Raw genomic sequence first — 52,071 nt, 5'->3', positions numbered from 1 at the left:
TCATAAATAATGGGACTTTATCTCAGGGCTATGGTCTCTACCGTATACTCTATACTTGAAGCATCCTGTATCAGTCTGCTAGAGCTTCCATAACAAAATACCACAGAGTGGCTGGTTTAAACATCAGAAACTTATTTCTCATAGTTCTGGAAGCTAGGAATCCAAGATCAAGGTGCTGGCAGGTTTGGTTTCTTCTGAGGCCTCGTCTCTTGGCTTGTAGATGGCCTTCTTCTCATCGTGTCCTCACGTGGCCCTCCTTTGCACATGCCCACCCCTGGCATCTCTTGCTCTTTTCATAAGGACAGCAAGTGAATTAGGGCCCCACCCTTATGACCTTAGTAAACCTTTATTACCTCTTTAAAGGCCCTATCTCCAAATACGATCATATTGGAGATTAGTGCTTCAACATATGAATTTCGGAGGAACAGTCTATAACAATTCCCGAAAAGATTTTGGATCGACCAATCAGGATCACTAATTTTGTTTTCCATGAAGCAAAAATGAGGGAAAACATGAACTTCAAACGTTTTTTATTGCATGTCTCCTAAAAGAAATTTTAAAAAGCACACACTCCTGTAAATATTTTCAGTCAACCTCTAGAATTTTTATCTTAAATTTAAATTGTTGAAAGAATATGATTTCTGGATATTATAATATTGGCAAGAATAAAACTGTTATATCACTTAAGAAATATTATCCAATGTAATCTGCAGTCCACACAACTTGATACCCACCTAGCCATTAAAAAAATTACACAAATAAGTCCTTCAATAGTCAGAATTTTTACATTGTGCCTTTTCCTCCTTCAACTCAAATTTTCATCTACTTTCATCATAGAATTTTTCTAATATATTTTTATGCCTAAAAGTTTTATTTGATTACCCTATCAAACTTTCTGCCACAAAAATAACATATAACTTGAAATATCAGTGTTATTATTTTATAAAGCTTGAAGGTATTCAAGCATTTATGTGGATTGAGTTAACATTACAATTATGAATAGACACAATGGATCAAAGCAACACAAATGCTAAAAATAAACAGTTAAAAAAATATATTACATATTTTGGCAAATAAATATTAAATGTAAAACCTAAAATAAAGTTGGAAACAGTTATTAATGAGATAAATATAGTTGGGATTTTTTTTCAATTAGTGCATGTATCTGTTGATGATTATTACTTATTTCTAGAATGAGATAGGAATCAGGATTAATGTTATTCCCACTTTTAATTTCTGTAGACACATTCTTTGAGAAATCTCACTCATGTAAATGAGTAAGTAGGCATGGAAGGCATCTGGCTTTAGAGATGTCACTGAATTTTCTGGACTCTTTCAACTTACACGCCAAAATCTATATAATAATCTTTATCAAAAATTATTCTTAGTGATCTATTATCAGTGTTCAACTTGATTAGGTCCTCCTTCAACCTGGCTGAAAGAATTATAAATCTTGACTTGAAAATGAATTTTGCGTTAAAGTAATTTAACTACATAAAGTGACAATATTTCAAATTGTTTTTGGTGGTTAGGATTTTTTTTTTTTTTTAAACCCCAGAACAAAAAGAACGCACCACTGAATGAATGAAAGTTATACCTTTTGTAAAGTGAAAGGGGAAAGGAGATAGAGAAATGATCCTGAAGCTTTGATTCATGCAGCCCACTGTCAGGGAAGAGTTGAGATGGAGCACGGGAAAGCTGAAGATCTAGGGATTGAAGCCCTTGCACCTTTGGGAAAGTCTTTGTACACTCCCAGAGATACACGTACTACAGTTTGAAAATTGCTAGTTTAATGTATACCTGGTGTCACATTTGCCTGTGTTCAGACAACAACTCCACAACTGCTGGCTGGCTGACTTGGGCAAGTTATTGAACCTATCGACACCTCAGTTTCTTCCTTGGTAAGACGGGAGTAACAGCACCTGCCTCAAAGAGTGGTGGTGAGGGTGAAATAACGTTATCCATTTAAAGTACGTAAAAACTTACCAAGAGGGAGGGAGGGATGAATTACAAATTAGCAGGAGGAAACTCTTGGGGGTGATGGATATGTTCATTATCTTGATGTGGTGATCGTTTCGTGGTTGCATATATATGTCAAAATTCATCAAACTGTACACTTTAAATATGTGGAGTTAATTATACACTAATTTTAGCTTAAGAAAGCTGTTTTCAAAATATTATTGGGGGGCCGGGCCCGTGGCTTAGCGGTTAAGTGCGTGCACTCCGCTGCTGGCAGCCCAGGTTTGGATCCCGGGCGCGCACCGACACACTGCTTCTCCAGCCATGCTGAGGCCGCATCCCACATACAGCAACTAGAAGGATGTGCAGCTATGACATACAACTATCTACTGGGGCTTTGGGGGGAAAATAAATAAATAAATAAAATTATTAAAAAAAATATTATTGGGCATTTAGAAAGTATTCAAGGAATATTAGCTATTATTGTGAGGAGAGATCCTGAACCCTTCTTTCCAGGAGTTAAAATTTCCAGTGCCATTTAGGTCCTTTGCCGTGTCACTGAGGCCCTCCTGTCATCCCCACGCCTTCTTCTTTCCCCAGCCCCAGTAACGGTGGAGGTGGCTTGTTCCTAGGCAAGGAAGCGACACCTTCTGGCCAGAGAGGAGAGTACACAATGGTGCCTTCTGCTTTTTCTGTTTAATATTTATTTATTTATTTGTTTGTTTATTTATACCATTTATTTTGGAATAGATAAGACATATTGATGTAAAATTCAAGAGTACAAAGTCATCCTCCACATCTCTTCTCTCAGTTTCCTCCACAGGAGCAACCACCATTAGTTTTGCTGAATGCTAGCTCCCTGAAAATACGCCCAAGCCCCCAGTGATAAGGCAAAACTGGGTTTATTCAAACTGAGGTAAGGGAGCACATTGCCTGGAAGGAGCCTTAGTAGCATCGAGGAGGGGAGGGCTGAGTCAGGATATTTATGAGGTTTTGGGGTCTGGTTTAAGGTGGGGGTCTTTCAGTGTAGACTTTTGATTAAGATTGGGTAAGGATCAAGGTCTAGGATTGTGGACACAGCAAGGTGAGGGTTTCAAAAAGTCTTAGAGAATAAATAATCATTTGATAACTGTCTATTGAAAAGCTGAGCAGTTTAAAATGGGTTTTCTGGATGTTCCTGAAATGAAAAATACAATTATTTGCAACCTTTATTTTCTGGGCAAGAGTTTCCTGGAATACTAAAGCTGTGTTGATGAAGACAGTGGAATAGTAAAGTCAAGGTGATGTAGGCAGTAAATTGTATGGGTGTGGATGGTTCTCGGTTTCTTGTATATCTTTTCAGAAATATTCTGTGCATATTCAATCATGTATATATAAATTTAAGAAATGTCATCTCTTACCTTCTAACAGTCGTTGCCGAAATACAGAAACTGAGAATGAGATATTCCTTAAATAATAGCTATCCAATAGCATTTGCTCTGTAATTACACGTGGTGTGCTTTTTTCCGAGTACGCATATTTTAATCTTTTGTGTTGAATGGAATTACCATTTGAAGTATTCTGCTAGTATTTTCCCCCTCAGCAATTTATCTAACAGATTATGGTCTTGGCAAAACCGGTGGGGCTCATTTTCTCTTATTCCTGGTTTCTTCTTTTCCACCATAAAGCATACTTACAGGCTGTGTGGCAGGGGAGAGAAACAATTTTTCCATGGCACTGAAATATGAAGGCAGCTGGAGACTTTATTAAAGTCATGTGCTGCTTAATGATGGGGCTACATTCTCAGAAATGCGTTGTTAGGTGATTTCGTCCTTCTGCGAACATCATAGAGTATACTTACACAAACCCAGATGGTACAGCCTACTACACACCTAGGCTATATGGTACTAATCTTATGGGACCACCGTCGTATATGCGGTCCGTCATTGACCGAAACATTGTTATGTGGGGTGTGACTGTAAATACATATTTGTTGGGCCCCTACAAAGCACCAGGTACTGTGCTAGGCACTGGGTGAACATGATGACCACACTTTCTGCCTCTATAGAGCTTAGAGCTTAATAGGAAGAGAAACACTGAACAAGGGGTTATGAGTGGAGTGAATATAACAAACGACAGGAATTATGGGAACCTAACCTAATCTTGGGGCCAAAGTAAGGATTCCCAGAAGTTATGCCGAAGGATAAGCAGGAATGGCACAGGTATGGGGTGATGTGTTGGAGGAATGTTCCAGACAGAGAAAATAGCTTATGCCTTCTTTGGAAACTGAGGTTATTTTTCTCCATTTTCCTGGTTTTTGTCCAGCTATTTGTTCTATGCATCTTGTGATCTCCTTTCCAAACATTTTGAATCGGAATGTATACATAGAATTTCCCAGTTAATAGTCATCATCCTAAACACATAAGAATCTATCCTGTGACTAATGTCCCTCATCAGTGCAAGACTCTCATGCTAGTGGTCCTAGGGAGAGACAACCCTGTACAATTTTTTAGATTTCAGGAGATTCAATGAATATCATTTTCTGAATCCTGGGTAAAGTTCAAAAACTGTCCACTACTGGCAGAATATTAGAATGATAATTTTTTAGCATTGCAAGTCTTTAGAAATAACCTGATATGATCTCTTCAACTGAAAAATGAGGAAACTGAGACTCAAAGTACAGAGTTTTTTTGTGTGTGTGTGAGGAAGATCAGCTCTGAGCTAACATCCATGCCAATCCTCTTCTTTTTGCTGAGGAAGACTGGCCCTGGGCTAACATCCGTGACCATCTTCCTCTACTTTATATGGGATGCCACCACAGCATGGCCTGACAAGCGGTGCATGGGTGTGCGCCTGGGATCCGAACCCGGGCCGCCAGGAGCTGAGCGCGCTCACTTAACCGCTATGCCATGGGGCCAGCCCCCAAAGTACAGAATTTTTTAACGATATCCAAGACAGGCAGCATAGGAGACCTGAGGGCTACAGAGACCGAACAGGTTATCATCTCACAGAAAGTCCAATGTGCTGATGTCTCCCAACAATTAGCCTTCTGCAGTGTGTGGGAGGTGGAGGTGATTCAGAACAAAGGATCAGGTATCCTAGGCTCCTTTTTTTTTTTAACTGGAAAAACTGTTACTCTGGAGAAATTCTAGACAAATGTACAGAGGGTCTCTTACCCAGGGGATGAGGAATTTCCTTAATTAGATCCCAATTTTGTTCCCCAGGATGGACTCACCAGTTCATGTTGCCTGTGGCTACGGTTCCACCCTCTGGGGGGTCTTTTTTTGCCATTATCCTCTGTGGCCACATCTGAAGAGGGCACCGGACTACTAAGGTTTTACAACTTGTTCATTGCCTGCAGAAGTCTAAGAGTACAGGAGTCATTTTTCAGTCTCAAGCAGTCACAGATTTTGTAATCTAGGTTCATGGTTTCAAAATTTAGTCAGCTTCTTATCTATTTTATTCTTGTCGGCTCCATGTGTCAATAGCCACATCTATAATTCTTTCTTTCAAGACTTATTTCTTTCTCAATTTAATTGTGGATACATTAGGCCTATTAAGCTTTGGTGGGAGAGCTATACCCTAAGCCATTTTTTCTAACTGAAAGGATTTGCTGGGCAATCCATCAATCCATTCTGAGGCTTTGACAACTAATGTGACTACCATTCCTTGATTTGATCTTAGCCACAAAGCTAAGGTCTAATTGGTTTTATTACTCAAAAGCTTTTCCACACAGTTGCCTCTTCCAATTCCATAAGTCTCCAGATTACTGGACTCTCTCTTTTCCCTTTCACTCCTGATTGGAACCTGGCCAGTTCTTTGCTATGGTCATCTCTTGTAGTACTTTGTCAAATTCAGTCAAATGCAGTAACCAGTACATGCTACTGATATTCTATTTTCCAGCTTCTAGAGCTATAAGATCATCAAACCCATTATCTGACTTTCAAGTCATTGTAGACAAAATAATAACATATTGTTCCAGATGTTCAGTCTCCAATAAGTTTCCTCATCACCTGCTGACTGGTCCTTAAGCTGGAGTTACATATTTTAGAAATTTAATGAGAACAGTACCTTATTTCCAGTATCAATCAGTCAGGATTGGTTAGGTTGTCAAATAAACAACCTCAAAGCTTAGCGTTTAAAGTAAAAACACTTATTCCTCATTCTACATGTCTACTGAGGGTTAGATAGGGCCTGTGCTCTGTGTTGTTTTCGTTCCAGGACCCAAAGTGACTGAATAGTCGCTATATTGAATGTAGCTATATGTTGCGGCAGAGGAAAAAAGAGAACAAGGTTAATTGTGTGCACTGGCTCTTGAGGTTTCTGCCCAGAAGTGATGCATATCATGTCCACTCACATTTCATTGGCCAGAGCAAGTCACATGGCCATACCTAACTTTGGGCAGAGAAGTACAATCCTGCCATATGCCCAGAAAGAGAAAGATCTGGAAAATTTATGATGAATCTTAAAGGCTGCCTCAATATGATAAAAACAGTAAGAGATTTAGAATTTGATATTAGAGTTTTAGTCCCTGTTCTAATATTTATGTTACTATGGACAAGTCATTTAGCATATCAGTTTCAGTAACCTCATCTATAAAAATGGAGAAAATAGTCCTTACTTCAATGAATGCTTGAGGATTAAATAAGACGTCACGTGAAATCACTAACTCAGCATTAGTCTTCTTCCTTTCTTCCATTCATTGCCCAGAGATAATGTATCATATGGTTTAGTACTTTCAGTAAAGAAAAATTTGTATGTGTTGGTTGACTGCTGCAATTTACACTAGTTATTTTCTCCTACTCTACCATACTACAAGCTTTTTGAGAACAGGAGCGATGTTTTATAGTTCCTCTGTATCTCTTACATTGCCTGCCTGAAAACATAATACGTGCTAAAAAATATATATTGATTATTTTCTCCTGAAAAGCGTCTTACTCTATGGGACTAAGTTAACTCTCAAATGAAGCTTTCAATAAATTTCAATTTCTTCTCCTAGAAATTGTAACTTTCTTTTATAGCCTTTTCCGATTGATTATTTTATTTAATGCTTGCAATATCATAGTGACACAAGAGTTATTACATTCATTTACAGTTAAAGAATAGAAATTAGGGGAGATTTGATGAGTTCACCCTACAGTTCACCTTTGGGCACAAACCCAAGAAACCACTGACATGATTCGGGCTGCGCTGAGGCAGGCCAGTAAATTGGAAACGTGCTGCTTCTTCGCAGTGGTTTCTCTCTGAATCTGGCTGCTCTCTAAGGCCTTCCAGGAAGCCAGACCAGAGACAGAGTTTGAGTCCAGGCTCATTAATAACCCCTAAATCTATACCAGACACTGTCACGATGACATCTCGGGATCAATGTGAGAATTAAATGGATAACATGTGAAAAACATCTAGCATAGTTAATGTAAATGGCTGTTGAAGTTGTCATTTGGCCAGTTTGATCAAGATATAAGATTCTTAAAGATATTCCCTCTGATTCCTTCATATTCTGACCAAACCCTACTCCAAATATTATTTTTCTCTTTTTTGTAGGAAGGACAACTCTTTCGGACACCAGATGGGAACTACAGTATCCTTGAGTATATATAATCCTCTTATAGAGTCACTATCACAATCTGCCTTACACTCCAGTTGTTGATTAATAATAACAATAAATATTTATTGAATGCTCACATAGGCCAGTCAATGAGCTAAACGAATCCTATGCATTACTCATTTAATTCTCACAGCAACACGGAAAGGTAGACAGAACCTCATTTTACAGATGAAGAGAGTGAGACTTACAGAGGTTTGTCACATGCCCAGGACCATGTAAGTGGCCAAGCTAGTAAGTAGTAGAATCAGGATCCAAACCCAGATCTCAAAGTTCACGCCCTTAACCATAACACCAGACTTACACAATATATATACCTGACTTTGTTTCTTAATTATATTAAATTCCTTGAAAGGAATGAACATTTTTGTTTATCTTAGTACGTCCATAATGTCTAGCACAATACCTTGAACAAAGTAAATAATTAAATCATGGGAAGTATTTACTAATTCTCTGTAGAGTATTGTTAGTGCAAAGAATTATAGATTCCAGTATATGAATTCAGGTTTTATGAGGGATGTATTTGAAGGGCATCAGAATATACCATCCTAAAATATGCCACTTTGGCGTAAGAATTGTTTTGAGCTGAAGGCAATTGAGAAACAGCAGATGCAAGAAAAGCTCTCTACCCTCCCCCTGCCCCATCTGCCTGAAATCTGGGCATAAATTTCCCTTTGTGAAGGTGTCCCCCTCCCCTCTCCCATACCAGGAAAAGGAGATAGACTACTAGTCACCAGGGACAATAAGAGGAAGATGGCACTGAGATGGGTCTGCGCAAAGAAACCTTACTAAAGTAACACTTATTTTCCATTAATTTCCCCCATATTTTACCATCTCACAATTTATCACCCCTAGAAGCCCAAACCCCTTTTTCTTTGTCTTATCACTTCTCCACAAATTTATTGCCCTTTGTTAAAGTGGTATAAAATCTCCCAGGCTTACTTTCTCTTTGGTATTTTCAATTCTTTTCTGTGATCCCCCTTCCTCCATGTGCATACAAAATAAACATTTTCCCCTATTCTGTCTTTTGTCAGTCTAATTCACAGGCTCCAGCTACAGAACTTAATAGGGTGGAGGAAAGTTTTTCTCTCCTACATATTCAAAATTAAGAAATCAGACTACCTTTGTGACACTTAAAGAGTAAAATAATTACCTTTAGCAGGATTACCAAGCCATTAGGCTAGAGAAGCCATATCCTGCATAGGATCAGTGTTGTTGCTTTCTCTACTTGAGTTATCATTATAAATTGTTCTCAATACAAAAACAAGAGACTGACTATTCATGTGATATTACAGTTCATGGCTTCAAAAATCCAAACTTCTCTTCACCTATATGTCAAGTTTGGACTTATTGGAAAAAAATATTGAATCATTATAGAGTGTAGCATTACTAAAGCTGAGCACACCTAGATAGAACCTGGAGGCAATACTCCCAGATTTCCCACTAACACTCTTGATATCAGAATCCGTTTGGGCTTGCTTTTTCATTCAGTAATTTTCGTTTATGTGCAGAAAACTCATTTATGGTCAAATAATATACTTCTAACTCTAACTAGCATCTCGTAAATATGATGTCGTACCAAAAAACCCCAAAAAGCTCAGCATACATTTATTAGTACAACTAAACCATCAAAAGTGTGTGTTCTTTTTAAATTATTTTATTTATTTATTTATTTTTTGTGAGGAAGACCAGCCCTGAGCTAACATCTGTTGCCAATCCTCCTCTTTTTGCTGAGGAAGACTGGCCCTGGGCTAACATCCGTGCCCATCTTCCTCTACTTTACATGGGACACTGCCACAGCATGGCTTGACAAGCGGTGCGTCGATCTGCGCCCTGATCCGAACCTGCGAACCCCCGGCCGCCGCAGCGGAGCACGCCAACTTAACCACTACACCACCGGGCCGGCCCCAAAAGTGTGTATTCTATTGATAATACATCATCTTTCTATGGGAAGTACAGCTTATCTTCAGTTAAGTGTTCATAGGAGAAGTTTTCTGTGTATGTGCAGATGAGTGGATTGGTGTGTATGTGTATGGAGGGCTGGAAAGGCAAGGAGGAAGAGAAAAAAGTTAAAAAGTTAGAAAAAGACCACCATAAAATTATAAGGCTTAGACAAGAAGTCATCTAAAACAGAGGTTTTAACCATTTTGCTGCCACATCATGTATAAGAGATGACATTTTCACATGCCATCCCTACTCTGAGCCATCTCTATAAAGGGGCCCAGGATTATGTCTAATTCTGACTGCCAGCATTAATTCACTCACTTAAGAAAATATGAGTATAGGGGCTGGCCTGGTGGCACAAACAGTTAAGTGCGCGCAGCCTGGGGTTCGCCGGTTCAGATCCCGGGCGCGCACCGATGCACCGCTTGTCAAGCCATGCTGTGGCGGCGTTCCACGTAGAGTGGAGGAAGATGGGCACGGATGTTAGCCCAGGGCCAGTCTTCCTCAGCAAAAAGAGGAGGATTGGCAGATGTTAGCTCAGGGCCGAGCTTCCTCACAAAAAAAAAAAAAAAAAAAAAATATGAGTACAACCTCTATGGATGGCAATTTTGCAACAGTTATTGAAATATAAGACACACAGCTATTTTGTCCTAACAGTTACACTTTAAGGAACTTATTTTACAGTTATGCTTGCATCTTTGTGTACTGATACATGTTTAAGGGTAATGTGATTATAAAATACTACAAATAACAAAAATGTCCACCAATACATCTATATTATACAATAACAAAAATGTCCATTCAATATATCTACACAACGGAATACTATGCAGTTGTTAAAAAAAGAACATAGCAGCTCTACATACTCTGATAGAATAATCTCTAAGGTCTATTCTTAGGTCAAGAATCTTGGAGGCACCTTTGTTTTCTTTCTTTTTCTCATATCCCACATCCGTCGTGTCAGTAAATCCTGTTGGCTGTAGCTTCAAAATATATTCCAGAATCTGACCACTTCTCACCATTTCCACTCTTACCACTCTAGTCTATGGCAAATGCCTCCTAACTGGTTTACCAGCTTCTATCCTTGCCTCTCACGCCTAATTCTTCACACAACAGCCAGAGCAATCCTGTGAAAAATGTAAATCAGATTGCATTACTCCTCTACTCAAATCTTTCCAATATTTCTCAGAGTAAAAGCCAAGTCAGTTTTAATACTCATTATTTGCTTTCTCCCTCCCTCAACCTCCCCTCCCCTGGCACTCCCGCACTTCGTTACAACTCTGACCTTATCTCCAATTCCTGTCTTCTTGTCTCACTCTGGTCCTGACATACTGTACCTGCTGTTCCTGTAGGGGAGGAAAAAATTTTCCTTGACTCTCTTAGGGTCTCTGGCTGGGTCTGAAAATTAAACTGATAAAGAGAGATTAACAGAAGAAAAGCATACAAATTTATTTAATATAATTTTGATGTGACAAGGGAGCCTTCACAAGGAAATGAAGACCTGAAGCTATGGCTAAACCTGAATATTTTTCTGCTAGGTTTGATGAAGAGCGGACAGTTAGGGGAAATGTGATAGGTTAAGCACTATGATGTAATTGTAGTAACCTGGGGGAAACTTAGTGAGGCCTGTTTGTTCGGATTCTTTTTGGCATCCCTTTGTCTTCAGAGATAAGGAGGTTCCTTTCCTCCAGGTATAAGGAGAGCACTTCTCACATGAGGGTTTTATGACTTATTTCAAGGGAGAACGGTGAGCGGAAGGTCCCAGTGACCTTCCTGTGTCTGCTGTTGTCTCATACTCCTTCAGCTTAAAATAATCAACATGTCAAGGTGCTATCTTTTAAGGTAGTGTGTCCTGAAGCCTGTTATTCCTCTAACACACTGGCACACGATCCCTCTGCCTGGAGCAAATATACACATGACTGCCTCTCACACTCCCCTCAGAATATGGGTTCCTAATTTTTCTCTTTTGGCTTCCCTACTGTATGAACTTACTAAAATTTCAGTCCCTGAGCCCTTTTCCTGGGAAGATAAATGTGAGCCAGCCTTTATAAAACTAAAACAAGTGCTACATAAGAACCACCTGCCCTGGGTCTACCTAACTATTCAAAACCTTTTACCTTATTTGTACACGAGAGAGATAACCAGGCTCTGGGAATGCTCACATAAGAACATAGCGATAGGGGCCCGCCCCGTGGCTTAGCGGTTAAGTGCGAGCGCTCCACTGCAGGCGGCCCAGGTTCGGATCCCGGGCGTGCACCAATGCACCGCTTCTCCAGCCATGCTGAGGCGGCGTCCCACATACAGCAACTAGAAGGATGTGAAGCTATGACAGACAACTATCTCCTGGGGCTTTGGGGGAAAAATAAATATAAATAAATAAATTAAATTAAAAAAAAAAGAACACAGTGATAAACATAGGTCTGTTGCCTATTTAGGCATACAACTTGATTCAGTTAACTTGTGCCTATCCCAGCTGTTTTAAGGCTATAGCTGCAAAGTTAATAGAAGCTTCAACAGATCTAACCCTAGAAAATGACATTTATTTACAAACTCCACACGCTGTCCAAAGTCTTCTTAACTCTGAACTCACTCATCGTTTCTCTGCAAGTTGACTAAGCTCCAATGAGATCCTTCCGCTCGCACCACCTAATTTGCATCTTAAGCATTGCAACGACCTAATCTGCATCTTAAGCATTGCAACGTTCTTAATCCTGCTAAGTTACTACCCCTGCCTGACCTAGGTGAGCCCCATGACTGTGAGGTGATGTCCCATTTTGTGACATTGCATTCTAATTTACAAGACACCATTTTGACTAATCCTGATCTAATTTTGTTTGTTGATGGGTCATATTGTAAAAACGAGAAAGGGAATTTCCAAGCTGGTTATGCTATTACCACCCAGTATGAACTACCTGAGGGGAAACCTCCCACAAGCTAAATCAGCCAACAAGCAGAGCTCCACGCCCTTACCAGATCATGCCAGTTATCAAAAGGGCAAATTGTTAATATTTCTACTGATAGCCGATATGCCATTGGGATGGTCCATGATTTAGGGATGTTATGGAAATAAAGGGTTTTCTTACATCCACTGGGACCACAATCAAAACGGACAAGTAAGTGACCTTCTTACTGCTATTTTCTTACCTTCTGAAATTGCTGTCATCAAAATTGAGGTTCACACTAAAAAGACTGAATTGGAGTATCAGGAAAATGCTCAAGCTGACTTGCAGGTGAAGGCAGCAGCAACAGAATCTGTAAAGGTTGTTGGGCATGTGGATGAAGTCCACAGGCCCAAAATGGAGTCACTTATGCTAAGCTCCACCAAAACTTACTATCTGACCTAATTGCAGTTTCAACCTTCCCAGGAATGTGACCTTTAACCAGCTAACCTGGAATTTCCTGGTCAGCACTAGAGGTAACCCACTGAAAGACCCCTTCAGTTTTCCTTAGGAGGGCAGCTTTGCCTGAAACAATGTATTCTTTGCTAATAATTTCCTTTTTTCTGCTCCCTCTCTGCCTTTAAAAACCTTTCTGTTTCTGCAGCCTGATAGAGCTCCCTTCTATTTGCTAGGTGGGATGCTGCCCAATTCGTGAAGCATTTAATAAAGCCAATTTGATCTTTAAATTTACTCAGTTGAATTTTTGCTATTTAACAATGTGAAGTTATGAACAGAGACTCTAAGTATATTTTGAATATTTTTTTCTATTTAGAATTCTTCCCAGGGGCTTAGCTTTCTTGGCCTAGGGCACCTAATGCCAGAGGTTATAAATCTAGTGCTTAGTCTCAATATGGATTTGTACCCAAATTCTGGAAAAGTAGACCAGAAGACACACTTGAAGCTCAAAAGAGGTAAATTTCTTACAGAAGGAAGGAAATACTCTTTTCATATAAAATGATATTAATGAAGGGAATCAGAATACACCACCCCAAAATATAACACTTTGGCATAAGGATTATTTTGAGCTGAAGGCAACTGAGAATCAATAGATGTGGGAAGAGTTCTCTACCTAAAAGCAGGGCATCCATTTTCCTTTGAGGAAGTGAGGAAGGTCCCTTCTGTGCTCTCCCCATCTCCAGCCAGGAAGAAAAGAGGGCAACTCCCCACATTTTATAATCCCTTGAAGCCCAAACCCTCTTCTGTTTGTTAAGAAGGGTATATAAGCTCCTGAGTCTAAAAGCTTCTTTGAGTTTTACTTCTCTGTGAACTCCCATACAAGTAAATATTAACAAAAATTGCATGCCTTTTCTCCCGTTAATCTGTCTTTTGTTGGTTTAATTCATGGGCTCCCATTAATTGAATCTACGAGAGTAAAGGAAAAGTTTTTCCTCTTTGACAGTAAATTCGTTAACTAAACTCCTTAACTCATAAACTCATTAGTTAAATTGTGAGTTAATAAAGTTGTGACATAGGCTGAATAAAAAATAAAGAGTGGTTTAAATACATTTGGTGATGACAAAAATATATTGGGTTACTAAAGGAAAGGAATAGCTTGTACTATGTGTCAGATACTGTATGAAATACTTTATAAATATTTCATTTATTTCCAACAGATACTAGGCATTATTCTCATTTTACAGAAAAAAAAAACAAAACAAAGCTGAGAGAAGGTGCATAATGCCTTTAATCACATGGTAACTGTCTAACCTGGTGGAGCCTATGTTATTGTCAACCTTATGCTACTCAAGGATGTGGGGGTATATCAGTTTTTTTTTTTTTTTTTTTTTTTTTTTTTGTGAGGAGATCAGCCCTGTGCTAACATCCGCCAATCCTCCTCTTTTTTTGCTCAGGAAGACGGCCCTGGGCTAACATCTGTGCCCATCTTCCTCCACTTTATATGGGACGCCGCCACAGCATGGCTTGCCAAGCAGTGCGTCGGTGCGCGCCCGGGATCCGAACCAGCGAACCCCGGGCCGCCGCAGCGGAGCGCGCGCACTTAACCGCTTGCGCCACCGGGCCAGCCCCCAGTTTTTTTTTTTTGAGGGCAATGATGGATGGAATATTGAGCTGAATCAATCAATATGGTAATTTTAAACTTTTGCTCTAAAGAAATAGTATAGTGGGTGGAGGGTAGGAAAAAGTTTTCTTCAACCCTCTTAGGGTCCCTGGCTGAGTCTGAAAATTAAACTGACAAAGACAGATTAACAGGAGAAAGCATTCAAATTGTTTAAAAAAAAATGATTAAAGAAGACAATTTAGGTGATACAAACAACTTTATTTAATACTTCATGGAAAGGGCTGTCTCCTTTCAGAGAACTGCAAAATAGGGCGGAAGGCAGGAAGCTTTTATAGGATAAAAAATAAAGAACAAGGAAGTGAGTACAGAGCCCAGAGTTGGCATGGCCTTTGGGGATTGGCTGACTGGATGCACTACTTGGACATTTCTGGTCAAGTGAAGCATTTACAGGGACACAAGAGTGTTATCTAAGTTTTGGTTTGCTGATGGGGCACCTTGGGCAAGAGCGGCTCTACTTTGGGCCTAGAAATTTATTTCAACAAAATTTAATATAATTTTGATGTGACATGGGAGCCTTCATGAGGAAATGAAGACCCAAAGAAACAGTTAGACTGGTGTGTTTTATGTTAGGTTTGATGAAGAGTGGAGAGTTATGGAGGAATTCCATAGGTTAAGGAGTATGAGGTAATTGCAGTAACTGGGGGAAACTTAGCAAGGCCTGTTTGTTAGTAGTCTTCTTGGTGTCCCTTTGTCTATGGAGCTAAGAGTGCTCTTTGTCTCTGGAGCTAAGAGTGCTCTTTTCCTCCAGGGACACCTCTCACATGAGGGTTTTATGTCCTGTTTCAGGGAAGAAGACAGAGGGAAGGAGGAGGTCAGAGTGACTTTCCGGCTTCTACCATTTTCTCAAACTCCTTCAGCTTAAAACATTCAATATGTCAAAGTGCTATATTTTGGGTAGCGTGTCCTAAATTCCATTATGGGTATTAGTGGTGAGGAATGAGAGGTATCCTTATATCTTTTACTTCTACATTTTTTTGAGTTGAGAAAAGGGCAAACATCTAGGAAATTAATTCAGTTAAATAATATTTATCAGACTTCTATTTACCGGGAATCGTGAGATGTCCCCCTCTTCCGCATTTATCTTTCAGCCTTCAATTTTCTCCACTTAAAATTGAGGGGCTTGGATAATTTTTAAGTTCTTTTTTGCTTTAATAATCAAAGAGTCTATAAATCCTCTTAATCTTCATTTTCTCCCAACTAGACCTTAAAGTGCACACAGAATTGTGGTGAGATGGGGGTGGGATGTGTATGGTGGTTCACATCAGCAATTAGTGGTAAAGGTTATGATTTCTCATTTTCCCTATTTCATCCCACCCACATCTGCATAAGAATGTGATCACACATGCTGACTGACTTAGTTGCTTGTAAATAGACACATTCCAATGATACTAACACCTCTAGGGGAAGGGCCATCTCTTTCTTCACAACTCATTGCACAATGCTGGGCTTAGAAGAAAGGCTTGAAGAAAGCTTATTCAAAGTGCAGTTGACGTGCAAAATTATATTAGCCTACCTTCTATTTTATTTGCTGCCAAACAGTTATTTCCTTTCAAATCCTGATCTTTACTTATTTAGATAAGTTTCCAGGCGGAAGGCTTCGATTTCTACACACCAGATAGAATGCATTTCCTTTTCACCTATTTAGGCTAATGGCTTTCAGTGTTATGCAGACTCAAGAAATTATTTAGCCTCCATTCAGAAGAACTATTTGGTTTGAAAGAGAAAAGACTAGTTCCAGTAGAATCATTAAATGAAAATAAGAAAGTTTAGCAAAAATTCAAAAAAAAAAAGTCAGTTGTGGATTTTCTAGAGATCACAAATTGTTTTGCTCTGTTTAGATTGAGATAAGCTCTTAGAGTACCTGTTCCCAAGCTGACTTAGTCTATGAAAATGATTTTCTTAAGCATGGAGTTTTTCCTAATACTTTACTGTTGATACATTGCTTTTTTATGCTGAATTTTTCTTTGGAAAATTGCTTTGTCCTATGACCCTCGTCTGTCTTGGAGAGAAATGAACTTGAAAAAAATTACTATGAAACATAGGTACAAGCCTTTACATATGAAAATTAAGCTACTGGCCCATAATCAATAAGGCATACCCTGTGATTGAGTATTCCTAGGCTAGATTTATATCAGACATTGAATAAAATTATACCTCATCGCTATCTTACCTCCGTATCACCTAAATGTATAATTTTTAGTAGATGTAAGGGCCTGTGACCAAGGAAATACAGAAAGTCTTTAGAGATGGAAAGAATTATATGCAGTAGTAGTGACTCTGCCCCACTTTTAATGGGGCTGAAATGGCCACGTACCCTCCAGGTATGCAAGTTCCATAGGCTATTGGAAAAATGAGTGCATTCACTCTGGCATCTGGATTCCTTATCTGTGGGATATATTACAGGCTTTCTTTAGACACTGAACAGTGATAATTCTCCCATGAAAGCACATGACTAATGTTTCCTGACCTGAATGTCATATAATCTGAAAATAATCTATAGATACAACTTTTTCATTGGTGCCTGGAAATTCAGCTTAGGCTCAGTACATCCATTCTAAGCCTCCGCAAGAAAGCATTAAAATTCTCTGACATGCCAAAAATCTAGGTTTGAATTAAATGACTAATGCTTTACCTGGTTTTTACCACTAGTTCTCTCTGCCAGAATCTTTTCAATTTATCCTCAGCCAAAGCCTGTCATCCATCCCGGCAACATACCCTTTCACCTCCCTGCACCTCACGTTTTTGCTTTTCCAGTCCTTTGGCTGCCCTCTGGTTTCTTCCCTCACATACTTGTCTGACTGGTTCCTAGAAGCCTGGCTGAGATTTTTCTGTGACATGAATGTGGCTACTACAAATTAAGAGCCCAGAGTCCAAATACTCCTCTTTCAATGCAAATCTAAACGGATCTAATTTATAAACAAAGGGATCACTTCTCATTTTTTTCTCTAAAAACAAATCATGCATTGCCTTTTAAAGGAGAGACTGACGAGTGGGTTGATAGAGAAAATAACTGGCTAGAACAGAGATCAGGAAAAGATGTGATGTAAAAATAGCACTGCACTATGATAACAACAGAAAAAGCATCAACCCTAGTTATTAGTCCACCAGGAGTCCCCTGGCCCCTTCTGTAAAGGTTAATGAGGACAGTTATCTTTGTTCTGTGAATTGATGTAATCCAAGCTTCCAAAATAGTGGGCGGCACATCGTAGGTGTTCTATCAATATTCGCTGAATGTCCAAAGACTAACAAAATTAAAAACTGATAAATTGATATCATAAATAAAACGACAAAGGCTACTGCCTTATCAAATGTTTAGCATTCCCAAATACAGCCCCATTGTTCTTCTCTCCTTACACCGCTGCCTCCTCCCTTGTTTTTGTCCTTCTGTTTTACATACACGTTTAAATCTAAGAACACACAAACCCCCCAAAATTACAGACTTAAAACGTGTTATTCTAAGCAAGTTATATGAGACTGCTGCTTTTAAGTGAATGTCAACTCCTGATGGGTTCACTGTTCCTGTGCAGCATTCTTTCCCGCCTTCTTGGAGTTGAGGTGAGGGATTAAACAATCAACATTCTCTCTCCTTTTCCTCACTCTTTGTTCTTTCCTGTTCTCTCCTTTCCTCGGCTTTATTTCCTTTCCCAGTCTATCGTTCTCCAGGGCTGCTGCTTTGCTCTTTCTCCCTCTCTGCCTGTGGGTCCCCTTGATCATTTCTTTCTATCCCTTATTCCCAGAAGCTTCAGAAAATACCTCCTTTCCCCAGCTTTCACGTCACTTCCCTCCCTTCTCCCATCTCCCTCTCCTCTGTGAGAGGTGAGTTCCCCACTAGAGGCCAGCACTTTCTCAGTTTCCTCCCTCCAGCCTGCGAGCAGAAGTCGGGGAGAAAGAAGGGAAAAAAAAGAGGAGAAAGAGCGAGAGAGGGAAAAAAAGCCCGGGGCCTAGAGCGCAGAGGCCCGGGAGCGGCGTCGTCATGGCAACGGGCGCCGGCAGGAAACGAGGGACGCGGGGAGGGAGGGGAGGAGGGCGCCGAGGGGAGGGGGAGGGACGGGGGAGGGGTCCGGCTGCCCCGGAAGCACCTCCCCGCCAGCCCCCTCCTCCAGCCCGGCCCGCAGCCCCCGGCCTGCAGCCCCCACCCTCTCGGCCCGGCAGGAAGTGACAGGCCCGGAGCGAGCCCCGGAGGCCTGGCGGAGCCGCGGCCGGGCCGCAGCCGGAGCGGCGGGAGGGGCGGGGAGCCGCGGCCGCGCCGGGCGCCTGCCACCCCGCCCTCGGCGCCCCCGCCCCTCCAGGAAGGGGAGGAGGCGAGGGGAGCCCGCCGCGGAGGCCGAGCGAGCCCCCCGCCTAGCCTGGCGACTGGGGAGCCCGCACGTGAGGTGGACGCCCCCCGGGAGCGCTGGGTGCGGAGCCGGGCGCGAAGGTAAGCGGGCGACCGCGGCTGGGGAGGGGCAGGACTCCGGGGGCTTGGCTGCGCGGGGATGTTTCCCCAGCCACCTTGGGCTGTGGAACGCCCCAGGTACCTCCCCCAGTCGCTTTCCCTGCCTACCTCTGGCGCCGAGCTCTGCGGTCCTGCGGCGCTGCCTGTCCAGGTCCTCCCGCTGGGCTTAATGCTGTCCGTCCGTCACCCTCGTTGCTTCTGACTGCTCGTCTTCTCATTCATTTTCTCTTCTCTGACTTTGGTTCTCCCATCCGAGCATGCTGTCCAGTTATCTCCCTGCTTTTTCTAGTCCGCTGGGTTCCTCGCCTCCAGTTCCTTGACTTCTGTCTCTCTCTCTCCTGCCCGTCTCCCCGCTATCTGAAGCACATTTCCCTGCCCTCTTGGGTCAGTGCACTCCTGGCACCACTCTCCCTGCCCCTGCCCCGGTGTAGATGTGTTTGATTCCTCTTTGGAACCTCATTTTCATCAAGGTTCTGTATACGACAAGGACCCCTGGTCGTCTACTATCCCGGTTCTCCAGATTACTTCCATTTCTTTGGCACAGCCCACCCCCTTCTCCCGCCCCCCTTCCCATGCCTCATCCTTTCTACAAGACAGAGTTTTATGCATAGGGAAATTGGTTTCCTCCAACTCTTGGCTCAGTAGGCCCAGTACTAGGTCCACTTCAATATCCTCTTCTAGCCCTGTGCTCCTACCAACCCAACCCATACACACGCAAATACTACTTTTCAGGATGACCATAGTTTAGCTGTTCTGGGGACTTCTGTGGATTAGCTTCTCACTCTTTCTCTTCCAGTTTAATTCTGAAAAGTTAAACTCCCTGTGCCTCCCAAACTTTTTGTTGTCTTCATTTTCTGTATTTAGTTTTACAGTCCCGACAATGATCACAAATGAATAGATTTGTGTGCCTGGCATCCAGGAATCCTGGTTTCATGGCAGTTTCCCCTGATTTTATTCAAGACTTTAAGCCGCTCCCTGTCCATCTCTATTTCCATTTCACAGTCTGAAAAAACATATTAATAAGACTTTGGGGGGATGAGGGGTCATACAGTTTATTAGCATTTTCACCTATGAATGTAGGAATTAATGTCCCCTCTAGCTAGTAAAGTGGTCTCATGTCTCTTGAGTCCAGTGAACTAAGCCCAGAGATCTAGACAACTGTGCTGTGCTGCCTCTAATCCTTACCCACTTTTTTTCTTCACATCCTGATAATGAGGAATCATGGGTCTGTATCTGTTTAGTGCTTTGGTATTTTGACAAAAGATGTGGGGAGAAGATAGAGTTGTTGCTGATATGATTTCTCCTGTGTACTTCTTGGGCTGTATCCATGTTTGCAGCGATATTTGCTGTTCCTCAATGAAACTGAAGAGATAGGTAGAGTTCTTGGGGGATAATGATGCGACCAGATGCTACTGGGAATGGAATAGTAAGAAATCTCCCCAACTCTATTTCCAAGGCCAAGTGGTTTGATTTTATTTACTTTGTTTTGGATGCAATCATTAAGATAAATCAGCCCTAATAAAACTGTTGCCAGCCCTTAGCAGAAATTCTGGGATGTTTACATTCCTGAACCAAATAGTGCTTTGCTGACCTGATATTTCTAGTGGCCTTGTGCCTCAAAAGTAGAGAATATAGTGTCTAGGTTTAACAAAAGAGAAAAAAAAAAAGAAGGAACAAAAAAACTTTATTGTCATTTAGTGCTGTTTTGGAGGCATATTTCTTCTTGCTCTCATCTCCTGTCTGTTTGCTTGGTTCTTAGCAATGCTTTCACATGTCTTTCTGCAAATTTTAGTGTTGACCCTGGAGGGTAAATTCTGACTGCTTTAGTGCACTAAGAAGTTGAATCTTACTTTCTTGAAGATTTCCATTGCTGTATATTTAATGTGCTTCATACCTGGGAATTGTTTGTTAAAGTGATATATTACATTCAATTGTGAACCTTCTTTGCAAATGGGGAAATTGAGGTGTAAGAAGGGAAAGTGAGGTGCCCCAGGAGTTATTATTAGTAGCCGGAGCTGGAGCCAGGCAGCTATTTGGGCTATATGAGCTGGAGGCTTAGCTCTTCTACCTCCTAGTTTTGTGACTTTCCATGATGCATTAAACACAGCTGTATCTTTAAACCCTCCTCCATAAAATGAGGACAATGAGTACTCAGACCGAGCGACACTACCTTAATCACAGATTTTTTTTGGTTTGAAGAAGAAACGTGTGCTAGTGTACAGACTCAATACTTAGGAGGACAACGTCTTTAACCTCAGATAACCTCATTTCTACAATTGTAACGTGGGGCTAATAATATTTACCTTAAAGCATTGTGCGAGGTAATGCAGGTGAAGAGCCTAGCCCGGTGATAGGAGGCACCTAGTGGCTTCTCAGTGAGTGGTGACCATTGTTAAGGTGATGGCTGATAATGATGTTGCAGGTGCACATAAAAATGAGATAACAGTAAGTTTTAATTGGGAATATTTTAAACTGTTAACAAGTATTATGGAAATTAAGGTGGCCTTAGTATTATGAGGTGCTGTTTTACATTCTGGCCATTTTCTATTTAATGACAGCCATGAGGGAATATGTAAAGGTTGTTTCTTTTGAGACACTGCATAGATTTGAAAGATGGTGTGGGGAAGATATGGTTGTAAGAGTGTATGGCAGATTTGGTAGTGATAAAACCTGAGAAATCATGACTTGTGGAAGAAGAGGAAAATTCTTAGATAACTTGAATAATAACATGAAATAATAATTTGAGATCAGGTATAAATTTTAATCCTTTGCTACTTCCATCTAGGTCTTGAGTCAGAGCACCAGCCTTGGGGACCCTGGACCACTATCATGGAGACTGAGAGTGAGCAGAACTCCAACTCCACCAATGGGAGTTCCAGCTCTGGGGGCAGCTCTCGGCCCCAGATAGCTCAAATGTCACTGTATGAACGACAAGCAGTGCAGGTGAGGCTCAACTCTGAAGGGCTGTGATCTGTGAGTATTGGCCCCCGGGGTGGGCTAGGATGCTGGAAGATAATTGCCCTGAGTTCCTTCCACCAAACTGAGGGAGTTGGATTAGGTGATGACTCAAGACCCTTCCAGCTCTGAGAATCTTAGTTTACAACAGTTTAAGCAAGCAGAGAATGAGATTCAGTCGTTTTTTCTTTTGATGAGGAAGATTGGCCCTGAGCTAACATTTGTTGCCAATCTTTCTCCTTTTGCTTGAGGAAGATTGTCCCTGAGCTAACATCTGTGCCAGTCTTCCTCTATTTTTTGTATATGGGACAGCACCATAGCATGGCTCGATGAGTGAGTGGTGTGTAGGTCTGAACCCCGGGCCACCAAAGCAGAGCATATGAACTTAACCACTACACCATCTGGCTGGCCCCTGAGATTCAGTCTTTAAGGTTTTTTAATACCATTCCGTTCATGTGGCTAGATTCTAATAAGTAATCATTTCTTGTCATGGGTTGTCAGGTTTTTAATCTTTACTCTTTCTTGTAAATCTCCCTGAGTAATGAATGTATGAAGCTCTTTAGAGGTGTATTTTTAGACAACTAGTAAATTCCATGTCTTTAAAAATCTGCTTGGTGGTTGAGTGCGCGCACTCCGCTGCGGCGGCCCCAGGTTCGACTGTTCGGATCCTGGGCGTGCACCGACCTACTGCTTGTCAGGCCATGCTGTGGCGGCGTACCATGTAAAGTGGAGGAAGATGGGCACGGATGTTAGCCCGGGACCAGTCTTCCTCAGCAAAAAAAAGAGGAGGATTGGCAGATGTTAGCACAGGGCTGATCGCCTCACAAAAAAAAAAAAAAAAAAAGATAAAAAATCTGCTTGGGAATGGGAACTTTTACTTAAAATATTTGGGTTACTAGAATAACTATGCACATATAAGAATAGTTCCAATTATTAAAGAATAAGAATACAGTAATATTCTAAAGTTAACACTAAAACTGAATTACCAGTATCATCTTTCTAAACATACGTTAGCATTGTACTCTAGATATTTGAAAATGCCAGTTATTTGAAAATTTTACCTGATAGAATCTTTCATAAGTTACTGTTTACTCTATTTTTCATCATTTTCAACCTCTTAGGGCTCTATCATCTTTTTTGCATCCTTAGAATAGTCTTTTATTTTCTTCTTTTTACGTTGACATCCCATTTATTTTCAACCTGTCTAGTCCATTTCTTTTCTTTGCTATATCATGTATTTCCAGATTCCATTTTGGGAAATAAGAGTTCATGTGATCACACTCCTTTACTTTATTTTTATTTATTTATTTTTTTGTGAGGAAGATCAGCCTTGAGCTAACATCTGTGCTAATCCTCCTCTTTTTGCTGAAGAAGACTGGCCCTGAGCTAACATCTATTGCCAATCCTCCTCTTTTTTTTTTCCCCCAAAGCCCCAGTAGATAGTTGTATGTCATAGTTGCAGATCCTTCTAGTTGCTGTATGTGGGACCTGGCCTCAGCATGGCTGGACAAGCGGTGCGTCGGTGCTCACGCAGGATCTGAACCCGGGCCGCCGGTAGCGGAGCGTGCACACTTAACCGGCCATGGGGCTGGCCCACGCTCCTTTACTTTATATACAAGAATAGAGCATAGCAAAATTAATTGCTTCTCGACTTTTTGAGAACTATCTGAACTTTCTGGTTCTAATATAAAAATGGACAAATAAGATGTTGATGATTTAGCCAAACTCCCATCTTCCTTTGTTTCTCTCCTTCTCATGTGTCCGTTTCACAGAATCACAGTGATTTGCATAGCATAGGAGTTCGGAGTGATTCATTCTAAGTGAGTTGATCCTCTCTTTCTCCCCCTAGGCTCTGCAGGCACTGCAGCGTCAGCCCAATGCGGCTCAGTATTTCCACCAGTTCATGCTTCAGCAGCAGCTCAGCAATGCCCAGCTGCATAGCCTGGCTGCCGTCCAGCAGGTGAGAGGTCAGCAGCCAGCTGGCCCAAGAGGGAGGGGATAGGCACTACAGGTGGGCAGGGGCATGCTGTGTCCTCCTCTAAGCCAGGCTGGAAACAATCTTCTCTGCCTCCTGTCCTGTAGGAGGATGAACAGATCTTAGCTTCTGGGGTTGCAGTAAGAACTGTGGGAGAACTACCTTTTAGAGGTAGAAGGGCTGTGTTCTAGGGCTGCACTGTCCAACGTGGTAGCCATTAGCCACGTGTAGCTATCAAGTGCTTAAGAGACGGCTAGTTCAAATTGAGCAGTGCAATAAGATTTTGGACTTCAGAGACTTAATATGAAAAAAATGTAAAATATCTCAGTAGTTTGTTTATATTGGTTACATGTTGAAATGAGATATATTGGCTTAAATAAAATATTAAAGTTTACTTCTCCTGTTTCTTTTTACCTTTGAAAAAAATGTGCACAGTGGAAAATTGGATATGTGGCTCACATTATATTTGTATTGGACAGCTCTGGGCTAGACTTTCCAGTGACTCGTGATGTGACCTGACCCAAGGTTCTTCTTCCACCTAAAGCAAGTGGGCGGAGGACAGGTCGCCTTCCTGCCTCAGGAGGGTTCTGTGGGAATTATTGGGTTAGCAGATGTGGGAATGTGAGGGTTACTGGGATAGTGAGTATACTTTTCCTCCTCCACAGCGAGTCTCTCGGTTCTTACCTGAGGTCTCTGTTATGTTTTGTGCCTGTGATTTATTACTGGAAGATTCAGAGCCTTTTCCTTCGTTGTCTCAGCTCTTTCTTGTTTCCTTTCCTCTCTAACAGGCCACAATTGCTGCCAGTCGGCAGGCCAGCTCTCCAAACACCAGCACCGCACAGCAGCAGACTACCACCACCCAGGCCTCAGTGAGTACTGCCTCTCCCCACTGAGAGGCTTCTCTCCCTGGCTCTCTGTCTCTGGGTTAAAATACTTAGTGCAGCTGATCTGAGAGTGTTTATTGAGCCATCAATGGTGTTTACTGCTCTTATGTAGAGAATATTAGTAAAAGGGAAACTAACCAACTTGAATCTATATAGGGGTCTTACTAAGGAGGTCTAAGAAGGGAGCAAGAAAATTCTGGGGAAGAAGAAGAGATGACAAAGGAAAGGGACTAGTCTCTGGGCCCTTCAATGAGAAGTAAAATCTGTTCCATTTCCTTGGTTTGCCTTCTCAACTGTTATGCTAGTTGTTAAGGACTGGTTTCTTTACTTTGTTAATACCCCATAGTAGCTGGGATGATAGTTATGGATAGGGAGGTAGTATTCATTTCCCCTGACCCTATGAAAGTGAATATTCTGTTCTTGACTATGTCACTCTGAATTTGTCAGTCATGTACATTTCCTTTTACCTCTCCCCAATCCTCAGTCCTGGTTCCTTTCTATACCACACAGATCAATCTGGCCACCACGTCGGCCGCCCAGCTCATCAGCCGATCCCAGAGTGTGAGCTCTCCCAGTGCAACCACTTTGACCCAATCTGTGCTACTGGGGAACACCACCTCCCCACCCCTCAACCAGTCCCAGGCCCAGATGTATCTACGGGTAAGCCACAGACACAACCACCATTGTCCCAGGGGCATAATTGTTCTGTCCCTGGCAAGGACTTGAGTGAAAGCTATTTTATTTAACCATGGTTACCCAGATGTTTTAAGACAAGCTGATCTGCTTTCTATGCCTTACCTACCTCTAGAAGTGATGCTCAGTATTCACAGGTAGCCTGCAGATACGTTGAGAATCCTAAGTCAGAAGATGTTCACCTTAACAGTTGACTAAATTAGTGTCAGATATAGTCTAATCTTTAAACTTGTGGCTCAAATTCACAAATTCTAAATGTTATCTCTTAGCCTATCTACTTACTGTACATAAATACTTGTTCTGAAATCCTCATTGTCTCAGCTTCTTTGATGTTTGACTCTTTGTTATCAATCTGTGGTTTTATACACATTCTAGGTTTTCTTCTGGATGATTCATCGCTTATGGAGAATAAGGGTCTCCGGGGTTGGTGTGGAAAGGGGCAGGGCTTAGCTGTTTCATATCTTCTGTTTATTTTGTCTTGTGGTCCTTCCCTTCCGTTTCTTCTGTCTTTCTTCTTTCCCTCTTGTTCTCTTTCCTCTGCTCTTCCTCTTCCTCCTCTCCTTGCCAGCCACAGCTGGGAAACCTATTGCAGGTAAACCGGACCCTGGGCCGGAATGTGCCTCTAGCCTCCCAGCTCATCCTGATGCCTAACGGGGCGGTGGCTGCAGTCCAGCAGGAGGTGCCATCTGCTCCGTCTCCGGGAGTTCATACAGATGCAGATCAGGTCAGTGGCCACCACTGGACCTGCGGGTGGGCACTGGGGGGATGAAGGGAACAATACGGACCAGGGCCCACCCTTCTGTCCCATTACCACTCTTCAGAATTCTGCCCCCCCCCCTTTTTGTAATTTCTATAGGACTTGAATCCCTTACAACTTTTGAGTTAGGAGAGGGAGTAGGTTTGACAGAAAACAGCCCTGTGAATCTGGGAAGCCTTATTAATACAGGGCAGATTTTCTTAACATTCTCTTAGCCCTCCATGGCTCAGTTTTATTCAGGAAGTCTTAATTCTCTCTCCTTGCGATATTGTCTCTGGAAGACATGAGCTGGTTGAGGGAATTCTACTGGTAGATAGATGTGAAGCTGACCTGGCTTAGTTGCTGGAAGAATGTTGATTCCTTCTCTTTATGAGTTACTGTAGTTCTCAACTTTCAGCACACTGTTTCTGCTCACTGTCTTGCCGGGAAAGTCTTCCTCACCATTGCTTCCCATGCCGTACCCCAAAAGATACATATATTTTGGGCCTAAATTTTTTAGCTTCTTATGGAGGGGATATAAACTGGGACCTCATAATACTTACTTCATTCTTTTAGGTTATCATTTAGCAAGTAAATATTGAGCTCTTTCTATTTCTGTGCACAGATGTGTATTAGAAACTTTGGAGAATTGAAAAGAAATATGAGTCACATCTTCAAAGAGCTTAGAGAACAAAAAGTGCAAGAGTAAATGGTACTAACTTTGAGTGACACGTGAGTTTAGAGGAGAATTGGCTGCATGACTTCTCAGTGACTTTTGGGATACTTGAGCAGATTCTTGAAGGATGGGTAGGATTTGATTTCGAGTAAGAAAAAAATTAGAGAGAGAACAGTGTGTGTAAAAGCATAGTTCATATATGTGACCATGAGTTGGGGATGAGTGGATACAGTGAAGACAACAGACCTGGTGGTAGACAAGGTCATTGTTAGGGAGAAGTCTGAAAAGTAACTTCATAGACAGCAGAGGTCATTGCTTGCTATTGAACAGCAGATTAATAGGATAAGGAAAGTACTTTAGAAGGAATCATCTAGGAACATGTGCCTGGAGAAGAAAGAAATTAGGGAAACTCTTTTTTTTTTTTTCCTTTTGAGGAAGATCAGCCCTGAGCTAACATCCATGCCAAACCTCCTCTTTTTGCTCAGGAAGACTGGCTCTGAGCTAACATCTATTGCCAATCCTCCTCCTTTTTTTCCCCAAAGCCCCAGTAGATAGTTGTACGTCATAGTTGCACATCCTTCTAGTCTGTATGTGGGACGCTGCCTCAGCCTGGCCAGAGATGTGGTGTGTCGGTGCACACCCGGGATCCGAAGCCGGGCCGCCAGTAGCGGAGCGCACACTTAACCGCTAAGCCACGGGGCCGGCCATGGGAAACTCTTGAAGAAGAAACTCTTGGGGTCATTTAGTTATAAGGGAAGACTTTTGTTTTACACTATGGTGATAGCAGTGGGCTCAGAGCAGGAGGTGGAGACTGCTTCCATATCCAGTCCTTTCATTCATCTGTCTATTTATTTATCTGATATTCAAGTGTCAATATGTGGAGGGACAGAGTAGTGGTTGAAAATGTGAATCTTGCCCAGCCCTGGTGGCCTAGTGGTTAAGTTTGGCCAACTCCACTTTGGTGGCCTGGGTTCAGTTCCTGGGCGCGGACCTACACCACTTGTCTGTCAGTGGCCATGCTGTGGCGGCAGCCCACATACTAAATAGAAGATTGGCAACAGATGTTAGCTCAGGGCAAATATTCCTCAAGCGGAAAAAAAAAAAAAAAAAAATTAGTGACTCTGATGTTTGGGTCAGATTCCATCTCCACGACTTACTGTGTGACCTAGACAAATGACCTAACATCTTCTTTGCCATAGTGTCTTGATCTATAAAATAGCTGTTGTAAAATACTTAACTCAGGGTGTGTTGTGAGGACTGAATGAGTTGATATGTGAAGTGCTGGAACAGTGCCTGGACATTTGAATGTTTGAGTGTTAGCTATTATTACAAATCAGACATTCCTTAGCCTTGAATGCTCCAGAAAGGGATGATCACTAGACTGATAGAGATTACAAATCACTGAAGCACTGGGCATTCAACAAATAATCCCCAGAATGGTTCAATAATTGCTCCATTAGAAAGTATAGAGTGTTCTGAAAACATAGAAAGGGACCTAATTTAGCCTTGGAGTGGGGCTAGAAGTCGAGAGGGCCTCTCTGAGGAGGTGGCATTTAAAGTGGGGCCTGTAAAAGTTAGTCGAGTGAAGACATGAAAGGAGAGTGGTGAAGGCAGGAGAACCTTAATTCCAAAGCCCCCAAGGAGGGAAGGAGCCTTATATATTTGAGGAATTGAAAGAAGACCTGTGTTCCTGGAGTTCGGCAAAGGGGCTCGGAAATGGTGCTGGAGAGGTAGGAGAAACTTCATCTTGCAGGGCCTTGGAGACTGTATTTAGGATTTTGGGCTTTATGCAAAGGGCGATGGGAAGCTATAGAAGGATTTTAAACACGGAAGTGACGTGGAAAGATGTGAGGTGATTTTTCTTGTCTTAAAGACTATGTTGGCTCCTCTATGGAGAATAAACAGAAATGGTGTGAGTGTGAATATAGGGAGAACAATAGTATTATAACTGTTTAGGGGAAAGATGGTGTTTGGATTAGGCAGTAGCAATGGAGATGGACAGAAATGAACAGATTTGAGGAAAACGTAAAAGATCATTGAAAAAGGAGAACTGATTCAGTGGATGAGGGAGTTGAGAGAGATGCCAGAGATGAGATCTGACAGTGCAGTGAAGTGGCTGGTAGTATTGTTCATGAGATGAAGAAGGTTGGAGAAGTGGATTTAGGGTGAAGTTCACTTTTGGACACGCTGACTTAGGGTTTGTGAGCCATCCAGGAGGAGGTCTTGGGTCAGCAGTTTTATATGTGGTGCTCAAGCTCAGAGGAGAGGTCTGAGTTGGAGGTAAACATTCACGAGTAGTGGGCATAGAGATGATACTGAAGTCAAGGGAGTGTTTGAAATTGCTTAGGGAGATGATACGGATTGAGAAGAGAAAAGCCTTTAAGGTGGAGCCCTGAGGGTTAGGATGAGCCCTTAGAAAATAGAGCAGATGGAGGTTGAATAGAGGGTGATGATGGGCTGGCAAAGGGGAGTAGGCAGGAGTGACAGAGAGACAAGAAAATCTGGGTTGTGTGACATGAAGACGGAATAGAATGTTACAAGAAGTGGCGGGGGTCCTCTGTCAACTGCAGTAGAGAGGGCAAGAAAGATGGATTTACTAATATGGATGGAGAGCTGTTTCACTGGAGTCGCAGGAGTTGAAGCCAAAGTGTGACTTGAGGAATGACTGGATATGGGAGTGGGATATGATGCAGTGAATGTAAACAATTATTAAGCATTTAGCAGTAAGAGGAAAGGAAGAGGAAGGTGGGTTTCAGGCATGGTGATGGGAGGGAGCCGATAGAGAAGAGATTGAAGAGACAGGAAAGAATTGATAATACAAGCCTCTTGAGAAGGAGGAGGGGATGGAGATCCTGAGCATAGAGAAGGATTGCCCTTTGATAGGAAGCATAGAAGGGAGAAGTGATGGGTGCTTATGCAGGTGAATGTAGATTTGGTGGCGGAACTGATGGGGTATCATGCTCATATAATGGTTTTATTGTCTCTGCAGGGGTGAAGAGTGAGAGGGGAAAGAGGAAGTGGTCCTGAGGTATAGGGAGAGTAGGAAAGGTTTAAATAGCCATTATGGAAAGGAAGCTGATTAGAAAAAAACTGTAATTGCCAGATAATATTAAGTGCCCCAGCCCCCAATCCTGATGATTCTTGTAAATGTCTCTCAAAAGCTATCCTCTCTTCTTCTTCACTGCTGGTGCCTGCATTCAGGTTCTTTTTATTTTTCACCTGAATTACTGTACTAGTTTTCTAACTGGTCTCTTGGCTTCATCCTTATCCACTTCTAATCCTCTTCCACATTACTATCAGAATAAGTTTTTTCACTAAGAAAATATATGTTGTTACTAACATTATTTTTAATTGTAGCTCTGGTATGCAGAATTTGATAAATCATAATCCTTGGCTCATGACATCCTCTCATCAGTGGTCCATTCATGGCCCACTTTTATTTGTTTGCTCAGTAGGTTTTAATAATGCAATGTCCCTGCCCCTGGTAATGATCATTCTGATTCCTAGGTTCATCCTTCCCTTGTGTCCCTTTTTATATAGTTTTATTGCATTGACATATATTTCTAAAAATAACTTATTTTGGAGAATTTCAAACATATAAAAAGTAGAAAAAAAAATGAATCCCTGTGTACTTAGCATCTAGCTTCAACGTTTATCAACACATGGCCAATCTATCCAGACCCCTTCCTTCCACCTGTTTTTCTTTGTATTTAAATTTATAAGGTACTTGTGCTATATGTAATCTTTTTGGGAATGCTTTCTTAATAGCTCATTGTCAAGATCCATCCATATTATTGCATGTCATTATACTTTATTAATTTTGATTTCTATGTAATATTCCATTGTGTGAATATACTACAGTTCATTCATCTTCTCGTCTGATAATGGCCATTTGGATTGTTTCCAGGCATTTGTTACTATGAATAGTGCTGCTGTGAACATTCTTACCCATGCCTCCTGTTGTACACAGCAAGAGTTTCTCTTGCGGAATTCCTGGGTTAGAGGGCGTGTGAAGGTTCAACTTCAGGATATGATGCCAAACTGTTTTCCAAAGTGGTTCTACTGATTTACATTTCCGTCAGCAATGTTTAAAAGAAGGGTTTCACCTATAGATTTGATCCTGTTTATTCTGATTAATATTCTTCAGTGGCTTCCTATAATCAATGAAGTGCTCCTCATTCCTTCTCTCTGTTCATATTTTGGAGTACTTACTATGTGTCAGGCACTGTGCTAGGTGCTGGGAATATAACAGTGAAGACAGATAAACTTTGTGTTTCCAAGCTAAAGTTCAGACTCTCCTTATTTTAACACACTGGGCCCTTCACGATCTGGCACTTTCCCACCTCCCTAGCCTCAGCCTGCCTTCCCAGCTTCATTTCTTGCCACTCCCTCTAACTCACCCCAAACACAATGAAATATTTATAACTTCCAAAAATGCCATGCTCTTTCTTGGCTCAGTGGTCTTGCAAATGTTGTGACCTATGTCTTCAAACCCCCACCTTCACCATTACATATTGGGTCTCAGCTCAAATATCACCTGTTTTAGGAAGTCTCCCCTAGTCTCTCTCATCTGAGTTAATTTTCCTCCTCCTCTCTGCTCCCGTAGCACTTTGTGCATATCTCTACATAGTATGATATGGTTATTGGTGATTTTCTTTTCTTTCTTCCCTCGTAGAGAGTACTCATTAGGAGCAGGGCCTGGGTCTGTCATCCTTGCATTCCCAGTATCCAGTGTGGTACCTGAGTCATAGTAGGTTTTTGGTAGATGTTGAATGAATGAATGGAGAGGAAATGGAAAATCCAAGACATTTTGAAGGAATAAATGATCAAACTTGATGATAGATTTGGTAGTGAATGAAGGAGACTAAAAAATCAAATACGATTCAAGATTTTCTCTGGGTGACTGGAAGGCCTTACTGTGTATAAGTGCAAAGGTGGAGGAACGATTGAGGTGGGCTGTGGAATATCTGTAGCCGTCTTTGCTACTTCTGAATCAGTCACAGGATCCTTTGACCTTAGTGCCTCCCGTTCCCCTTTTCTCAATGTGTCTTATTCTTCTTATCTTTCAGGTGCAGAACTTAGCAGTGAGGAACCAACAGGCCTCAGCCCAAGGACCCCAAATGCAAGGCTCTACTCAGAAGGCCATTCCTCCTGGAGCCTCCCCTGTCTCCAGCCTCTCCCAGGCCTCTAGCCAGGCCCTAGCTGTGGCTCAGGCTTCCTCTGGGGCCTCAGGCCAGTCCCTCAACCTTAGTCAAGCTGGCGGAGGCAGTGGTAATAGCATCCCAGGGTCCATGGGTCCAGGTGGAGGTGGCCAGGCACCTGGGGGCTTGGGTCCGTTGCCTTCCTCAGGAATGGGTGGTGGTGGGAGCTGTCCCAGGAAGGGCACAGGAGTGGTGCAGCCCTTGCCTGCAGCCCAAACAGTGACTGTGAGTCAGGGCAGCCAGACGGAAGCAGAAAGTGCAGCGGCCAAGAAGGGAGAAGCAGATGGGACTGGTCAGCAGAACGTGGGCATGAACCTGACACGGACAGCTACACCTGCTCCCAGCCAGACCCTTATTAGCTCAGGTAAGCTGTCACTTCTCAGAATGTCATCATTCTCTCAGAACTGGTTTGAAATCTTTAGAGTGCATTTCTTTGCTTTTTTCCTGTTTCTCTTGGACCTGGAGTAGTGGAAGGAAAGAGAATCACATCAGCTTTGATCATATTAGTCCAGGGAGACAGGAGGACAGGTAACAGAGCTGGATCTTGTCTGTTTCCACCAGGCAGCAGTCAGTTTACAAATTGTCTTGTCCTCTCTGTCTTAGGCCCTGAGTTCTTCAGTTTATTCACTCTACCCATTCATGCACCCAGTTCTTACTGAATTGGCTACTAGGTTCTAGGAGTTGCTAGTGATACGTCTTTGAAAAGCAGATTCCCCTTCCTCATGGTGCTTACAATTTAGCATGAAGGATGAATTCTCTCCTCACTCTGTGTTTAATGATGGTTAGTTGGCCCAGTGTAGAGCAGAGATGGTATAAGTGCCTTAGACCACTTAGCACTAGCAAATAGAGCCATAGTTTTTAATACAGTCAACTTGTGATCATCTGTATCAGTGTTAAGGATAAAAAAGAATAAATAATAATAACAATAATAACCCAAAATAGTTTGTACTTGCTTTCAGACTTGGTTAGGTATAGTTAGATGTGTGTACCTTACTTGTAGTGTTTATTTTTGCCTTCCTTGTTTCTAGCAATTTAGTTGTTGCTATATTTGGATAATTTACTCACAAAAAGTAAGAGTTAATTATCAGTTGTATTACTAATACCTAGTATTTACATACCATAGCACTTCTGTTTCCAAGGTGCTCTCATATCACATACGTTCTCTGGACAACGTGGTGGAGTATGGAGGGGGGAGATGGTCAACTCTGTTTGCAATGGAGGAAATGGGGTAAAGCTAGAGCCTGCAGCTGCCGACTCTTAAGACTTCCCATGGGTGGTGACCTAAGCGGACGAGTCTTAAAAACTGAGGCATTCATGGGAAGATGTTGATATCTGTACCTCTGTGGACGTTTATTGTTTCAGTGACTATTAAGTGTTTCTCGTGTGCTGGACACTGGGCTGGGTTCTAGGGATGCATAAATGAAGAAGACGTGGACTCAGCCCTTGAGGAACTCAGAGTCTAATCATGTAGAGGATGGGCCAGCCATTCTCCTTTGCTGAGTACAAAGTAATAGGATTTAGGTAGAACAATGCAAATAAAAGTTAAAAAAATGCAAGAAATTACTGAGGATTGTTAAATGATTGAGCAAGGGAGTTCTTCCCTTGAGATCTTTAAGACTCGAGATGGTTGGTAATGTCTGACTCAGAGGAAAGAGTCTGAATGAGGTGACCTCTCAGTTCCTTCCAGGTTAGAGTTCCATTCACTGTATGATTCCAAAATTAGGTACACCTTGGAAAGGTGGTTTTACTTTGAATTTATAAAGATGACTATTTTCTGCTCGTCTTCCTCTTTGTTCCATTCTGGGCCTGTTCCTACAGCCACCTACACACAGATCCAGCCCCATTCCCTGATTCAGCAGCAGCAGCAAATCCACCTCCAGCAGAAGCAGGTGGTAATCCAGCAGCAGATTGCCATCCACCATCAGCAGCAGTTCCAGCACCGTCAGTCCCAGCTGCTCCACACAGCCACACACCTCCAGCTGGCCCAGCAGCAGCAGCAGCAGCAGCAGCAGCAGCAGCAGCAGCAGCAGCAGCAAGCCACAACTCTCACTGCCCCTCAGCCACCACAAGTCCCACCTACTCAGCAGGTCCCACCTTCCCAGTCCCAGCAGCAAGCCCAAACCCTGGTTGTTCAACCCATGCTTCAGTCTTCACCCATGTCCCTCCCACCTGACCCAGCCCCCAAGCCACCCATCCCCATCCAGTCCAAACCACCTGTAGCACCTATCAAGCCTCCTCAGTTAGGGGCTGCTAAGATGTCAGCGACCCAGCAACCGCCACCCCATATCCCTGTGCAAGTTGTGGGCACCCGACAGCCAGGTGCAGCTCAGGCACAGGCTTTGGGCCTGGCACAGCTGGCAGCTGCTGTACCTACTTCCCGGGGAGTGCCAGGTGCCGTGCAGCCTGGTCAGGCCCATTTGGCCTCCTCGCCACCTTCATCCCAGGCTCCTGGTGCACTGCAGGAGTGCCCTGCCACATTGGCCTCTGGGATGACCCTTGCTCCTGTGCAGGGGACAGCACATGTGGTAAAGGGTGGGGCTACCACCTCCTCACCTGTTGTAGCCCAGGTCCCTGCTGCTTTCTACATGCAGTCTGTGCACCTGCCGGTGAGTGATGTCTGATGGTTTTGAGGGCACCGTCACCCTTGAGTGGACCTGGGCTCAGTGGAAATAGAGCTTAACTTAGAGGAATAAAGAGTTGAGAAGGTTAAGATATTGGTATTTATCTGTTTCTTTTGTAAGAGAGAGAAACATTAATGGAAGATTATGATACTGGTATTTATTTGCTGCTTTTGTAGGAGAGAGACATTAAGGTATATAATGGCTGAATTTCATACTCCTAAATTTGCTACTGAAATCATTCTGGGTTTTTAGATTGTGCTAAGTTAGATCAAGATAGCCTTAACCACCTAAGTCGATCTTTAGAAAAACAACAGTTCTTGGTTGGGCCATAATGAATCCATGGTTTCAAGGTCTACGTCAGGACTAAATAATGTTGCATTTTCTTTTCTCTTGATATAGAAGTTGCACTTCTTGGGAAAGACCAGGAATTTTAGAGTACTGTGGGAAGTATACAAATTGAGGAATCTGGAACTAAAAAAATTTTCTCTGACAGTATAGGAGTAATTGTGGTTCCTTATTATCCTTCACTCATACATCTTGGTTTCTTTCCTGTTCTTCACTTTACAGGGCAAACCGCAGACATTGGCTGTCAAACGCAAGGCTGAGTCTGAGGAGGAGAGAGATGATGTTTCCACATTGGGTTCAATGCTTCCTGCCAAGGTGTCTCCAGTAGCAGAGAGCCCAAAGGCCATCGAGGAGAAGAGCGGTCTTGGAGGTAACTGACTTCCGTAGTGCTATTGGAGTGCACAGAGATGAGAGAAATGTTCTGAGTGAGCTAAAAATAAATCTGGTTCAGTAGAATATGGACCTGAACTTGGTGGACAAATGAGTAGATCCAAAAGGAGGGAATCCAGGGTGAATGATCAAAGATGAACATGCATTATTGTGGAAGATCAGGCTGGCTTGGTAATAGATGGATCAATTATCTCATCCCATATCTGTTCCTTAATCTATGTTTTTATTTTCCAGAGAAAGCTGAACCAGTGACCAGTGTGAATGCTAATACCCCAAGCAGTGAGCTAGTAGCCTTGGCTCCTGCGCCCTCAGCACCACCTCCTACGCTAGCCATGGTGTCCAGGCAAATGGGTGACTCAAAACCCCCACAGGCCATTGTGAAGCCTCAGATTCTCACCCACATCATTGAAGGCTTCGTTATCCAGGAAGGAGCAGAACCTTTCCCGGTGAGAGCAGGGCCATAAAGTGGGACTTTAAAGTGGGGACTTCGTCTGCTTGTTGTCTTTTCAAACTCCACAAAAATCAAAAGGCTCAGACCTATTTAATTATTAGAGAATGGTTCAGTTCTGCTGTTTGTATGATTAGTTGTAAAAAAGGAAGGGAAGAGAAAAGGAAAGAATATGTAGACCAGAAAATGAAAATTTTGGGAAACGGAGAAGAAAAGGAAGAAAGTGACCTGTAAAGCTGCAATGTTTAGTTAGACAAACTAGGGTTTGTTTTGTTTTGTTTCTTGTTTCTGCTGAGGAAGATTTGCCCTGAGCTAACATCTGTTGCCAATCTTCCTCTTTTTGCTTGAGGAAGATTTGCCCTGAGCTAACATCTGTGCCCATCTTCCTCTATTTTGTATGTGGGTCGCTGCCACTGCATGGCCACCAACGAGTGGTGTAGGTCTGCACCTGAGATTCAGACCTGCAAACCCAGGCCGCCAATGCGGAGCACACCAAACTTATCCACTAGGCCATGGGGCCGGCCCCCAGACTAGGTTGTTTTATAATGAAGAAACTGTGGTAGATAAGTTAGGGACTTTTCCTAGGTACCATGAGTTGCAGAACCAGGACTAGAACACAGGTGTCTTGACTCCTAGTGTGTTCCCTTCAACTTAGGAAAGAAAAGGACAAAATAGGGAGCCAGGGTAGGAACCTGTTCTCTAATGGCTTATCTGAAAAAAGCCAGTTAGGGACTCTTGCTTGCCATATTGAAAATGATTCTCTCTGAACCAGAATTGGCCATTAACTCGGAGATCCAGGTAAAGACATGATGGTGAGAAATGCTGGGGAAAGCTATCGAGAAGCAGAAAGGAATTAGGCTAATTTAACTGTAAACTTTTTCTGGGACAGGTGGGTTGTTCTCAGTTGCTGAAAGAGTCTGAGAAGCCACTACAGACTGGCCTCCCGACAGGGCTGAATGAGAATCAGTCAGGTGGCCCCTTGGGAGGGGACAGCCCATCTGCTGGTAAGTATTTATTTAGAGACCCACCTGGGGAAGGAGGCTCAGGGAGATGTGTTTGAGGACTCTGTAAAATAATTATCTATTTAAAGTGGGAATTAAATGAAGTCCATTCACATACAGAAACCATATTATATGTCAGAATATGTAGAATCACACATAAGGAGTTCCATACAATTAGGGGAATTTTATCAAGCTAAAGTAGCCTGTTGAATTATTTACTATAAGGATATATTTTAAAAGATTATCTAAAATAGGATTTTTTTTTTTTTGCTAACAAAGATTCGCCCTGAGCTAACATCTGTTGCTGATCTTCCTCTTTTTTTGCCTGAGGAAGATTTGCCCTGAGCTAACATCTGTGCCCATCTTCCTCTACTTTGTATGTGGGTTGCCCCCACAGCATGGCTGATGGGTGGTGTGGGTTCACGCGTGGGATCTGAACCCGCAAACCTGGGCTGCTGAAGAGGATTGCACAGAACTTAACCACTAGGCCATGGGCCTGGCCGGAAAAAATAGGATATTTCTTAATTTCCATTTCTCCTTATTCTAGGTTTTATGATATTAAGGACTCTATATTAAGGACTCTTGTTTACATTTACCCTCTTGCTTTTGGAAACTTTTGTAGGGGAGGGATCTTATCTCTCTCTAGGCTTTAGTAATTAATTCTTCTCACCTATTCAGAAATGCAGTTTCATCTGAAATCTGAGAGTATGAATTAGGATAAAATTAGTCATCTGAAATGGAAATAGTCTGGCTTAAGGTTAGGAAGACTATGATGTTCTTGAGGGACACATCTTTGTGGTTTTGGATTTTTAACTTTATGTTTTAGGGATTCTCAATTAGGCTGTGTAGGTCTTTGGAGGCAAACCCTGAGGGTAATTAGAGTCCAGCTCTGGGCCTAATGATGACCTGAGCGGGAGCAGAAATGGGTGGCAACTTTCCAGTGATGCCTTGTTTTTCAGAGCTAGATAAGAAGGCGAATCTCCTGAAGTGCGAGTACTGTGGGAAGTATGCCCCTGCAGAGCAGTTCCGTGGCTCCAAGAGATTCTGCTCCATGACCTGCGCTAAGAGGTACTGTAGGCACCCTCCTCGTCCCCTTCAGCACTGGTTCCTCCATCTAAAATTAACATGCCTTCCCTAGGATCATCTCACAGCTGATATTTAATGTCTCCTTTGCTTTCATTCTCTTCCCCAAATCAGCTCTCAAAATACCAATACACATTTAGTGCAGGGTAGCTGAGTATTCTTCTGTAGAACTTTTGACATCCTCTGTATGCCCTGACGTGTAGGTATAACGTGAGCTGTAGCCACCAGTTCCGGCTGAAGAGGAAAAAAATGAAAGAGTTTCAAGAAGCCAACTATGCTCGTGTTCGTCGGCGTGGACCCCGCCGCAGCTCCTCTGACATCGCTCGTGCCAAGATCCAGGGCAAGCGCCACCGGGTGAGCTTCTGTTGCAGAGCCAGCTACCTTTAGAATGGGCCTTTTTTCTTCCTCTCCTACAGGGCACTTCCTTTGCCTAGGTAAAGGGTATGAGACCAGAATTCTGGTTTCACATCAATTGCATTACTCTAACTTCTAAGGGATCCTGACCTGTTCTGTCTCCTCTCACCTCATTACTGGCTCATGTATCCATTAATCCTTACACTGTATTTGAGTAGAGAAAATCTAGATCAATTGTTGGTAGAAGGGGAGAATCAAGGAAGTGACATAGTTTATACTTGAAAGGCACTTGACTGGTGACTTCGGGCATTTTCAGATGAAGTACAAATTATTTCACTATGGTAAGATTAGTTTTTCCTCTATGCCCAATATTAACCCAAACCCAGGGTGGTCGGAGAGGGGAGAGGGAGACCTCATGCCACTGTTACTCATGACCTCACTGTTTGTGGTTTTCTCTGTAGGGTCAAGAGGACTCTAGCCGGGGTTCAGATAATTCCAGTTACGATGAAGCACTCTCTCCAACATCTCCTGGGCCTTTATCAGTGAGAGCTGGGCATGGAGAACGTGACCTGGGGAACCCCAATACAGCTCCGCCTACACCAGAATTACATGGCATCAACCCTGTGTTCCTGTCCAGTAATCCTAGCCGTTGGAGTGTAGAGGAGGTGTATGAGTTTATTGCGTCTCTACAAGGTATTGAGGGCCTATCCAACATAACCCAGGTCACCTCTGTGCTTAGTTTTCCTCAGGTCATCCCACATAGGCCTTTGTAATAGGGAACATAGCTTTTAAGCAGTAGGTGCTTAAGTATGGTACGACAAAGGCTCTACTCTTGGTATTTATTTATAAAGTTTCCCAATTTCCTTCTGGGTTGGCTGTCCTCTACTATATCAGCAATCTTGCAATGTTTGATCTTCATCTGTTATGATTCAGCCTTATTTCTTACCAATAATTTTTGAATAAAGTGTATATATATATATATTTTTGTGAGGAAGATCAGCCCTGAGCTAACAGCCATGCCAATCCTCCTCTTTTTGCTGAGGAAGACTGGCCCCGGGCTAACATCCGTGCCCATCTTCCTCCACTTTATGTGGGAAGCTGCCACAGCACGGCCTGACAAGCGGTGTGTCGGTGTGCGCCCGGGATCCAAAGCCGGGCCGCCAGCAGCAGAGTGTGTGCACTTAACCGCTACGCCATAGGGCCGGCCCCAGATAAAGTATATTTTTTGTGTGTGATTAATTGTGATACACCCACCATGGATAAAAGACTTTTTTCAGTGGACAAAGGGATTAGGAAATAAGGGGCCATTCTTGCCCCTCTCTCTTCAAGGCAGGATTGTCTATAAACTATTCTTGACAACGGGATGGTTTTCTCCAGAAAAGAAAACCACCCTGTTCTTCTTGTTATTTGTCGGAATTCTGGGCCCTTAAACAAAAAGGTTACAAAGACTCTTGACTTTGATTTTCTTGCCAGTATAAAAAAAGGTATTTATTTTGCTCCCTTTCCCCCTACTCAAGCTATTTAAATGGAGTTATTTCTATGGTTGAGCAACTTAGTTGTTCTTCCTTTATCTTGGCTTTTTTTTAAACAGCCAGTGGCCCTCTCTGATTTCATTATGCTTCTAGCGCTTGCCATCTCAGACCTTTACATTACTGAATTCACCATGGCTAGGTCTCTGTTTTTTCATCTTTAGTTTCCCCCTCATTTCCTTGGGTGCTACCATGTATTTACTCATACACATTCCAACCATTTCCTTCTAGGCTGCCAAGAGATTGCAGAGGAGTTTCGTTCCCAGGAGATTGATGGACAGGCCCTTTTATTACTTAAAGAGGAACATCTTATGAGTGCCATGAACATCAAGCTGGGCCCTGCCCTCAAGATCTGCGCCAAGATAAATGTCCTCAAGGAGACCTAAGGTGGCCCTCTTGCACAAACCAGCCTAAGGCAGACACTCCCCACTGTCCAGGTTATAACCTGGTACCAGCAGAGACTTTACAGGGAAGAAAAGAGCTGTTCCAATTACGTAAATCTTCTGTAGAGGGGATTACTGAGACGGAAGAAAAATGCAAGAATTGGTTGCTGGTGCTACATGGCGGCAGCTTTGACATTTTCTCTGGGTTCTACTTTATTTTTTAAAATCTTTACCATTCTCACTACCCTAATCCAATCTTTATAAAAGAGACAGTCTAGAGAACTAGGACTGCTCAGCCTTATCCTGGAGTGGAGTGTCTAGCCAGGGTCTCAGTTCTCCAGGAGGAGGAATATACAGTATGGTAAGGCAAGGAAATGGGTGGAATGTAGCTGTGCCTCCGCAATGGGAGAGGGAGGGAGGGTTTTTCTAGCTTGTGTGACACAAGTAGCAAAATCTGGTACTCCCTCTCTTCCCCCTGGATTGTCAGACTGTAGCTGTGGCCCAGTTTTCTTTGTCGTCACTCGCTCCCTTAGTGTTGAACATTTTCTCCTGCATCCATGGCAGGGTCACCAGCCAGTGTAGCGACTTGGTTGGCATCATTCTCATTTGCTGCAGGGACTAAAAGTGTTTGGCACACGTGTGGCTGTTGTCATTCTTTCTGCATTCCCCTGCTCCCTTCCAATTTATCTGTTGTCTTCTACCCTACCTTTCTTTTCAATTCCAACTCTGCTCTGTCCTATAGCTTTATAAAACAGGAGTACGTGGGGCTGAGGTCAGGAGTATAAGTCCCTGCCTTAGGCGCTATTCCTTATACGACAAAAATATTAAATATTTTTTTCCTCCTCAGTAAAAGGATGAAAATTGGTCTCAGTTGTCTCTTACTCCATTCCAGTGTTTCTACCATGTTCTTTCACACAAATGACTAGGCCAACACGTTTTTTTAAAATCTTTTAAGTGTTTTTTGTACAAAAAGTGTTTTTTGCATTTTTAAAACACCAGTGTAGGGGAGGATGCAAACAAATAACAGAAAAAGATGCTTTTATAACATTATTTTCCCTGTTTAGAAAGAAAAAAAAATCACTCCAATTGTATTTAGAAGTTGCTAGTTCAAATAACTTCATTTTCTTCTCTAAAGGCTATAAAAGGCCCCGCCTATTGATTCCATTGTTCTGTGTCCAGTGGAGCCATATTACTCTTCACTGGCCCAGGTTCCCTGTTACAGAAAGATCAGGCCAGGTTTCTGGGCACAGGGCCTCAACAGAAGGGTGGAAGCATCAGAGGATTAAAAACCTTTCCCCACAGAAATGTGGGCAAGAAGACACTTCCCTGAGCCAGGAGAAGAGACAGGTGCAGCAGCATTCTACACCCAGAGCAGAGGATGACAGAGCCCTCGATATCCCACTTGTGCTTCCATTCCCTTTCCAGAAGATAGTGGAGAAAAAGTCTAAATGACATGCCTGAGAAGAAAGTGCAACGTATGTTTAGAAATACTGGTAGAGGGAAACATCCTAGGAATGAGAAAAGCTTTGTCAGCTTTTACTACAAGTGGGAGAAGAAAGCCATTAAGGAGATCCCACTACAAGGTAAACAGACTTCCCTTTTCTGGAACCCCTGTAGCATAGGAGGGCAGTTTCAGGGTCCCTTTCCCAATGGACTGGATTTCTGGATTAGGCATTTTGGCTATATATGGACTAATAACCACGAAAACCACAAAATCCAGGGCCCAGTTCCAGCTATAAAGTCACTCCAATGCCAACAATGATGCGATGGTACCTTATAATCCTCTAAATGGGAAATTTCACATTTTTCCCATCCTAATCCCAGAGGTGGGAAAAGCAAGTCTTCAGCATCTCCAGGCTCAGACCAAATGGCAGTACTTGGATGGTAACCAAGTAACAACTGCAAAGTAGTTCCAAGCAGCAAGAAATTGCATCCAGATTCTCATGGAGACTACTGTAGGGTACAGAGGAACAGCATGAAAGCAATCAATCCTTGTATAAATAATGTTTCTTTGCTTTTTTTTTAATTAAAAATCCAGTGTCTCAAGAACTTGTGAAAATGTGTTTAAAAAAGAAACGGTTAGGGAGCCTGCCACACCTTTCTGCTCACTGTAACTATCCTACTTGTACCTTCTGATACCAACAGAGAGCGCAACAGCCTCTGTTGTCACAGGCCCTTTTATATTATCTCTGTCCTACAAGTGTAGCTCTCTAGAGCAAAAACAGAAAATAGGCAACAAAGGGAAGGCATTTCTACTAGTGAGACAAGGATGCAAACCGAAAGCAAACTGGAAAGCAAGAGCAATATTAAGGGTAAGATGAGAGACTGGAGTGGAGACTGCTTAAGGAATCTGGCTGCGTATGCTTTGGTTTAGGGGACTGAAGAAGCAGCTGGACATTTAAAGTGCAATCACATTGGTAATAAATGATCATCCCTTTCTTCTGACTCCTCCCCCAGCTGATCATCCCCTACACCACGATATGCAGCAGGCACATTTCGGGGTTTAGAACGGCACACAAAGTCACAACCATCCTGTAAGAAAAAACAAAGGAAGGAAATGATAATTTGGAATAACCAACTTTAGGGTAAGGCAAAGTGTATTTATGGTCTAAGAATGTGGCAAGAACTAGTTTCTCCAGGGATAATGAAGAGAGAACCAAAAAGCTCCAAGGATTGGCCTACATTCAATTTGGAGAAAATGAGAAAAATTCTTGTACTTAGGTCTCATCTTCTCCCAATCTGGGCCCCTTAATAGCTCTATCAGATTCCTAAATCTAAGCAACAGTGCCCTTCCAGCCAAGCCTTAGTGAGGCCAGGCACTAAGACGCCATGCTACTTACTGCTTTGTACTATGGGAACCAACGGTCTTGGTTTGCTAAGACTTGCGGTTTTAGCACCCAAAGTCCTGTGTCTTAGGAAGCCCCTCAGTCTGGGCAAAGCAGGATGGTTGTTCATTCAACCTTGCATGCAGGCTACAGACTCAGCCAGCTGCCCTCTGTTACTTACTGCTACCAGGTTGCCAAGATCCTGCCAGAAGGCTAAGTGGGGGAACTGCTCCATTCCCTTGGCTCCCACCACCAATCGCTGGTAGAGGAAACCCCCGATGATATAGACAGCAACCAGTGATGCAAACCTGTTGAACGACATCTATACTTAAAAACCAACAAATAGTAAAACTCAGATACTAAAGATAATCTCTATATTCATTGTTAGCTATTTCCTAAGCTGTGTTCTGTAAAAATGGCAAAGAAAAGGGTAGTGATCTTAAATGAAAAAGGGGGCGAGCAGCTTCCTTAGAAAACCAATTAGAATGCTGTCAGTCTGAGAAAAGCAAAAGGCTCAAAAAAATAACTGTGACTGGCTTACAGCCAAGAAGTCACCATTATATATACAATTCCATTTCTCCAAAAGCTCTACTAATCTAATGGGATAGTATTAAAAACCATCCAACTCACCAGCAGAGGGGGAATAAAGCACCTGCAAATGCAAATATTTGTTGAGGACAAAATATTAAATCTAACTTTTTTAAACTTGCATAGTCAGAATTTAAAGAGGATTTTCACACATAGTTCTTTCTCTTCCAATTACAGTATAACACACACACAATTTGTGCCCACCAAGTAATTATTGAGTTAAAAAAAAAAAAGGCTTGGACTGATAAAGGAAAAAGTACTCACGTGACTAGTAAGATAGAACCCACACTAAGGTGGGAGATCTCTGGGGAACAGGCCAGGCTGCTATCCATCTCAAAGAGGTAGAAACAATCTTGGACTTTGCCTCGCTCCTCAGACACAGGGTTAAAATTGTCCTGATGATGAAAGGACAGAACACAACATTTATGTGGTCAAGCATTTTAACTCCTCTCTAAAAAAAGGAAAACCCCACAAAACCCAAAATACATTTGCTTTGTGCTGGTTCAATAACCTATTTTCCACGTATGAAGGAAGATGGGTGTCTATGACACAGGGAAAAACTGAACTTCTGGATTTCTCTTATCCATCCCAATGTATCTTGTGCCCTCTGGAAATTCTCTCCCACCTCAGGTCAGTCCTTTCATCTCCTCTTTAGGCTCCTATGCCCCAGGGTGCCTCACCGCTAGGGTGTGTCGATTGCAGGAGATCATCACCACTGCACGACGCTGCTCCTTGCCACAGTGATTGTCATATTCATCACCCCCTTTATAGATCAGCATGATCCAATTACCTGAGGAGGGACAAGGAAAATGGAGCTTTGGGGTTGGGGAAAAGCAGAGGCAGACCTGGGTACTATGGTGGAGTGGAATTGAGGAGTTCAATGAAATTGGTTTTAATTAAAATAATCCTCATCAGTATGAGCTCTGTCTACCAGGAATACCAAGCTAAAACTTGCTTCTTCACAACAGCTTTTGTTCCCTTGTTAAGACAACTAAGAATCAGATATTCATATAAGAATAATATTAATTTTTCACATTAAAGGCAGGCAACTGATAGTGCAAAAACAATTATGATCCATACCTTAACAATGATTCTCATTTTCTGAACACCTGCTAACATCAAAAGAAAGAGGTTCCATACAATTACAGGGTGGCAGAGGAATGCCTAAGACTTAAAACTAGCCACAATAAATTCAAAGTGGATGATTTTTAACACTGGGAGGCATTTTTTTCTCCTTTAGTATTTACTGCGTTCAAATTTCTTTTGCAAAATATCATTTGGTTCAACAATCATGTGAGGTGAATAAGATAAGGATTCTGCGTCCAATTTTGCATATGAGAAAACAAAGTCAAAAAGGTAAAATGACTTTTCAAAGTCACAGGACAAGTAAATACGAGCTGGGTCAAAAATCCAGTCTTCTGACCCCTGGCCCCAAACTCTTGATGTTATTTTTTATTATATTATTTATAGGAGCAAATATCTGCACTGGATAATTTGGTTATTTATCTGCTTAAGGGAAGGAATTAGACCATAGGCGCTCACATAGTCCTTTCCAGCAATATGATTTTAAGACTTTTGAGGAATATTATCACCATAACACAAGTTGGTGGGGAAAGTTTTGTAGACTGACTGGTTTGCAAAAAGGCTTGATCTCTTAAAATATAACTGGCAAAGTTTGATTAATTTTATGAGAAATGGTCATGGATGGTATTTTCAAGCCTAGCATGAAAAACTAAGTATTAAAAGGACTCCAGGCTATAGAATTTCAGATAGATTCTTCTTTTTGCATAAGCTTTTCACTAACTTTAAAACAAACACATAAATGTCCTGAGCCTTGGCTCTAGTGGAGCTGTGGTTTACAGTCTCAGGTGTGCTGAACTGCACATACCACATGATATACTGAAGAGACTGGGAAAGAAGGAGATGTACAGAATTGTCAGAGGGATTGACTTTGGATCAATTAACCAATCAACAGGGAGAGTCTTACTTCCATTGAAGACGTGAGTCTCGTTGAGTCTCCCAACCACTGTCTCCTTCCCACTACTTTTGTTGATCTGCACCAGGCCTGCCCCAGAGGTGTGGTTGCTAACTTCCCGGCACACCCTGAATATGTAGCTATACATCTCTGGGCCCTGGCCCACAGTGCTCTCAAAGCTGTAAGAAAAAGTGAGGAGAAAGAAGAGGAGAGTTACTGGCTATCAGCCTTAGGAAGAGCAGCCTCTCTTCCTTTAACCAAAAAAAACAAAAAAAGTATATTCAATTTATTTGTCTGATGTCACAGCTAAATGTTAATAGTAAATAATATTTGTTAAACCATGACATTTCCATGACCCTGACAGATCATCCTAATGGTTGATGATGACTGATTAAAATACACCACCCAAGAGGGCCGGCCTGGTGGCGTAGTGGTTAAGTTTGTGAGCTCAGCTTCAGCAGCCCGGGGTTCGCAAGTTCAGATCCCGGGCGCGGACCTACGCACCACTCAAGGCATGCTGTGGCAGCTTCCCACATGAAAAAATAGAGGAGGATGGGCAAGGATGTTAGTTCAGGGCCAATCTTTCTCACCAAAAAAAAAAGAGAAATACAACACCCAAGACAGCTAGATATTCTACATATTTCTACAACACCTCTCTAGACTATGCTAAAATGTTAGCTACTATTTCCCTGTGACATAAGGGTCTATGTTCATGGGATACTCCCTTGTTTCTTAAAGATCATCTTCAGATGTATATACCTGAAGATTTTTGACACTTACAATGACATCTATAGGTCTAAATGTTTCTCTGATACTTTTAAAGTCCTATTATAAGGAGGTACCAAAAAATGCTTTTTTTTTTTTTTTTTTTTGCTGGGAAAGATTCGCCCAGAGCTAACATCTGTTGCCAATCTTACTCTCACTCTTTTTCTTCTTTCCCCTCCCCAAAGCCCTAGTACATGGTTGTATATTCTAGTTGTAGGTCCTTCCAGTTCTTCTATGTGAGCTGCTGCCACAGCCTGGCTACTGACAGACGAGTGGTGTGGTTCCACGTCCAAGAACTGAACCTGGGCCACTGAAGCACAGAGTGTCAAATTTGAACCACTAGGCCATCATGGCTGGCTTCAAATAATGCTTTTTAATTCTTACAAGCTGGTCTCTTGGATCCAGTCTTGGAAACAGCTCCTCTTCTGCATAAGAGAACTGCACATGGCTACTAAAAACTGGGCTAAGAATTTGCTCTATATCATAAAAGAAAGCAAGATATCATGGCCAAATAAGACCAATATTGCTCAAGTTCAGATAAGAACTGTCTCCCAGAAGAGGTTATAAATGTATTCCCTCCATATTTAGTAGTAATACTAAAATAAAACCAGTAAGAGGAGGAAAAGATTCTTTAATAAAGTTATTTCCTCAAGCCCTTTAAGGTTCTTCCCATTTACCTTTTGTTAAACAGTGGCTTCAGTCTCTTCAGTAGAGCCAACTCTTTCTCGGACTCTTTACCCTTTTCTCCTATCAGGTCGCAGGTTTTTTCTCCTGTCTGCCAGGATTCTCTTACTGCCACAGCCAGGAATAGCAGCAGTAGCAGTCCAGTCCTCAAGCAGCTGTAGAAGGGGAACATCCTTTTGGGAGAGAGTGTGTGTGTTGAGGAAGGAAGGGAGGATCAGGAGAGAAGGGAAAGAGACAAACCATATGAATGTGTAACAAATCATTGGTATTTTTTCTTTTTTTACCTTTTCATCTTCCACCCATCACTTCTATTTTACACCAGTTTTCTCCATCATTATGAAGTTGAGTTTTATTTTGTGTCAAGATTTTAGCTCTCACCCAAGCTATTTTTTCTTACCCTTTAATATTCAGAATTGGATTCTTAAGTCTCTAGGTTTCTCTTTTTCAAACTTATTTTGAAAGCCTCTTCCTAGCTGTCTCCCTTGTCTGACACCATCGCTCACCTCCTGTCCTCCCTGTGCCTCTTCAGGACAGGGGCACAGTGCGCATTTAACAAAGAGGACGGCATTGGCCTTGGTGAAGGGTTAGTGTCTACAGATTGTTGTTGATAATTTCTGCAAGGTGTGCATAAAAATAAGAGTATCTTGACTTCCATGGCAGTTTACCAACTCCTCAGCTTTACTGGAAGAAAGACACATTTTTTGTCCTAGAAACCGTCAGAAGGACCAACCAATGGCCTAGGGAGTACTTAGGTGCCACCAAGGAACAGTATTTTGATTACGCAGAAAGTATAAGATTCTTTGGCATATGCAACAAATAATACATTGTAACTTCTCTGTGTCAAGAGCATCTGTATCAGGAAAATCATATATATATATATATAACTTTGTCTAATTCATAGGTGAGTCCTTCAGAACAAACCATAGGAGTGAGAAGAGAGAAAGGAAGAACAAAAAAGGATTACTTAATTATGACAGCCTGGGTAGAGACATCCTTACCCATTTACTGTTTGGTGAAAAGTTAAATTGAGATATCTCATTATTTAAAGTTTAATACTAACTCATAAATACTGCTAAAACCAGTGGCCCTCCCTAAGATAACACTTAAGTTACAACTTAACATTTGATAAGGTCTAGTTGAAAGTTATTAATAAAGGTGTAAAATAGAGAAAGAGACTTGAATACTTTGGGTCCTAACTTCCCATATTAACATTCAGGAGCATCCAATAGTCTTCATTCATATTCACCGTAAGAATGATGAATAGTGATAAACCCAGCCACAGCACCTACAACTTGACATTTATCTAATCTAATGTCTCATCTCTGAATAATTATTCAATCATTTAAATTACAGGAAGAAGTAAATTCACGAGGTCAAAATGAGTGGTTTGAGGAAGTCTTTCAAAACCCACCTCAGGCTCTACAAGTCACACATTTCAGGAGTTTCTAGATTTCCAGCAAGTATAGCTGTCTTTCTACACTCCAAATTGCTGACAACACTTGGGCATCACCAAGTCACCTTACAATTTACTAAGTCCAATTCACCTGCTGCTTGTACAGCTCTACGAATGGAAAGACTTCACTCCAGTATCCATTAATGATCTTTTAGGCTGTTGCTACTTGTTAATGTCTTAACAGTATCACTAGTTTCTCTGATACAAAGATTTAATTCCTCCAAACTTCTCACTTATAATAAAATGCTTCCATACTACAAGTCTGGACTTTGGTTCGAATACTCATTAAAGCCCTCTAATTCTTTTCCTGCTGGTCCACTGACTCCATTGCATTTTTAGAATATAAAACTTGAAATATGCAGAATTTAATGGCTACTGATAAGTTTAAAGACAGGAAAATGGAAGTTCTGAGCCCTGAATGAATTTTCTCCACTTCTCTAAACAAACTTACATTTGACCTTCTGTTTCCCACACTTCACTAGGGCAACAAATGCTTGGGAAGCGTCTCCCTGACTTTGTGTACTCCAAACATCAATTCACTGTAGTAATATTAATAAAGTATTTCCACAGAATAATTAGAGCCAGCCATAAAGTCTGAGGTCTGAGGCCCCCATAAACACAGTTAAAGCACCAACAGGAAACACTTAATATTGGGTACTTGCCTTCTGCCAGGCACTGTTCAAAGCACTTAACACACATTAACTAATTAATCCTTACAACAGCGGCCGGCCCCTGGCTTAGCGGTTGGGTGTGCGCTCCTCTACTGGCAGCCCGGGTTCAGATCCCGGGCGCACACAAATGCACCGCTGGTCCAGCCATGCTGGACATACTATGACATACAACTATCTATTGGTGCTTTGGGGAAAAAAAAGGAGGAGGATTGGCAATAGATGTTAGCTCAGAGCCGGTCTTCCTCAGCAGAGAGAGGAGGATTGGCATGGATGTTAGCTCAGGGCTGATCTTCCTCACACACACAAAAAATCCTTACAACAACTCCATGTAGTAAATACAATTATTGTCCTTACTTTACAGATAGAAAACTGACACACAGCTAGTGGAGTGAACCAGTCTGGCTCCAGAGCTCATGGTCTACACTTAACCACTACATGTATATCTCCTTTCACATTATTTTTGGGGGGATCAGAGTAGGGAGACAAAGCTTTGCTTTCTTTTTGACAAAGCAAGAAGGGGAAGTGACTCCTCATACAGTTCACTGAAGAGGAGGTGGAATAAACAACACGGACCTCAAACTCCTACCTTCCCTAAATTAACTCATTGCTCAATACACAACTTGAACGGCTGAGTTACTAAAAAGAATTAAGAGAGCCTTTTATTTGATTGCTTTAGCATGCCGTTTTCCTTATATCCTCTCAGGACCTAACTGAAAGTTTCAACATTCTGGGCTTTCAAGATTTGTTTTTCCCAGGACCAGTTGTCTGGAGGGATGCTCACACACAAGGCTGTGTTCTCCGGCCTCAAAGTTAGTTTCTTACCTGTCAACAGTCGAAGATTTCTTTTCCCAAACTAAAACAAAGAATCTCACAAAATTGTAAAGGATGAAGGGGTAAACATCCTGCAGTCAGCATTTGCTTACTGGTTCAAGTTAGGATGAGAATAAATTTATATTGTTCTCTCTTTTCTACTTAAGGTTTGGCTCTATGTTTGAGCTGCTTCTCTTTGCTTCAGTGACATATGCTCTAAGTGCTTTATCTAGATTATGTTCGTTAATCTTCACAACCCAGAAAAGTAGGTATAATTTCTCCCATTTTACAGACGCGGAAACCGATGCTTACAGGGGTTACTTGCCCTAGGTTATAGAAGTATTAAACATGTATGAAGTTAGTGGGGCAACTTGGACAATTCATGGCATAAAGATATTTGCTGGAAAACTTCTGATAAATACAGGAGTGCAAATATGTATTAGGAAGAATATGAAACCCAAGGGCTGGGTAGTCCCTTTTAAATGTGCTACAATTAGATTCTCAAGGTGCAAGAGTTTGTTTAGACACTTTGGAAACAAGCAGCAGGACTTTTTAAAAAAATTCTTTTATTGAGGTCATATTGGTTTAGTACATTGTGTAACTTCAGGTGTACGTTATTATATATCAGTTTCTGTAGGGACTGCATCTGTACTCACCACCAACAGTCTAGTTTTTATCTGTCACCATATATATGTGCTCACAAGGGGCACGACTTGAAGATTTTGAAAATCTTCAATTTTCTTGTTCTTTAACGACAGATATTTGTTAATGCTAAGAAACTGTCCTTTAATGGGATGACCAATGACTAAGCCAGGAATTGGGAAGTAGGTTATATCACTGGCCCTCTCTACCACTCACTTCCCCACCCATCAAGACTAGCCTTGAGCATTTTCCATTTTTCAAGGGAATTTCTAATTTCTTCTCTTTCGCTCATTTCTGCTGTAGCAGCCCTTATCTCCTGTCTCCAGCAGCCTAGACTTTAGAAGAGCAGCTCTAATTAGCTAAAAGGCCCACTGCTGAAAAGCCTCCGAGAAGCAGCTCCATGTCCCAAGGGCAGAAGCTCCCTAGAAGAGGAACACAAGCTAATCCTTCTATTAGCTACTCTTCTCCATTCCATACAGGCATCCCCCTCAAACTTCTTCCAGGGTTCTAGAAAGTCTCATTCCCTCTAGTCTCCTGACTTTCCAACTGCATAGGGCCATACCCTCTCCAAATGATGCCCCTTTATCTCCCCCCACGATGCACGCCACAATTCTACAGGTATCCAGTAAGACCGCAAATGCACTCCATACCCAGGGACCTTCCTTTCCCTGTCTTCCCAATACAGGTCAATTCCCTCTCTGGTCTTGATAGGTCATTCCTCCTTCACTCCCTTGGGACTCTGGGACTCCCTGCCCTCATGCCTCCGCCTCCACTCTGCCCAAGGGCTCCCCAGCCGGGTTCCTGGCTAGAACTCTGGTCAAGGGGGACTCCGGCCCCTGTCACAGACGCCGAGGTGTGGGCGTGCTCCAGCCCCCTCCTCCTCCACGCCCCTCATACTCACGTGTCACGGGCAAAGGGAGTAGCCAAAGCTCAGAGTCCCCGGGTGAGTACCTGTCTGGGCTGGGAGACGGGGCCAGCCGCAGACCCCGGTCCCAGAGCTCGTGTCAGAGGCCAGCCCTCCCCAGGCGCCTCGCTGCGCTCCACTCCGGGAACCGGAAACAGGAAGCGCCAGGCGGCCGCTGGGCAACTGCTCCTCCCACCGGACCCCGCGGCATGTGACCACAGAACCATGTCGCCCCGTTCCCCTTCCCGGTCCCCGGGATAGTCCTAGACGCTGATTGGCCAGTATCCTGGGGTTTTATTTTTTAGCTCCGCCCTTGTCCCATGAACTCCAATAACTATCGAGATTTTCAAGTTTAGTTCCACCTCTTCGGGTCGCCTTTCTACCAATGGGGTCCCAGAGTCCCGCCTCCAGGCCTCTCGACTTAGGTGTCCCCGTCACGCGGGGTCACGCGCGGTACGCGCCGGCCCGCTCCCTGGTAGGTCCGAATGAAGAGGGGCCGTGCGGCCGTGCGGCGGAGGCGGAAGTTGCGGAAAGGGGCCTGTGGT

The 52,071-nt window shown here is 42.5% G+C and overlaps 2 protein-coding genes across 8 annotated transcripts; one reads left to right on the top strand and one right to left on the bottom strand.

The window, feature by feature from the left end:
- Positions 1-18,014: 18,014 nt before the first annotated feature.
- PHC1 (polyhomeotic homolog 1) lies at positions 18,015-41,074 on the top strand. Of its 5 annotated transcripts, none has more exons than XM_058558846.1 (15): positions 18,015-18,055; positions 21,721-21,878; positions 23,740-23,850; positions 24,654-24,734; positions 25,260-25,409; positions 26,011-26,166; positions 31,924-32,419; positions 33,874-34,661; positions 35,244-35,391; positions 35,646-35,857; positions 36,749-36,863; positions 37,820-37,928; positions 38,147-38,297; positions 38,759-38,990; positions 40,058-41,074. In XM_058558846.1, exons 2-15 carry the CDS (start codon positions 21,765-21,767, stop codon positions 40,210-40,212), a joined length of 3,018 nt encoding a protein of 1,005 aa, XP_058414829.1. In that variant the 5' UTR covers positions 18,015-18,055; positions 21,721-21,764; the 3' UTR covers positions 40,213-41,074. The 5 variants fall into 5 exon arrangements, with proteins under 5 accessions (XP_058414829.1, XP_058414832.1, XP_058414827.1 ...); XM_058558849.1 differs by lacking the exon at positions 18,015-18,055 and adding an exon at positions 18,708-18,917; XM_058558844.1 differs by lacking the exon at positions 18,015-18,055 and adding an exon at positions 19,392-20,160 and having other exon boundaries at positions 37,826-37,928.
- An 85-nt stretch (positions 41,075-41,159) lies between these two features.
- On the bottom strand, positions 41,160-51,711 carry M6PR (mannose-6-phosphate receptor, cation dependent). Of its 3 annotated transcripts, none has more exons than XM_058558864.1 (7): positions 51,574-51,711; positions 47,040-47,219; positions 45,610-45,776; positions 44,303-44,412; positions 43,887-44,017; positions 43,216-43,342; positions 41,160-42,741 (listed from the first exon to the last, which is right to left on the bottom strand). In XM_058558864.1, the coding sequence occupies exons 2-7, from the start codon at positions 47,216-47,218 to the stop codon at positions 42,619-42,621; spliced, it is 837 nt and encodes a 278-aa protein (XP_058414847.1). In that variant the 5' UTR covers position 47,219; positions 51,574-51,711; the 3' UTR covers positions 41,160-42,618. The 3 variants fall into 3 exon arrangements, with proteins under 3 accessions (XP_058414847.1, XP_058414845.1, XP_058414848.1); XM_058558862.1 differs by having other exon boundaries at positions 51,524-51,710; XM_058558865.1 differs by lacking the exons at positions 44,303-44,412; positions 47,040-47,219; positions 51,574-51,711 and having other exon boundaries at positions 45,610-45,675.
- Positions 51,712-52,071: the final 360 nt, after the last annotated feature.

The sequence above is a fragment of the Diceros bicornis genome, chromosome 17 (assembly GCF_020826845.1).
Source record: "Diceros bicornis minor isolate mBicDic1 chromosome 17, mDicBic1.mat.cur, whole genome shotgun sequence".
Lineage (NCBI taxonomy): Eukaryota > Metazoa > Chordata > Mammalia > Perissodactyla > Rhinocerotidae > Diceros > Diceros bicornis.
This window is presented reverse-complemented; position numbering and strand designations above follow the sequence as displayed.

What these genes read in the sequence shown, in the direction of transcription:
- PHC1 (XM_058558844.1), top strand. An exon ending in AGGCCCAGATGTATCTACGG is followed by an intron (nt 25,410 to 26,010) that starts GTAAGCCACAGA and finishes TCTCCTTGCCAG; the next exon opens with CCACAGCTGGGAAACCTATT. An exon ending in AGGGGACAGCCCATCTGCTG is followed by an intron (nt 36,864 to 37,825) that starts GTAAGTATTTAT and finishes TTTCAGAGCTAG; the next exon opens with ATAAGAAGGCGAATCTCCTG.
- M6PR (XM_058558864.1), bottom strand. Translation starts at nt 47,218, where the DNA reads ATGTTCCCCTTCTACAGCTGCTTGAGGACTGGACTGCTACTGCTGCTA. An exon ending in GACTCACGTCTTCAATGGAA is followed by an intron (nt 44,413 to 45,609) that starts GTAAGACTCTCC and finishes GTCCCTCCTCAG; the next exon opens with GTAATTGGATCATGCTGATC. An exon ending in GGTTCTATCTTACTAGTCAC is followed by an intron (nt 43,343 to 43,886) that starts GTGAGTACTTTT and finishes GTCGTTCAACAG; the next exon opens with GTTTGCATCACTGGTTGCTG.